The sequence below is a fragment of the Scyliorhinus torazame genome, chromosome 2, assembly GCF_047496885.1.
Source record: "Scyliorhinus torazame isolate Kashiwa2021f chromosome 2, sScyTor2.1, whole genome shotgun sequence".
Lineage (NCBI taxonomy): Eukaryota > Metazoa > Chordata > Chondrichthyes > Carcharhiniformes > Scyliorhinidae > Scyliorhinus > Scyliorhinus torazame.
Window position 1 is genome coordinate 51,601,644 of NC_092708.1, and position 72,089 is coordinate 51,673,732.

Here is a 72,089-nt window from a genome sequence, read left to right on the forward strand (position 1 = left end):
GCTCTCAGAATTTCACCAGCACTGGTTGGGAGGCAGCTGCAAGGAAATTTCCTGCCGTGAATTACTTAAATTAAATCTGGAGTCTTCTTTCAGCAACCAAGATGGCGTGGCGGAATTGGTAATATTTGGTCTGTGGGTTTTTTGAGAGGAATGTGAAGCAATGCAGCTATAAATATGAAGTTACAAGAGAATCCAGCTATAAATACAGGGTTATAAGATTTAAAATAATGATTCTCCTACGAAGTAGGGATCAAAAATTAAAAGCAGAATTGATCTGCTGGACAAAGGCTCAAAAGTTTATAAAGTGTATTCACACACCTATGTATAATTGTGTGTTTTCAAGGATACCATATGGTATAGCCTCAAACTCATAGCAGTTCCTAAAATAAAACAGGAATTAGCCTCTCTCACCTAGAAAGGTAATCAAATAAATTGTAAGATACCACAATCTAACAATGGATAACCTTCAGGATGCCCCTAAATCTCTTGTCAACTGAATCTTCGAAACTTAATACAGTCACCACCATTTGCATCTTTCAGCATCCTGTTTGTTTGAAGGATGTTGACTAAAACAAAGGATATTGTCCAGCATGTGTGCTCAATATGCTTCTTGCTGGTTCAGCTTTTTTATGCTATAAATATTGGAATCACACCGTAAGATTTTTAGACTTGTTGGTTTCACTCCAGTGTCTCGCAAGATAAAAGTACTGCTGTTTTGTGCAGTGATGATAGTTCCATAATTGGAATAGAGGCATCTTGCTAGACTGTAGTATTTTGCTCATTGTTTTAAGGTAATGCTACTTTAAATACTGATGGATATCTTAAATGTTCACACTTGTACAGGGCTCCCCCACGCCTGATCACTGTCACGAAAAACATGCCAGCTTTGCACCTTGGAATTGCCAACCTGACACCCTGGAAATGTCCCGGCCAGCTGGCAGTGCCACCTGGGCACATTGGTAGTACTAGACTGGCACCCAGTGGCATGGCCAGTGTGCCAGGCTAGCAGTGCCAGGGTGCCCGGATGGTCCAGCAGTGTGAGGGTGCCACCCTGCCCAGAGGGCAAGTACCTGGGGCCCCTGATCCCCTGGGAGACCCACATGAGTGCCGCTTCATCTGATCCCCCTTTGTGGAGACCAGCACTGAATGGTACTCGCTCGTTGTCTCCAAAGCGAGGAGGTTAAATCCCATGCCTTGGTTAGATCTCGGGAATGCATATTAGAGTGAGACTAGCTGTCTCAGTCTAATATGCCGACTTGTCAGAAGGTGATCACACCCACAATGGGCGGGATTCACATCGCGACATCTCGTGAGATTGCATTAGATTTCGCGAGGCGTGACGAGCCAGGTAGATCGCGGATGAGCGATCTGCTGTCATCTACCTGCAGCGCTGTCCTGTTTTTCAGGAGCAACGCAGCTGGTAGATATTGCCCAGTGTCCTTTACAGTGGATACAATTTTTCTGGAGCGGGACAATTTATCCCTGAGTGCCATGCACCAATTACCCAAGGTTTGGTTAAAAGCATTCGCAGAAAAGTTTGTGTGGGAGTTAAAAGATGGGGCTAAGAAGGGAGATCTAATTGAGGGAATAGTGCAGCTTCTGAGATTCGCAGAAGAAAAGGCTGACCCAGGTAGAATACAACTTGAGTTGGCTGGGATTCAATTGCAGCTGAAATAGCTTGAAACAGAAAAGGAAAAAGAGATCAAGCATTTTGAGATGGAAAGATATAGAGACAGCAAAAGCTTGAAAAAGAAAAAAAGAACGAGCAACAGAACCAGTTTGCTTTCCTTGCTGCAAAATAGGACATGAGAAAGCAATCTGTTGGAAGCTGAATGTTAAATCAATGGCAGCAATAGGGACCTCTAAGGGTTATTCAGAAAAGACCGAATCAAAAAAGGAGGCAGGTGCTAAAACAATTGCAATGGTACAATTGCAAAGTGTTCCCTCAGAACCTACTACAATGGGGAATATGGTTCAGGAAAGTCAAAGGGATTCAACGCTGAATACTGATAAAGTGAATAAAAACAAGATAAAGTGAGTCAAGTTATTGGAAGTTATAAAGATTGTGTCTCTAAGGGAGAAATGTTCCCTTACGCCCCCACCAAAACAAGCGAACAAATGAATATTTGGAGAGAAGCAATTGAGTCATTGGTGGCGGATGATGGTACAAATTGTCTTCCAGTCTGATGGAAGAAAAAGTATCAATAGGAGGTATTCATTGAATCTATTAACCTGTTCCCTTGTATATAGTTAATTTACAAAGTGAGTTGGTAAACAAACTTGCTGCAGTGGGAATTGTTCCTAATTTACCTAAGGAAGGCCTAGATTTTACACCACATTTGAAATTATTAGTATCTCCGAGAGTTTCAAATAAGGTGTGACAAACACATATTTTGCAAGAGGAACATCCTCGACTGCCCCAAATGGGAAGGGAACTGGAGCCCAAGTTCGTACGGCTAGACAGGATAAAGTGAAAAAATTGCCAGACCAGGGCCAAGAAAAGTTAGACTCAGAGATACAAGGATGTGAAAGACTTGGTGAAGAACTAGGATCATGAAGAATAACTGACCGGTGTAGAGAACTGACTTTAAATCACGAAAGATGAGTTAGATGAGTTAGAAGAATGAAAACAGGAACTGGTGAAATCAGTGGGAGTAAAACATTTTGAATGAGAATTTGTAACATCTAAATGATAAACTTGAAGAAGAAAATTCAACCAGTTCGACCTTCAGTTAAAACTTGTTGAACTTCAAGTGTCAGAAGTCTCGATTAAGTATCATCATTGGCAGGCTGTGATTAGTGGGGTACTGCTGGGATCTGTGCTCGAACCCCAACTGTTCACATTATATATTAATGATTTGGATGAGGGAACTAAATGTATGGGGTGGGATTCTCCGTTCCTGAAACTAAACGTTGACGCCGGGGAAGGAATTGTGGACTTCCAGGACGGCAAAACTGGCGCCGCACCTGGACTGACCCAACGACTGTTGAGGGACTAACACCAGCGCCATGTGGAACATAATCAATTTCAATGAAAAAAGGCATTGGATTCGCCGGTTTAGTGATTGTCACGCAGGAGGCTGACAAGCTGCAGCCGCATATAAACACTTCACTCCCCACACACGGCATCCCAGCCAACAAGATGGCAGCGAGGAGAGCGGCACCCCGTTTCATGGCCAGCAAGCTGGAGACCTTCCTGGATACATTGGAGGAGAGGCGGACCCAGGCTGTACCCCGGCCCAGGAAGGAGGCTGCAGCCGCCGCCATTCGCCGTGCCTGGCGGTGGCAGTGGCCGTCAGCGCCATGAGGAGTACTATCCAGACCAACCTGCAGTGCCGTAAAAAATGGCACGATCTGCTCAGGGCGGCCAGGGTGAGGTGGCAAAACTGTGCCCCCTAGCACTAACATCCACCCCACACACCCGTAACCCGACCACCCTCTTCCCCCCTACCTGGAGGACGGCCGAACTCCCACCCTGCACCACGTATTGGCACTCATACTGGCCGTCATGGCTGGGTGCCCTGGCCACTGAGGCCACCAGCTACCCACCCCCTGGGCTGCGTGCGTCGGACTGTCTAACACTGTCATTTTCTGTTTCGCCCAATCCCCCAAGTAGAAGGCCGCCCATAACTGCCGGGAACGGGAAAAGAGGAGAGGGGGACTGCTGGACCCGTGGCCCCTCACCATGGCTGAGCAGAGGGCCCTGGATGTGATGGCAGCCCAGAGGAAAGGGAGGCCACCAGGCTGGAAATCGGCCGCGGGTGAGGAAGTCAGACCCTGCTGAGTTGGGGTTCCCCATGCCACTTGTGTCAACCCCCCCCGCAACACCATCCCCACAACACCCTCACCCTCATCCCCACCATCACCTTCACCCCCATCCTCATCCCAACTCCCCCGGCCTACGGTCTAATCGTGCGTTTTGTCTTGTGCCTTTCAGGACCTGCTGGTAATGGGGTGGGTCCATCTCGTGTCTCCCACCCCCAGCCAATGCCACAGCTGGAGCCCTCCCACCCTCCACCGTGTGCCGACCAGCGATGAGGAGAGCAGCAGGGACGGCAGTCCTCGAAGGAGATCCAAGACACCGTGGAGCTCGGGTCCAGGGAGGACACTGGCTTCCCGTCACAGCTGTCTCCAACACCCTCCACCATCCCAGAGACACTCACCTTGGTTGGGCACTTTAGTGAGGAGGATCCTGGGGTACTATCTGATGCACACCACACAGCTGATCCGGTACAGCAGGTGGAGGGAGGAGCACCCGAGGGGGCGGACAGTTGGGCGGGCGGGCCGGCCCCGGGGACTTGCTGCCGTCCAGATGCGTTTCAGGCTTCTGGAACGGACGGTCCCATCAATCGTGGAGATGCAGTCACAGAATCAGAGACTACATGAGGAGTTGTCGGCGAGCATGCAGTACCTGCAGTTGCAGGTGGAGGAGTCCAACTGCATGCAGTAGCAGGAGGTGGTGCCGACAATACGTGCCTCCCAGGCCAACACCGTGCTGGTGGCGTCCGCGGTGGAGGCATTGAGGGTGAGGGTTTTGGCTATGGGTCAGGATGTCCAAGGCCTGGGGCAATCTGTGCAGGCGGTGACCGAGGTCCAGGACAGGGTTGTCACCTCACAGGCAGCTATGTGCGAGAACCACCTGGAAATTGCAGCAGCACTCCTAAGTGTGGCGTGGACACAGAGGGAGGCGGCCCAATCCCACAGGGTGATAGCGCAGTTATTAGCTGATGTGACAGAGGCCCAGAAGGAGGAGGCACAATCTATAGGTGATGTGTCGCAGTCCCAGACGGCGATGACCCACTCCCTGTGCTCCAGAGCCGTGAGCATGCAGACCCTGTCGCTGGTGCATCTGGTGGGCAGCAAGCGGAACAGGGCGGCACCACACCACCTGGGACACCAGAGCAGCAGTCGGGCCCATCCAGACCCAACCGCCCAAAAGCCGGCCGCCAACGGGGACCCAGGTCGCAGGGCGGGAATCACAGTAGGCCACCTCCACTCCCGATGTACCATCTGGGGGTCCACCTAGACATTGCGTTAGGACCCATACGGCCAGAAAGTTCGACACCAGTTAAGTTGGCATGGGTACAGAGTACAGTTTAGTGATAGGGACTAGGACATATATATGTAAATATTTGTGCACATTAAACACCTGTTAACACTGTTATAATCTGCCTCAGTGCTCTGTCAGATGGACGTGAGGGGTGGGCTAGTCTGGGTTGGCCAGCGACGGGGTGCGGTGGGGGTGGGGAAATAGGCGGATTTTGTGGGTGGCCTGGGCTCTCCACCCTCCCCCCCACCCAGACCGTCCCCACCACCGTAATCCCAGGGATCTGTTGGGAATGTGTGATGAAATGGCCAGCTCACATGCAGGAAACACCCAGGTAGATGGTGGAAAGTGCTACCGTGGGCAGGAGTCAGACATTACAGTTGTTGAGGAGCACCAGAGCTCATCCTCCAACCCATAGACCAGACCCGCTGTTCCTGACAACGTAGGGCCTGCACACTGTAGTGCGGCAGGAATGTATCACGAAGGGGGTTGCAGACGGTAGGGGGGTGGCCGGCGGGTGGGGTGGGTGTGGGGGTGGGATGTGGTGCCCGTACCCCTGGCCAGTTTTTCCCACACCCCAGTTGGTGAACCTGGAGGTGATCAGGGCGTCCCGTGCGCATTGTCCCTAGCGCACACGGCATGCGGCCTCAAGTGCCTGCCCTGGCCCCAAGGCCTGCCCATCCTCACCCTCACATGCATCCTGGCACAATAGCACAGTGTCTAGCACTTTCTTCACAGCGCCAGGGAGCCGGGTTTGATTCCCGGCTTGGGGCACTGTCTGTGCAGAGCCTGCACATTCTACCTGTGTCTGTGTGGGTTTCCGCCGGATGCTTCGGTTTCCTCCCACAGTCCCGAAAGAATGCTGTTAGGTGAATTGGACATTCTGAATTCTCCCTCTGTGTACCCGAACAGGCGCCCGAATGTGGCAACTAGGGGATTTTCACAGTAACTTCATTGCAGTGTTAATGTAAGCCTACTTGTGACAATAAAGATTATTATTATTAATATTATTGGAGGACCCCTCCAGAGACGACGAGGCACCTGAACCGGATCTTCAGGAGGCCGAAGCACTGCTCGATCACACCCCTGGTCGCTGTATGGATGTCGTTCTAGTGGGTCTCGGCGTCGGTCTGTGGCCTCCGGATAGGCATCATCAGCCACGATTGCAATGGACCACCCCTGTCACCCAGGAGCCAACCCCCCAGCTGGGGACACGTATCGAACATGTCAGGAATTGTTGCGTGTGCTAGGATGAAGGCATCGTGCACACTGCCCGGGTAACGGGCACAGACATGTATGATGCACATCTGAAGGTCACATATCAACTGCATGTTCTTCGTGTGGAGCCCCTTTCGATTTGTGTAGAGCAGCCTTTTATTTGCAGGTGCTCGTAGGGGGACATGCATCCCGTCAATCACCCCCTGGACCCGGCCATCCCGTCGATGGTGGCGAATCCTGGTGCCCGGGCGTCCTGATGGACTCGGTCCACATTGGAGTGGATGTATTGTGCCGATTGGGCGTATAGGGCCTCTGTGATGGTACGGATGCTCCTCTACACCGAGGCTGCGAGATCCCAGACAGGATCTCACTCGGCGTCTGGAAGGACCCTGCGGCATCGAAGTTCAGGGTGACCGTCATCTTGACGGCCACCGGGAATGGAGCTTGGAAAAGATTTGGGAAATAAGAGAGTAAACAAGTATTTGGATGAAATTGCGAAAGAAGTGGAGATGAAGGTTCCACTTTTGAAGCTTCATCAGGAAGAATATGAATGTGTGCAGAAATTTATGGCACATTTCGCGACTAGAAAATGGCTAGAGTAAATGGAGCAGGTTTATTCATCTGATGTTGATCAAAACAATCACTTCTGAAGGAAATGATTGAGCAAGTCATTCTGAAACTGGTTTTCAATTAGAAGCACGTGCTATCTTTAACAAACTTAAGGCATAATTCCATCAAGAGAGAGGAGTAAAAAAAACCCTCATGTTCTCCTTCGTTAAAGTTGGGAAATCTGTGCAAAAGTAATTGTATCATACAGTGTGGCGTCTGCGAATCCAGATGTGAAGAGGGCGAGACCACCAGAACTGGTTTTCAGTTCCATCAGAAAGGTCAGAAAACCATTGGACAAAATGGAAATAAAAGTTGGTCAAGGTGTTTGGCGGAAAATTTCAATGTATCTTCACGATACTTGTTTGACCATGAAAAGATTATGGCAAAAATAATGTAGCAGCTGATATTCTGCCCAGAGTTGAAAGAAAGGGGGCTGGATCCTCTGTCCAGCCACGCCACATTTCTGTTTCACCCCGCCGGCGGGATGCTCCGTGAGGCTGACTGGTCAATAGGGTTTCCCATTGTGGGGCAGCCCCACGCCGTTGGCAAATCCCTGGGCTGCCAGCAAAACGGAGCATCCTGCCGGTGGAGAATTCAGCCCAGGGTGTCGGATGAAAAGGCCGGCTATGAGTTGTGCTAACTCTATGGTTTTAAAATGCTGCGAATCCGACATGGTGATGTGCTTGCTTTTGCTTTGGTTAAGCCTTTATTACTCTGTAAATAAGATCTGTGAAATATGACAGGGTTACCTGTACAGTATGTTATAAGGTATTTGTTGAAAGGTTTATGATGATAAGAATCTGTTGTGTATTCAAAGCTATTGTAAAGAAACTTAATTACGGTGAAGTTTACTTTCTTCCAAGGGGTGAATGTGAGGGAATTGGTAATGTTGGGTTTGCGGGTTTTCAAACGGGGGCCAAGGACTACAACTCTTGTCATGCCCAGAGCTCCGACACAATCTCAGAGAACATAGTGGGGGCTGACAGCAAGAACGTATTCTGCTGTAGGTGCTTCTGTGGCATGTTGCCAAGCAAATGAGGATCAATATGAAATGAAATAAATGAATGAAAATCGCTTGTCACAAATAGGCTTCAAATGAAGTTATTGTGAAAAGCTCCTAGTCATCATATTCCGGCGCCTGTTCAGGGAGGCTGGTATGGGAATTGAACCAGCGCTGCTGGCCTTGGTCTGCTTTACAAGCCAGCTATCTAGCCCACTGTGCTAAACCAGCCCCAATATTGAAGCGCAGAGAGAGGCAGGGAGACCATAAGACCATAAGACATAGGGAAGGTAAGCTCCATGCAGCTGACATGCTTAAAGGCAACTGGGCACAGAGAAGCCCCAGGGGCCATAGGTAGCTCTGTGCTGCCCAGAGCTGGGGCTCAGGGAAGCTCTGGAACGATTGACAGTTCTGTGCTGCTAACATTTGGGGCCGAGGGAGGCCCAAAACCAGAGTAGTTAGATATCTGGGATCATGCCAGTGATTAGGTGCATTGGCCCATCTTCATGAATCTAATGGACACACTCTTGACTGAAGAAATTGAGGAGCTGGGAGGTGAGCAGTCGGTGTTGAGGTCCGAGTTGGAGTGGCTGTTGAGAGAAGTCGGAAGTTATCTTTAAAAGAGAGGATCTGAAATCCCTTCTGAGGACGTCTAAAGGGTTCCTGTAACTCACAAGTGATCGCTGATGCCTGGGTGGGTTGGTGAGGATTTGTGGGGCCTGTATTGGGTGTATCTGCCATTTAATGGGTAATTTGTGTTGTGGTTGACTACAGTTTGCCTGCTCATTCACGTTTACCTCAGGTTAGTTTTAGAGGTTAGAGTATGAAATAGATAGGCCGGAATTTTTTGTCCGGGTGGGTTTGAAGTGGGGAGAATATAAAATAGCACAAATGGGATTCCATCCAGAATTCCATCCACCTCGACCTGGATATGATCTTATGATGAAGCAGGCAGGGCCTCATACTGAAAGCCTGAGCTAGCCCCGCTTCGGGGCCTTGTCTCAACCAGCCTCAACTTTTAGACTGGGTGGGAAAAAGAAGAGGGGCGTCATTCTCCGACCCCCGCCGGGTCGGAGAATCGCCGGGGGCTGCCGTGAATCCCGCCCCCGCCGGTTGCCGAAGTCTCCGGCACCGGATATTCGGCGGGGGCGGGAATCGGGCCGCGCCGGTTGGCGGGCCCCCCCCCCGCTGGATTCTCTGGCCCGAATGGGCCGAAGGCCCGCCGATAAATTGCCTGTCCCACCGGCGTGGATTAAACCACCTTTTGAACGGCGGGACAAGGCGGCGTGGGCGGGCTCCGGGGTCCTGGGGGGGGGCGCGGGGCCATCTGGCCCCGGGGGGTGCCCCCATGGTGGCCTGGCCCGCGATTGGGGCCCACCGATCCGTGGGCGGGCCTGTGCCGTGGGGGCACTCTTTCCCTTCCGCCTCCGCTACGGTCTCCACCATGGCGGAGGCGGAAGAGACTCCCTCCACTGCGCATGCGTGGGAAACTGTCAGCGGCCGCTGACGCTCCCGCGCATGCGCCGCCTGGGGATGTAATTTCCGCGCCAGCTGGCGGGGCAACAAAGGCCGTTTCCGCCAGCTGGCGGGGCGGAAATTCCTCCGCCATTGGTCTAGCCCCTCAATGTTGGGGCTCGGCCCCCAAAGATGCGGAGCATTCCGCACCTTTGTGGCGGCGCGATGCCCGTCTGATCGGTGCCGATTTGGGCGCCAGTCGGCGGACATCGCGCCGTTTCGGGAGAATTTCGCCCAAGGTTCTCATCCACGATCTCAGGCAGGAAGCGAAGGCAAGCGGCTAAATTGGAAGGAACCTTCAGACTGGGACTACTTTCCCCTCAGGTACAGCAGAGCTCCAGCCCTCCCTCCTTCCCCACCAGCCTACCCCACCTCTCAAAGATCAATCCCCCCCCCCCCTCAAACCTCCCAGGGCTGTCAACGGCCCCCGACCAGCGTGGCGATGATCCCGCAGGCGCCCGAAAATCGGTACCGGAGAATGGGGAAGCCTGCGTCGGGCGGCGGGGCGCGAGAAGACGCTGGTTCGGAGAATCCCGGCCTTAGTACTTAGTCTCAGACATGGTCAATAGGGGTTCTCATTGTAGGGCAGCCCCATGCTGCAGTACCTCTTCTGGCCACTGCAGTACTGTGCTTGGATCGACTGCAGAGTCCGAGTACAAGCTGAATTCCCTCCTGCTGCCAGTCAATGGTCAGTTGAACATAAAATGTCAGGGGGCCTGACGGATTTGGCGGGACATCCAAACTCTCCAGTTGACAGGCACCGAGCATTCGTCATCTGGTAAATTCATGCCAAGGTGCTGATTGTTGGCTTTGTTAACTTGTGTATGGTAAGATTTCTTCTGTTTGTCTAAAAATCTAGAGGCTTTATTCCATCCGTTGGTCACTGGTATTTTTAATTACATCTTCTTGGCAACAAAATTTACCGATACTTCACCGGATGGTAACAAAATTGGGGGGGGGCCGGTCTGGGGTCATAACAATATTTAAAAATAAACTCAAAAATGCTTCTCCAGTGCCTCCTCTTTTAAACTCACATCAGTCAACGTCAGCGTCTCGATAGTTGATTGCAGCCGTTAACAATCGCTGACGCCAACGTACAATGAGAAAAGCAAAGAAGCTTAACAGAAGAAATAGGTGGAAAATTACAATATTGATTCATTATCAGTAACTGCAGACTTAGTGCAGCAGATGCTTCAATTACTGCACCCCGCTATTTATATGCAGTCAGGCATCAAAATGTAACGTGTAAGACATTCGTACTTTTGTACTAGAGTACAATTTATTCCGTGCTTATCAGAAGCACTGGGCAGAGAAGCAGCAATTGCATTCAATATAACAACATTAAAAATGGCCCATGAATTATTAACTTTGGTTAACATTGCATTTGAATTTTAAAATGCATGAAGAATGGGTAGCCAAAATGAAAAGCATTAATCTCAGGTTTTCACAAATGTGCCACTAATCAATGCAGTACAGTACAAATCTTTTATATTTTTTTTACTTATTCACTACAGGATATTTACTGGCAGTGTGATTAAAAATCTCATTATTAACACATGTCAGGCTAGTGATTTATCATTTAAACAGAGCATTGCAGCAACTTACAGCAACAGGGACTGCAGACAGGAGTGCTATGATTACATTTCTATTCAATATTTCGCCCATAGATGATTTCTCTTCCAAAAACAAGTCCCAATTAATCTTAATTGTGGTAAGACAGGTAGTAATAACTACATTAGCTTTTATCAGTTTCACACTCATTTGTTCTGTGCTCAGGGCCATTGACATAATTTGATCCATCATGCGAGGCTAAGTGAAATATAAAACATAATAATGTAAAAACACCTGGTGAACAACAAACAGTAAGTTAATTATCTTATATTTACATATTCTTAAGTCAAAACAGTATCTTATGGTACAAATGAGAGAGTTAAATTGAATTAAATCCGAGGTGCCATTTTGTTGACCTTGCAGTTAACCACTCTGTTCAAAGCTATTCACCAATGCACAGTACCTCTCAGCTGACTCGAAGTCTGCCCAACTGAAATGAAATGAAATTAAAATTGTTTATTGTCACAAGTAGGCTTCAAATGAAGTTACTGTGAAAAGCCACTAGTCGCCACATTCCGGCACCTGTTCAGGGAGGCTGGTACGGGAATTGAACCGTGCTGCTGGCCTGCCTTGGTCTGCTTTAAAAGCCAGCAATTTAGCCCTGTGCTATACCAGCCCCTCAACACCTAACTCAAACAAACTTCTTTTAATTTCGAACACAACAGCCTAACAAATAGGAGCAATGCCTCCTGAGCCTGCTCTGTCATTCAATAAGATCATTACTGCGTTTCCACCTCAACATTAATAATAATAATAATAATAATAATAATAATAATAATAATCTTTATTAGTTTCCCAAGTAGGCTTACATTAACACGGCAATGAAGTTACTGTGAAAATCCCCGAGTCGCCACATTCCGGCGCCTGTTCGGATACTCTGAGGGAGAATTCAGAATGTCCAATTCACCTAACAGCACTGTGGTGAATGTATTGCTACTGCAATTCACCGCTGTATTGTACTGTATTATGTTAATGCCCCTGTTGGCTCCGCTTGTGGCTCCGCCCCCTCAGGGGTGGTATATAAACCTGTAGCCTGTAGGCGGCACTCAGTACAGAGCAGTCACAGGCAGGCACAGATCTAGCTTATTGAAACCATTGTTCACTTCTGCTAATCGTCTCAAGTGAATTGATGGCCGCATCAATTTAATAAGCTAAGATATCACAATGGAAGCCGCCCTCAAACCTGATCGACTGGAACTTGACCCACAGGCAGCTGAAGCCAAAGGCATCTTCTCACATTGGCTCCGCTGCTTTGAGGCCTACCTCGCCTCCTCCTCCTCGCCCGCCGTCACCGAGGCACTCAAGCTGAGTCTCCTCAACGCCCGGGTGAGCCACAGAATCTTTTTACTAATCGAGGACGCGACCACGTACACAGACGCGGTTGCGATCCTGAAAAGACATTACGAGAGGCCGGTGAACGAAGTGTTCGCGCGGCACCCCCTCACCATGTCGTCAACGCCCCAGGGAATCACTGGAGGAATATCTACGCAACCTGAGGGTACACGCTCAGAACTGTAACTACAAGGATGTCATGGCCTCGCAGCACATGGAACTCGCCATCCGGGACACCTATGTGGCTGGAGTCCGGTCCAGCTATGTCAGACAGCGCCTGCTCGAAAAGGGCGCCCTCGACCTAGAAGAGACGGTAAATCTATCCACCTCGTTAGAGGTAGCCTTCCAGAGCCTAAATGCTTTCCCCTCCGACCACGCGTTTTCCTCGTGGGCGCCGGAGGTGCGGCCATCACCCAACCCGAGGGTGTCCCAGGCCTGTGCCGCGCAGCTTCCCGCCCAACCCGGGGGGGCCGTCTTTCTATTCCTGTGGGCAGAACCAGCACCCCAGGCAGCGTTGCCCAGCTCGGAATGCAACCTGCAGCGACTGCGGCAAGAAAGAGCATTTTGCCAAAGTCTGCTTGGCCGGACCCAAAGTTCCAAAATCGCAGGCCCGACTCACAGACTCACAGGCCCGCAGACCCCGCAGCGTGGCTGCGTGCCTGCAGGACCGCCCCCTTCTGACGCGTCATCCGCCTCGTGCTATCCGTGGGGGCTGCCATCTTTAACTCAGCCCGACACATGCGACTCATGGGAGCCGCCATCTTCAACCCGGCCCGACACGTGCGACCGACGGGGGCTGCCATCTTGGCCGCTATCTTGGGACCACCTCGCTACCACCGACCACGCCAGCTACCCGCAGCTCGGCGCGGTCACTCTCGACCACTCACGGCTCAATCACCTCAAGAACTCCATGATGACCGTCCGGGTCAATGGGCACGTAACGCCCTGTCTGTTTGACTCTGGGAGCACGGAGAGTTTCATCCATCCGGACACGGTAAGGCGTTGCTCCCTCCAGATTTCCCCCGCGTTCCAAATAATTTCCCTTGCCTCCGGATCACGTTCAGTGCAGATCCGGGGGTACTGTGTCGCGAACCTCGCGATACAAGGTGCCGAGTACGCCAATTTTAAACTATATGTCCTCCCCGATCTCTGCGCTCCTCTCCTGTTGGGACTGGATTTCTAGTGCAACCTCAGAAGCCTGACCCTGAAGTTCGGCAGATCCCTACCCTCTCTCACCGTATGTAGCCTCGCTACCCTTAAGGTCGCCCCTCCCTCGCTCTTCGCGAACCTCACCTCCGACTGTAAACCCGTCGCCACCAGGAGCAGGCGGTACAGTGCCCAGGACAGGACTTTTAGCAAGTTGGAGGTCCAGCGGCTCTTGAGGGAGGGGATCATCAAGGCCAGTAATAGCCCCGGAGAGCCCAAGTGGTGGTCGTCAGGACCGGGGAAAAGAACCAAATGGTCGTAGACTACAGCCAGACCATAAATCGGTACACTCAACTCAATGCGTACCCCCTTCCCCGCATAGCGGATATGGTTAATCAGATTGCACTAGACCAGATTTTCTCCACTGTGGTAGTATGCATTAGGGGTCATGTGGGACTGTGAAGCCGTGATGTCATTGGCTGACAGATCCCGGGTCCTGGTTGGCTGTTGACCTCTAGCTCCGCCCTGAAGGCGGAGTATAAGAACCAGGAGTTCTCCCCCGCAGGCCAGTCTGCTACTGAACTGCGGGGAACAAGTCACGCTTAATAAAGCCTCATCGACTTCATCTCTATTCGTCTCTCGTGAGTCTTTGTGCGCTACATCCACGGTAGATCTGAAGTCCGCATACCACCAGCTACCGATCCACCCGGAAGACCGCCACTACACTGCCTTCGAGGCAGATGGCCACCTCTTCCACTTCCTCAGGGTCCCCTTCGGTGTCACCAATGGGGTCTCGGTCTTCCAAAGAACGATGAACCGAATGGTTGACCAGCATGGGCTGCGGGCCACGTTCCCGTACTTGGATATTGTCACCATCTGCGGCCTTGATCGGCAGGACCACGACGCTAACCTTTAGAAGTTCCTTCAAACCGCCCAATCCCTTAATCTCACCTACGACAAGGAGAAATGCGTTTTCCGCACAGCCCGACTAGCCATCCTCGGCTATGTCGTGGAAAACGGAATCCTAGGGCCCGACCCTGACCGCATGCGCCCTCTCCTGCAACTCCCCCTTCCCTACTGCCCCAAGGCCCTGAAAAGATGCCTGGGGTTCTTCTCATATTATGCCCAGTGTGTCCCCAACTATGCGGACAAAGCCAGCCCACTTATCAAAGCCACCATCTTTCCCCTGGCCTTCAGCCGCACCAAGGCAGACATTACCAAGGCCGCGATGCACGCGGTGGATGAGTCCATCCCCTTCCAGCTGGATGCGTCAGACGTCGCCCTGGCCGCTACCCTTAACCAGGTAGGCAGGCCCGTGGCCTACTTTTCCCATACCCTCAACACCTCCGAGATTCGACACTCCTCTGTCGAGAAGGAAGCTCAAGCCATTGTGGAAGCTGTGCGACATTGTAGGCACTACCTGGCCGGTAGGAGGTTCACCCTCGTACCCGACAAATGGTCGGTAGCCTTTATGTTCAACAACACACAGCTGGGCAAGATCAAGAATGATAAGATCTTGAGGTGGAGAATCGAACTCTCCACCGATAATTACAATATCGTGTATCGTCCTGGGAAGCTAAATGAGCCCCCAGATGCCCTGTACCGGCACATGCACCAGCGCGCAAGATGACCGACTTCGGGCCATCCACAATGACCTCTGTCACCCGGGGGTCACCCAGCTTCTCCACTTCATCAAGGCCCGCAACCTGCCCGACTCCACCGAGGAGGTCAGCGCCATGACCAGGGACTGCCAAGTGTGCGTGGAGTGCAAGCCGCACTTCTATCAGCCAGACAAGGCCCACCTGGTGAAGGCCTCCTGCCCCTTTGAACGCCTCAGCATCGATTTGAAAGGGCCCCTCCCCTCCACTGACCGCAACGTGTACTTTCTCAACGTCGTTGACAAGTACTCCCGTTTTCCCTTTGCTATCCCATGCCCCGACATGACCGCGGCCACTGCCATTAAGGCCCTGCACAGTATCTTCACCCTGTTCGGTTTCCCCACTTACGTCCACAGTGACCAGGGCTCCTCTTTTATGAGCAATGAGCTGCGTCAGTACCTGCTCGGTAAGGGCACTCCCTCGAGCAGCTACAACCCCCGGGGAAACAGACAGGTGGAGAGGGAGAAAGCGACGGAATGGAAGGCCGTCCTTCTGGCCCTACAGTCTAGAAGTCTCCCAGTTTCCTGCTAGCAGGAGGTCCTCCCCGACGCGCTCCACTCCATTCGGTCGCTCCTCTGCACAGCCATGAACGAGACCCCTCACGACCGTCTATTTGTCTTACCCAGGAAGTCCATCTCCAGGGTCTCGCTTCCGTCCTGGCTGACAACACCGGGGCCTGTCCTCCTCCGGAAGCATGTGAAGAGCCATAAGTCCGACCCCCTGGTCGAGAGGGTCCAGCTCCTACACGCCAACCCTCAGTATGCCTACGTGGCGCACCATGACAGACGACAGGATGCAGTCTCGCTCCTGGATCTGTCACCCGCCGGTTCCCCAGCGACCATCACCCCCCTACACCGCCTATCACCACCAACCGAATCCCTCATGGTGGGCTATCAGCTGCCCCCCTGGGGATCCTGAACACTGCTCCCACCCCTACATGGCCTACACCCCCCTGAAGCTCCAGACGACACACTCCCAGAGTCAACGAGTCCAACACCCGTGCCCGCAGCAAAGCCAGAGATGAGGCGATCACAGAGAACGATTAAGGCTCTGGACAGACTCAACATGTGAGCCCACTTCACCCCCGCTGGACTTCAATTTTTAACATGGGGTGAATGTGGTGAACGTATTGCTACTGCAATTCACCACTGTATTGTACTGTATTATGTTGGTACCCCTGTGTGCTCCGCCTCTGGGTCCGCCCCCTCAGGGCTGGTATATAAACCTGCAGCTTGTAGGCGGCACTCAGTACGGTGCAGTCGCAGGCAGGCACAGATCTAGCTTATTAAAACCACTGTTCACTTCTGCTAATCATCTCATGTGAATTGATGGTCGCATCAAGTACGTCTTTCGGGACTTGGTTTAGCACAGGGCTAAATCGCTGGCTTTGAAAGCAGACCAAGGCAGGCCAGCAGCACGGTTCAATTCCCGTACCAGCCTCCCTAAACAGGTGCTGGAATGTGGCAACTAGGGGCTTTTCACAGTAACTTCATTTGAAGCCTACTTGTGACAATAAGCGATTTGCATTTTCATTTTTTATTTCACTTGTTGGAGGAAACCGGGGCATCCGGAGGAAACCCACGCTGACATGAGGAGAACGTGCAGACAGTGACCCAAGCCGGGAATCGAATTTGAAGCAACAGTGCTAACCACTGTGCGACTGTGCCGCCCTTAAAATCATACTAAAGGGGGCATCTGGACTTGAACCAGAGACCTCTTAATCTGCAGTCAAATGCTCTACCCTCAGAGCTATTTAATCCCTGATACACTCAGGGTGGAATTTTACGGCCCTTCCCGCCAGCGGGACCTTCCGGTACTGCCGATGGCAATCCTCTATCGCGGGTTCCCAAAGCCACGCAAAATCCCATAGACATCAATGGGGCTGAAAGATCGCGCCGCGGGCCAATGGTGGGCTGCTGGAAGATACGCAGTGGGGTGGGGAGGATGGATAAACCGGCCCTATGTGTCCAAAAGAATTGGAAAGTAAAATATTTAGGGATAAGATCACCACACAGTAACTCTCGGCCTCATAACATTTTCCTCAATAAGTCAGCAATGTTAACTTTCTGAAATGTGATGAAGTTGTTCTCCTATCAGGAGTAATACATAATTAGGCCATGCTTTTAAGAAAATTGTTCAATTTGTTTTTCCTTGTAACTCAAAAAATTAAAACGTTTCACTTACTATCTCCTGAGGGAGCTTTCTCATGTTACACAGCCTGCGACCTCAACGTAGGAACGGTCTTCATGTGTAAACCTACACATTTTGTGGGCCAAAGGAAGGATAGCAAAACCTGATTCCTACTCACATAAATTCCATACATGAACGTACCACTGGACTGTAATCAGAAATCTTATTTGATCGTAACGCTCACTGCGCAGGGACGCAATTCAGTGGCGCACCCACATGAGAATGGCTAACTCCGAACATACCAGACATCTGGAACAGAATTATTTTGCACTCCGAAAATTATGGGTCATTAAATGGACATCATCATAACTTGATTGGGTTCTTTGATGAAATAAGGGAGAGGTGGGGTGGAGTGGGGTGAGATGAGATGAGGACACTGTGATTGATGAAATGCTGAGGTTTTCAAAATGCGTTTGACAAAGGTCCACATAATAGATTAATTAGCAAGGTTAAAGCCCAGGTGATTAAAGAGACAGTGCAAGCATGGATACAAAATCGGTGGATGAGGGACTGAGTAGAGCTATTTTTCAGGCCATAGAAAGTAAACTGGTCTTGGACCATAGCTCTTTTTGACATATATGAATGAGGTAGATTAGCTTATTCAGGGCATAATTTTGAGGTTTGCAGGTGACACAAAACCCAGAAATGTAGTAAACAATGAGAATACTAACAGACCTCAGGGGACCATAAAAAGCTGGCAATACTCAGCCGGCCACACAGCAACCACAGAGAGAGAGAGAGAAACAGAGCTAAAGGCCTAGTATTTCCTGTTTTTGTATAGAATTCCAGCACCTGTACTATTTTCCTTTTGTTTAGGAATGAAACAGGCAGACACATGGCAGCTAAAATGTAATGCAGAGATGTATGAAGTGATACATTTTGCTCGGAGTGGCAATATCAACTAACTTTACATTTTAAAGGGTTGCAGGAACAGGGGGGGCTGCGGAAGTCTGGAGATGGCTTTATTAACGAAGGTGTAAAGTACAAAAGCGAGAATCGCTTAAAACTTAACAGGGGCGGCACGGTAACACAGTGGTTAGCACTGCTACCTCACAGCGCTGAGGAATAGGGTACGATATCGGCCCCGGATCACTGTCCGTGTGGAGTTTGCACATTCTCCCCGTGTCTGCATGTGTCTCAATGCTAAAGCCCAAAGATGTGCAGCGAAGGTGGATTAACCACACTCAATTGCCCCTTCATTGGAAAAAAAAAGAATTGGGTACTCTAAATTTTTTTTTTTATGTAACAGTACAATGGTTATATCTCAGTACAAGTATTGTTTTTGGTCTGGACACCACACTTCAGGAAGGACATTAAAGCCTTAGAAAGGATGGAAGAGGATGTTTACTAGACTTGGTCCCGGGATGAGGGATTTCTTTTTTTATTCAATTTTGTATTCTAAAAGGACTAAGTGTTGGAATGGTAAAGAAGGCTAATGGTATGTTGGCCTTCATTGCGAGAGGTTTTGAGTACAGAAGCAGGGATGTGTTGCTGCAATTATACAGGGCCTTGGTGAGGCCACACCTAGAATATTGTGTGCAGTTTGGTCTCCTTTTCCGAGGAAGGATGTTCTTGCTCCTATCTTCCATGTATCTATGTATGTAACCCAGTTTAGTAGTATAAATAAGATGATAGCTTTGTTTAAGTAAAAGCTACACTGTGGTCTTGATGAAACACTGTGCCAACCATCCTAAATAAGCAACACAAAGAACACCACATGGTACCAGGACTCCATTCCTTGAAAGAAACGGTAATTAGATTAGTTTAGAACAGCATTGAAGATTGAAGAAAGCAATCCAGAGGCTACAACTCAGATAAAATCTAAAACAAAGAACAAAGAGCAAAGAAAAGTACAGCACAGGAACAGGCCCTTCGGCCCTCCAAGCCTGCGTCGACCATGCTGCCCGTCTAAACTAAAATCTTCTACACTTCCGGGGTCTGTATCCCTCTATTCCCATCCTATTCATGTATTTGTCAAGATGCCCCTTAATGTCACTATCGTCCCTGCTTCCACCACCTCCTCCGGTAGCGAGTTCCAGGCACCCACTACCCTCTGTGTAAAAAAACTTGCCTCGTACATCTCCTCTAAACCTTGCCCCTCGCACCTTAAACCTATGCCCCCTAGTAATTGACCCCTCTACCCTGGGAAAAAGTCTCTGACCATCCACTCTGTCTGTGCCCCTCATAATTTTGTAGACCTGTAAGACCTTGTGGACTGATCAGAAGATGGAAGGTCACAAGAAGCCTGACGACTTCAAGACACACGGTAAACAAAGCCAGAACTGGGCTTTCTTGAAGCAACAGTTTGAAGTCTTTATTTCAGACTCCGCCCTAGAAATGGCCAACATAAGATAGCACTACGACTAAATTTGGCTGGACCGCAAGCATTGGAGTTATTCAATTCGTTTGAATTCAGTGCAGATGGGGACAAAAGTAAATACTGCATGGTGCTACAGAAATGTTCGATTGTGAGAAAATTCTGTGAGCGCTACATGTTAAATAAATGGCTGCAGTTCAGAGGAGAGTCTGTAGATTCAGACATCACAGATATTCAGCTCCGAGCGCAGTCCAGTAATTTTGCCTCCGGCTCTGAGTCTCTGCTGCGTTGTGTTCGGAATAAATGGAGAACGGGTGCGTGAGAAAAAATTCCGGTGTTGATGATTGAAAATGTTACAAATATGTGTAAGGCCAACGAGCAGGCATCAAGTGAAATTGCCGAATTTGTGGCTAAGGAAAAGATTGCAAAATCGATAAACATGGCTGACACAATTAATGCCGTGTCACAGCAATGAAAACTATTTACAACGGCCGGTGGACGTTTTTATTGCGAGGTCACGAGCGTGATAATGTGCACATGCTACGGACACAGTAAACAAAATTGTCTGGCAAGTGGGAAACATTATTCCGATTGTGGTGGACTGAACCACTTTGAAGCACAGTGTCGTTTAGCACCAACTGTTCCAATAACCACATTTAAATAGCATTATAGTGATGACAGACAGATCCAATGTGTGCAAAGTGCTGAGAAAAAATCCCAAATCATCGAAGATAGAGAGGATTGCTCGCCATATTCATTTTCAGATACCTTCATGATAGAAGCCATTACTAAGATTGATTCATTGGATCAAGAAGAAAAACCAGTAAAAGCACTCTAAAGGATAATATAGGACTGGACTGTCTCACTTGAAATAAATGGTGAATTGATACCATTCAAGATTGGCACGGGAGCGCACGCAAATATTACCTCATACCGATCTTTAAAGCAAGTACTCAGAAAGCCTCTGGTAAAGCAGTCCGCTGGTAAGCTCACAGATTACAGTGGTAACATGATAGCTACAAAGGCGTCATACTGTCTCATCGTGAAGAATGGGAACATAGAGATACCCATTGGCTTTGAGGTGGTAGAGGGTCAGATGCCGTCATTGGTTGGTGTTGATGCTTGTTGCGGTGATGTGCATCAATGTAAATGCATGTAGGCAAGCTAGACACTAGAGGGAGCACCAGAAACATCACACACACACACTCAACCAATAGATCAAGTAGATAGGACACGACCAATAGACATTCACAATACACAAGGAGGTGACACGACCACAGGGGGGCATTACACCAACCCATATATAAAGGACACCACACACATGATCTGCCTCTTTTCAGTGGAGACAGTCAGTGAGTACAGACACAGGGTTGATTCAATATTACACCCACCACGTGGATTGCAGCAACTGGTTAGTCAGTCTGGGGAGCTATAGTAGGATTAGCAGTAGTGTCGAACCTGAGTAATAGAAGTGTAATTAGTTTAATAAACGTGTTGAAGTTATCTCCTCGTCTGAACCTTCCTTTGTCAAGTGCACCACAAGGAAGCCGCTTATGTTACACCTACAACATAACAAATCATGGTACCAGGACTGAACTGTTTCAATTCATCTCGCCATAACTCAGTGTACAGTGACAACCAGCAACGATACTCAGGCAAGATGTTCGAGATCCGGGTTCCGCAGCAGCTCCAGTGCCACAGCGATCTCCGCAAAAACAGGCGGGCATTCCGGCAAAGGTTTGAAATCTTCTTGGTAGCAGCCGAACTAGAAGACCTGGCCGATGCTGAAAAAACAAAGCTTCTCCTCACCATCGCCGGTGCCAGGGCAGAAGAAATCTTTTAAAAATTCAAGTTCTCCAAGGGGCAAAACAGGAGCGACTTCCAGGCAGTCCTGGACAAATTCGGCAAATCCTGTGAGGAAAGCACACTCCAACCAGCAAGAAAATGTAAGAGAAGCGCCAGTACTCACCACGATGCCGAGATCCCGGAGCAGAGAACAGTTTTGATCGGCGGTCATCTTTCTAAAGGGTCTGCACTTGCACAGTTGCGCGAGAAGCGCGCAGAACGGGAAGGTCCGTTTGCGCATGCGCGAGACACCGCGCATGCGCAATCACGAAAACGGCCATCAGTAAAGGAACAGCGATCTGCGCAATCGCTTCCTACGCGCTACGTCACATGTGTCATGATGTCAGGGGCCCTGGACCACGCCCATTTAAAGGGGAAACATCCCAAATCAAAGAAAAAATCTTTTAAAGCCGTAAAAAAACGTTCCTTCACCTGGAATGACAGCACAATGCCTCAAATTGAACCAGGAAATGAAATTAACCTCCGAAGAACCCTGCAACAAGCAGTTACCTACGCCCAAACCGATGATTCCGACCTTCAATACTGACCTTTACATTTTCTCTGGACCTCGCGAGCCCAATGCCAGCTCCGACATTAATGATATGGTCCGGGAAAACTACGACCAAGATGAACCTTTCACCTTGGGAGGCTACCCCAGTACCAAATCCGAACCGCAACTAGACGTGTTGCACATATTGACCCCGACGCAGACGCGGATTAGTTCTTCGGATTTGAGGATCTTCAGCCCAGCATATACGACATCCCGACTCGTGAGTGCAGGATTATGCTGCGGCCTGAAACCGAGAGACAGAGAGCGGTACAAGCCCACAGAAAGCGGCCTGTTGCCACACAGAGCGTGGTCCATGCACCACTCAGGGTTCCCGACTCTACAAAAGAAGACATGCAAGACTCCACACCGCAGTCCTTGCATGAACAAGAAGTGACTCCAGTGTCACAAGCCTCCACAGCGAGCTCATGGACAGACTCCACAATTGCAGAAACGCAAGAGTCCAGAGCGCAGTCCTTGCATGAACAAGAAGTAACTCCAGTGTCACAAGTCTCCACAGCGAGCTCGTGGACAGACTCCATGATAGAAGAAACGCAAGACTCCAGAGCGCAGTCCTTGCACACACAAGACATGACTCCAGTGCCACAAGCCTCCGCAGCGAGCTCGTGGACAGCCTCCACAATAGAAGCAACGCAAGACTCCAACGCGCAGTCCTTGCAGGAACAAGACCATGAGGGTCGAGCAACCTCCTCTGACCAACTAGCGGCAGACGATGCAAGTCTGCCATGCTCAAGTAAACAGCAAGAAGACTATGACAGTCTACCACGCTCCAGTGCACAGCAGGACGACCCTGACGGTCTATTATTCTACAGTGAAGAACAAAGCGACAATGACAGTCCAAGCCCAAATGAAGGACAACAGCAAGACAATGACAGTCCACCCACATTGCTTGTGCCACCAGGTGAAGACTCTGACAATTTACCCAACCTAAGTGAACAACAAGCAGCTACTGAGGATCTACCCACGGTATGTGAGACGAGTGACGACAGCATCCCACTTCCCATGTAAGATGTGCAAAGTGACAGACCTCAGCTAGTGTGTACAGAGACACTCGACGATCACTGTGAGACCACTGGTGACTCCGGTGACACCACGATACTTCCACCCTCATTCGCTCGAACCTCTCCACAAGTCAATGCATTCCTGCATGTTCCGACTCCAGACGTGCAGCTTCAAGAAATCTCAGCTGAGTCCAGTGAACCTGCTAAGACTCCGGACGGGGAGCATCAACAAACCAACACCGACTCAGTTAAAACAGACCAGACTCCAGATGGGGAGCAACCAAATGCCGACTCTGATTCACGTAAGCCGGACCTTACTCCAGACAGGGAGTGCCGCAGCCTCAGTGATGGCATGCTCAGGGTGACAGCAGCTGCCACAACGACAGGAGATGGATCACTTAACGATTACACTGGGTCAGTAATAACAAGCAGCGGCTACAGTCCAAGAGGAATACACCAATATTCACCACAGCTATATCCACATATTTTTTCCACACCAACAGTGCAGCCAATAACAGCTCATGCTGGACAAACCCAGTATTCAGGCATGCAGTGTTAAACGTTTTAGTTACCGTTGTATGAAAAATCAGAAGTCCTGTTCCTTCTCAGCAAACACCATTTCTTTCACTTCCACAGCCTCTGCACAAAACTCCAACAACACACCACCTGACACAAGGGCCACCTGAAGCCCCTTTACATATCAGTGTCAATCATTGGATACTTAACATAAATGAGACAACTAATTGCAATCTCTCTTAATGCATTACTTAACTCTTAACCCATTACTTAACAGTCTCCCTTTCCTTGGAGAAAAAAATAATTAGGTGAAAACAAAATTTAAAGAAACTCAAAAACACACACACGCAATTTCCCCCCTTTTTTTGAGGAGGGGGAAACAATCACAGAAACAGGCGCCCTTCATTAACAATATCCAAAAGTAAAATTTCTTGTCAAATATCTGAGATATATAAAAGGGCATATCCACCGCCTCTACAAAGCTTAACGTCTCAGCAGCCAAAGTGCTTTCGACCACTTTCCTTATTTTCTTTGTTTCCCACACAAGAGGACAACATTTACCATTGTTCCCCAAAGGAAAATTATAAAACCTCCTGTGCTTGATTTGTATAGGACGCATCACTATAAACTATGAATTTCAAGTGCCTACGGTCACCTAAAACCTGGAACCTCAAAACACACTCCTGCATTTTCTTTTTTTAGTTTGGCCAAACGCTTTATTTGCTCTTATTATGTCTTCCACTTTGGGATCATTCATTTTTATACTCAACTCTAAGATGCCAAAACTCACGTCTGGTCTAGTCTGTCTACCTAACCAATTCAGTTGCCCAATTAAACTTTGCAGTTGCTCTTTTTCCATCTTTGAAACCTTGCATCTTTTTGTGAAAACCCGGCCACGACTAATTGCTATTGGGCTGATGCTTTCCAAATAAGATTGCTGACGTAAAGTTGCCCCTAACTTAGTCTGTCCGATTTCCAGTCCAATATATTTAAATGCACCGGATGCCTGACTTCCGACCCTGAATTCTTTCCTCAAACCAGAGATTACAAAAGCTTCAAAATCACTAGTCCCACCCCACAGAAATTATTTGACATCCATCATAAAGATGCCAGAAAGGTTCCCTTTATAGTGCCAGCAAAACATTACCGGATCTACTTTCAACTGGTAACAGCCTAACTTTAACAAAACTGACTTTACCGAAAAATACCAGATGCAACATTTAAACCACATACACATTTGTTCAACTTCCAGAATACCCCTTCTGTGTTAGCTGCTTCTTTAGGAGGATGGAGAAAAATGCCTCTCTGGAGCTGATGCCCCTGCAAGAAGGCAGCTTTCATATCTATAGATTTGCATTCCCATGCCTTTGTGGCTAAAAGAAGATCTTTAAAATTAACCTTTCCTGCTGTAGATGAATCTATCCTTAAATCCTGATCTTCTGAGCTTTCTTCAAATCCCCTTGCCACAAGCCTGCCTTTGCCTTGTACGTTCCATCCGGAAGAACCTTTTCCGTGGAAATCCATCTGTGAGATAGAGTTTTCCGGTACTTCCGTGTATACCCCAAATTCACTCCAACTCTACAGTTCTTGCTGTTTAGCATTTTTGATAACTTTTCATATAATTTATTGGAAGCATCAAAATCTCACGTGCATGTGGGCTTCTACTCCTATTAGTATTCATAGTTTTACTCATGTTCCGAGACCGTGATGAACTACGTCCCCTCTCCCGCCTGGTAACTTGTTCTATCTGCTACTGCTTGATCTTTCCTATCTGCTGTGGGATGTCCTTTCAAAATTCTCGACCTTTTCACTAACTGAACTGGCACTGTGTTTCTGTGACCTCCATTTTTGAACTTTGTGTTCCCAATCCATTGTCTTAACTCTCTCCCCTGAATGCTGTACATTCAACCAATGTTTATTCTTTCCAGTGGCCTTCCCTGCTCTAATAACAATTGCATCCTTCCATTGACTAGACCCTTCAGGCAAGTATGTCACCTTTGTACCAACTTTTGGTAGTTGTCCTTTCGGAAAAATGGCCTTATCCCAGATCTTAAGGTCCATGGCCACAATGTCGTTAAAATCCCTGGCCAAAGGTAGGGTTACAATCGGTCGTGCCAGTGTCCTTCTGTACTTCCTACAAACTTCACAGCAATCACTAACCTGTTCTATCAGTTTAGTATAGTCTTCATCCCTTACCCCTGCATCCTTTAATACATTTTTCAGCCTCCAGGGAGACGGATGTGCAAACTGCCTATGCAGTTTTAATACAACAAGCTTTTTAATCAGCAAAAGTCCCATTTTCAACAGCCATTAACACATCCTTAACCACTCTACTTGAAATATTATTTGTCAGTAATGGAATACAATAGTGTCCCGACTGTGTAAATTGTAAGTCCACCATGTTTCCAAAAACTGTTGCCTTATCCTGTTCCATATCCAGTTTCATGTGTGCTTTCTTCATCGATGGTCTGCTCAGAAGCAAAGGTATCTCACTTGATACAACATCCATGCTAATGAAATGATTCACTCCGGCAATATTGCAAGGGATCACCACTCTCTTCAGCAATTTCAGAGTAGTATCATCCCCAAACCTGAAACTTGTGGAACTTTCAAATTCCTTAACCTTGTTACGACTTTCAGCATTCAAGGAATCCAGGTAACATTTTAACCAGTCAATTCCACACACAGTAGATGTGCAGCCACTGTCCAATACAGCACAATTGAAGGATTCTGCAACCAACACCCTCATTACCGGCGCAAAACTGCTTGTTAATAGGCCAATGTCTTCTCTCTGAACACTATCTTTTTCCTCTTCTGACTCTTCCGTGCCATGTGTCGCTTCAAACACTCTATCATAACGTTTTGGACAGTTGAAGACATAATGGTATTGAGAGTCACATCGAAAACATCGATTTATCATGCCCCGTGCATTTCTGGGGTTCATCTTCCTATTGTAAGTTCTAACTGGGTTTCTGTCTTCATAATTTCCTTGTCTCGATCTCCTTCTATAGTCTTGGGCCCTGATCGTAGCCGTACAATTTTGCCATCCTGTTAGTAGTGTATCTTCCATATTCTGCTTTATAGCAGGCTGACCTATTTGAGTCATCAGAGCCATCGGAATCGAATGTTTCCCCAGAAACTGCTTTAAAGCTTTTGTCATCTGATCGAATAAGGTATCCTCATCCGTAAACTGAAATCCTGGCAAAACCAGGAGCCTGTCCATGTTGCTCACTCTCGCACAGTCAAGCAATTTAAAGGCCAACACATACTGTGGAAATTCCAAGTTGTGTTTCTGCAGCCTTTTATATAGTCTGTCAAATTCCATTATATAGTCTTCCATGGAGAATTCCTCTATTTTCCGGAACTTATCAAATTCCAACCATGCTTCATACACACTTAACAAGTCATCTTTCTTGTAAATCTTGTCCATATATTGTAATAGAGTCCCCAGACCTTCTTCTGAGTCTAACTCTTCCAATTCCAGCTCAGAAAGCACTTTGTTTCGGATTTTACTGCCATATGGTAGAGAAAGAGCCAATGCCATATCTTGTTTTCTCTTTCCCAAGGCAGTTACCTTAGTCCCCATAACTACTGCACTTCTCCATTGGTCGTATGATTCCCTTTCAGAGAATAAGGGGGGATAGTCATATCCAGCCATCTTTATCCTGGGTTCAGCCATGTATCTTTTTTTTTTCCTTCTCACTCACTCCTTGGTTTGATCAGGAAAAGTTGTATCTTTCAAACCTTCACATTTGCACAGCAACCATTCTCTGCTACCATTTTTAAACGTTTTGGTTACCATTGTATGAAAAATCAGAAGTCCTGTTCCTTCTCAGCAAACACCATTTCTTTCACTTCCACAGCCTCTGCACAAAACTCCAACAACACACCACCTGACACAAGGGCCACCTGAAGCCCCTTTACATATCAGTGTCAATCATTGGATACTTAACATAAATGAGACAACTAATTGCAATGTCTCTTCATGCATTACCTAACTCTTAACCCATTATGTAACATGCAGCAGCCAGCAGTCTATGCAGCATATTCTCAAACAGGCCAGCACTACGGATTGCCCACTAATGGAATCAAGACCGAAGGAGGACTACCGCAAGCGCAAGCTGCACTACAGACTGAATGCCTCAGTTACAGCCGAGGATTTGCTGCAACCCAGCCTGGTCAGACGGCATATTCCTATCAGATGCAAGGTTCTAGTTTCACACCATCACCAGCTATTTATGCGAGCAGCAATTCTCTTTCCAATTCGACAAGCTTCAACGGTTCTCAGCAGGATCACCCTTCCAGCACAGCACGTGGCCAGAACCAGTATGTACACTCTTATCCAACTTCAACATATGGCACATCCATGACCTTGAATGATACTGTTAATGGTACCTCTTCAACGTCTACACCTTATCAGCTACAAGATGCCATCCGACAGCATCATCACAGACATCGAAAAAGAAAGGGACTCCAAATCAGACAGCAAAGTGATTTGACCACTTCTTGGTTCCTGTGGCACAGGGACGTTGATGGCGTTCATAACCAAGAGACACATTTGACCATGATGATTGATGGTTTATGGACTCACACAAATGATTTGGACTTATTGTTTAATCACTGTTCCCATGACTTGTATATTTCTTACCTTATCAACCTGTTCTTTGTTCAATTTTCTTAAAGTGTACAGAAAATATGAACATATAAAATAAGGGGGATGTGGTGATGTGCATCAATGTAAATGCATGTAGGCTAGCTAGAAACTAGAGGGAGCACCAGAAACCATCACACACACACACTCAACCAATAGATCAAGTAGATAGGACACGACCAATCGACATTTACGATACGGAAGGAGGTGACACGACCACAGGGGGGCATTACACCAACCCATATATAAATAACACCACACACATGATCTGCCTCTTTCCAGTGTAGACAGTCAGTGAGTACAGACACAGGGTTGATTCAATATTACACCCACCACGTGGATTGCAGCACCTGGTTAGTCAGTCTGGGTAGCTATAGTAGGATTAGCAGTAGTGTCGAACCCGAGTAATAGAAGAGTAAATAGTTTAATAAACGTGTTGAAGTTATCTCCAAGTCTGAACCTTCCTTTGTCAAGTGCACCACAAGGAAGCCGCTTATGTTACACCTACAACATAACAAATTACTTGTGAAAGATTTCAGCTAGTTGAAAGGATTCACTCAACCGGTACTTCAGATGACACAGATGAAGAGTCTAGGGAAGACCTAGGTGATGTGAACGACCTCTCCAAAGCTAATAATGATGATTGCACATCAGGGAACAAAGCTTCGACTGACGCTGAAACATCAGAAAATATAGCTCATACTGATGATGAACCATCAAACAATAAAGCTTTGACTGATGCTGAAAGATCAGAAAACATAGCTGCTACTGATGCTGAAACATCAGAAAACAGGACAACTACTGATGCTGAAACATCAAAACCTCAGTTAGTCCGAATTTTGGAATCGCAAGCTCATTTAATTTCTGAGATACTACCAGTATCTGATCACAAACGACAGGCCATAAAAGCCGAAACTGAAAAGGACTTGACACACAAGAAGGTAAAACAATACCTCAGAGAAGGATGGCCTGCTGGATGGAAAGCACCTTTTTAAGACATAAGAGATGACCTGATTACAATTGATGATGTCCTGCTAAAGGGAGACAGGATAGTGATACCTGCCAGTTTACATTTAGGGATTCTGTAGTAGATTAACGAGGGTCATCAAGGCATTGAGAAGTGTCGTGGGCGAGCCAGACAATCAGTGTATTGGCTGAGAATAAACTGAGAGATCGGTCAGTATGTTCAAGCATGTCCAATTTGTCAGATGCATCAGCCTGCACAGAGCAAAGAAACCATGCAACAGATGGAGATTGTGACCAGTTCATGGAACAAAGTGGGCATAGATCTATTTCATTTCCAGGGTCATGACTGCTTGATAATCATAGACTATTACTCCAACTTTCCAGAGGTGATGTTGTTGAATGATTCAACTACCAGATCAGTGATAAAGGCAACAAAATCGATTTTTGCACGCCATGGTGTTCTACTAAACGTTGTCTCTGAAGCGAGTGAAGATGGTCAAGGCGTGTCAATGGCATTGTTGGCATGCCGAGCAACACAGTCATCGACGGGTCTCTCACCTGCACAAATGTTGATGGGGAGAAGACTATGAGCCACTTTACCACAAATCATCAGTCCAGAAACTGATAACAAGAAGATACGTGAAAGAATCACAAACACAAAAAAGAAGCAGCAAGAGGTCTACAATAGACATACCAAGCCTTTAGTTGAGCTCCATGATTGGGACTTTGTGAGGATTCAGAATCCAGAAGGTGGATGGCCAAATCTTGTGAATGTTCTAAAATAGGTTGCACCTAGGTCCTACCTAGTACAAACAGAACAGGGATCGCTGTTCAGGAGAAACATACTAGCATTACTATGTGTCAAGCACAAGGTTCAATCTCAACATGAAAAAGTTGTTTCACGTGACGACATATTCGAGGGCATTGCCTACCAGATCCATGTTTAGCACTGACACAGCTAGCAGATGGGACAGAGAAATCCAACGTCTTGAACATTCCACTGAGACGTTCTACCAGAATGGAACGATCTTCAGAGAGACTGAACTTGTGATTGTAATTTAACCTATACTCATCTAAGTGATGTAACTGTCATTACAAACAACAAAAATACTGTCTTGTATGATAACAAGATAGTGATAGTTACTAGTGGCTACAAGGTCAGGGCTAAAGAAACTATCATAACCATTGTAATAACTGTAATAATATTTTCTTTTACAAAGAAGGGGGATGTGGTATTATCATAACTATCAGCATTGCAAGGGTTACTGTAGTGTCATTAATAACCACTAGAAGGAGCTGCAGATATACTACATAAAGCAGTGATGCTGGACCTTAGTGGAGGAGTGTATGGAGGAGACAGCTAGTGAAGATCATAAGAGCAGTGAGTATGAGAAGGTTAGATTATAGTTTATACCAGTAGTGAGATTAGCAGTAAATGAGTGCAGTTACATGTTATTGATCAATTCTCTATTCTAAAAGGACTAAGTGTTGAAACCCAGTTTTGTAGTGTAAATAAAATCCAAAGTTTGTTTAAGTAAAAGCTATACTGTGGTCTTTGTAGAACACTGCACCAGCCATCTTAAATAAGCAACACAAAGGACAACACACCTGCTGCCCTTGTCCTTCTAGATGGTAGTGGTCGTGGGTTTGTCCAAGGAGCCTTGGTGAGTTCCTGCAATGCAGCTTGTAGGTGGTACACACTGCTGCTACTGTGCGTCGGTGGTGGAGGAAGTGACTGTTTGTGGAACGGGTGCCAATCAAGCGCACTGCTTTGTTCCGGATGGTGTCGGGATTCTTGAATGTTGTTGGAGCTTCATCCAGGAAGCGGAGAATATTCCATCGCACTCCTGAATTGTGTCTTGTAGATGGTGGACAGGCTTTGGAGAGTCAGGAGGTGAGTTACAGGCTGCAGGATTACTAGCCGCTGACCTTCTATGGCAGCTAGTCCAGTTAAGTTTCAGGTCAATGGTCACCACAGAATATTGACAGTGAAAGATTCAGTGTTGGTAATGCCATTGAATGTCAAGGAGAGATGGTTAGATTCTCTCTTGTTGGAGATGGTCATTGTCTGGTTCTTGCATGGCATGAATGTTACTTCCCACTTGTCAGCCCAAGCCTGGACATTGCCCAGGTCTTACTGCATTTGGATGTGGACTGCTTCAGTATCTGAGGAGTCACGAATGGTATTGAACATTGTGCTGTCATCCACAAACATCCCCACTTCTATGATGGAAGAAAGGTTATTGATGAATAGCAGAGGATGGTTGGCCTAGGACTCTACCCTGAGGAACTTTTACAGTAATGTCATGGAGCTGCAATGACTGACCTCCAACAACCACAAGCAACCTTCCTTTGCGTTAGGTATGGCACCAACCAAAGGACAGCTTTCTCCTTGATTCCCATTGACTCCAGTGTTGCTAGGGCTCCTTGATGTCACATGCAGTCAAATGTGGCCTTGATGTCAACTCCCCTCTTGAGTTCCGCTCTTTTGGTCATGTTTGAACCAATGCTTTAATGAGGTCAAGTGCAATTGGCCCTGGTGGAATCTAAACTGAGCGACAGTGAGTATGTTTTTGCTGCTTGAAAGTGCTGTTGATGACTCCTTCCATCAATTTACTGATGATTGAGAGTATACAAATGGGGCGGTAATTGGCTGGGTTGCATTTGTCTTGTGTACAGGACATACCTGGGCAATTTTCCACCTTTCCAGGTAGATGCCAGTGTTACAACTGAACTGGAACAGCTTGGCTGGGGATGCAGCAAGTGCTGGAGCACAAGTCTTCAGGGCTATTGCTGTAATAGAGTCACAGCCCATAGCCTTTGCAGTATCCACATAATACAGTTGTGTGGAGAGGGCAGAAGCTGGCTGGTTTGTCTTGCAGCAAACCATCAAAAGAGATGTGCTAGAGGTTTAAAAAGAGGTTGAATGGTTTTCTACATGAGGAAAAACTGTTTACAGTGGCGGCAGACTCAGATTTAAGGTGATTAGCAAAGGAACCAGAGGCGGCATGCGGAAAATAGTTGTACTGAGTGAGTTGTTTGGATGTAGAACGTACTGTCCAAAAAGGTGGTGGAACCAGATTCAATACAGAGTTTTTAAAAGGGAAGGGAATAAATAGTTGATGGAAAAATAATGGCAGGAGTATGAGGAAAGAACAGGGAAGTATGAATGATTTTCTAGCTCCACTGAAGAGCTGGAAGGGGTTTGATGAGCTGAGTGACCTCCCTCTGTGTTCTGTTATTCTATATGATTCCATGTCAAACTTAGACCTCCTGAGTGTGCATGGTTCAATACGAATCCACAACTTTTACTTTAAATAGGGTAACAGAAATGACAATCACCATTGTCCCCTTGGGCTGCTTTCCCCTGAGAGGGGGAGAGCTGACTGGTGGTGGTTTAACCTGAGGATCACCACACCTCAGGTAAGGGGCAAGGTTGAGAAGGCGGGGCCTTCATAGTAACCTCAGCCGTTACGGGAATTGAACCCGTGCTGTTGAATTGCTCGAGCATCACTAACCAGCTGTCTAGCCAGCTGAGGTAATTGACCTCCCTGGGCAACAGAGTGAGCCTGATAATTACAGATGAGTTAATTCTAACTTCTATGATAGAGCGGATTTTGGAGATTTAATTGAAGTTGAAAGTACCCCTTTCTCCTTGTTAATGGATCCTGATACGTTTCACGGTATTTTTGCTCCAGTTTCCAGGTTTCAGTTGAACAACTAAAGAAGTAAATGATCAATTAGAAAGAAGAAAGAAATGATACACAGACTGAATGTTGGTAATAGAGTCAGATATTTAATATAAGGCTTAAATCTTCTTTAACATGAGAGAAGATTGGGACAATAATCTTCAAAAAGTATATGCTCAGTTACTTGTAATTTCTGAATATAATGGCATGTCTCGGAGGTAGTGGCAGCTATGGATGCGGAGAAGGCCTTTGATCGGCTGGAGTGGGAGTATCTTTAGGAAGTGTTGCGGAGGTTTGGGTTCGGGGAGGCGTTCATCAGTTGGGTCAGACTGCTATATAGAGCCCCAGTGGCGAGTGTGGCTACGAACCGGCGGAGGTCGGAGTACTTTCGGCTGTACCGGGGGACGAGACAGGGGTGCCCCTTATCCCCCTTGTTGTTTGCACTGGCAATTGAGCCGCTGGCCATGGCACTGAGGGAGTCCAGGAAATGGAGGGGACTGGTTTGGGGGGGTGAGGAACACCAGGTGTCGTTGTATGCCGATGACCTGTTGTTGTATGTTGCGGATCCAGTGGAGGGGATGGCGGAGGTCATGCGGATCCTTAGGGAGTTTGGGGACTTTTCGGGGTATAAACTCAACCTAGGGAAGAGTGAGCTCTTTGTGGTGCACTCAGGGGATCAGGGAAGGGGGATAGACGAGTTACCGCTGAAGAGGGCGGAAAGGAGCTTTCGGTACCCGGGGATCCAAGTAGCTAGGAGTTGGGGTGCCCTGCACAAGCTCAATTTGACGCGGTTGGTGGAGCAGATGGAGGAGGATTTTACAAGATGGGATATGCTGCCACTCTCACTGGCGGGTAGGGTGCAGTCGGTCAAAATGACGGTCCTTCCGAGGTTTCTCTTTGTGTTCCAGTGCCTTCCCATTATGATCCCCAAGGCTTTTTTCAAACGGTAAGCAGAAGCATCATGGGATTCGTGTGGGCGAATAAGACCCCGAGGGTGAAGAGGGTGTTTCTGGAGTGTAGCAGGGATAGGGGGGGGGGCTGGCGCTGCCGAATCTGTGTGGCTATTATTGGGCAGCCAATGTGGCGATGATCCATAAGTGGGTAATGGAGGGAGAGGGGGCGGCGTGGAAGAGGTTAGAGATGGCGTCCTGTGTGGACACAAGCCTGAGGGCACTGGTGACGGCACCGCTGCCGCTCTCGCCGACAAGGTACACCACGAGTCCGGTGGTGGCGGCGACGCTGAAGATCTGGGGGCAGTGGAGGCGACACAGGGGCGAGGTGGGGGCCTCCGTTTGGTCCCCGATTCGGGAGAACCATCGGTTCGTCCCGGGAAGGATTGATGGGGGGTTTCGGAGCTGGCATCGGGCAGGGATGAGAGGAATGGGGGACCTGTTCATCAATGGGACATTTGCTAGCCTAGGGGTGTTGGAGGAGAAGTTTGGGCTACCCCCGAGAAACGCTTTTAGGTACATGCAAGTGAGGGCGTTTGTGAGGCGGCAGGTGAGAGAATTCCCGTTGCTTCCGGCACGTGGGATTCAGGACAGGGTGACTTCGGGTGTATGGGTTGGAGAAGGTAAGGTTTCGGCGATTTACCAGGAGCTGAAGGAAGAGGAGGAGGCCTCGGTGGAGGAGTTAAAGGGCAAGTGGGAGGAGGAGCTTGTGGAGGAGATAGATGAAGGTCTGTGGGCTGATGCCCTGAGTAGGGTTAATTCTTCCTCCTCTTGCGCCAGGCTCAGCCTAATACAGTTCAAGGTTACTCACAGAGCGCATATGACAGGGGCGAGGTTTTTAAAATATATATATATTTTTATTCTCCTTTTTCACATTTTCTCCTGCATTTACACCCATCAACAATAAACAATAATCAGCAAGATATGTCAATCCCCATAATGACAACGATCCATTCCGCCCACCAACCCCCAAACATCAGCCCGCATGCTTACATAAACAAATAACAAAAAGGAATCAGGGATTACCCAGAGTCACCCTTAATCTTCACAGCCCCAGCCCCCCCACCCCCCCCCCCCCCCCCCCCCCCGCAAAACTAATGTTCGATGTTATCCAGCTCATGAAAGTGCATAATAAATAGTGCCCATGACTTGGAGAATCCCTCCGAGCTTCCCCTCAGTTCGAACTTAACCTTCTCAAGGGTCAAGTATTCCAACAGGTCCCCCCGCCATGCCAGGGCACTGGGTGGAGAAGCTGCTCTCCATCCCAGCAGGATCCGCCTTCGGGCGATCAACGCGGCGAAGGCTATGGTATCTGCCTCCGCTCCCGTTTCCAACCCTGGCTGATCCGACACCCCGAATATGGCCTCCTGGGGGCCCGGGTCCAGTTTCACACGCACCATCTTCGAAATTACCTGAAACACCTCCTTCCAGTACTCCCCTAGCTTTGGACAGGACCAAAACATATGAACGTGATTAGCGGGCCCCTCCCCCCGCAACGCTTGCACACATCCTCTACTCCTTCAAAAAATCAGCTCATCCTCGTCCTCGTGAGGTGCGCACTATATACCACCTTCAGCTGTACCAGTCCCAACCTCACACATGAGGTGGAGGCATTCATCTCCGGAGCACCTCACACCAGACCCCCTCCTCTATAACCTCTCCCAGCTCTTCCTCCCACTTTGCTTTGATCCCTTCCAGTGTGTAGCACCGTCAATATGACGCGAGGCAGGTTGAGGTAATGTCAATTGAAGGCTTTATTAAGCAGAACTTTATCCCCAGCAGCGTGGTTACAGAATACAACTGCTGAGAGAAATGGAGGGAAAAACTGGGTTCTTATACCGGCATTTCTGGGTGGAGTCCAGTAGGTGGCAGGTCCTATCATGACCTGGCATCCCTCCACCAATAGCCTGTCGACACGTGGTGTACCGTATTACCCCTAATACATACCACCACACAGTGGTAGCTCCATACACCGCTGACACTGCCCCCTTCTCCCGTCCCCTTGTCGTCAACACCTCCTCCAGCAATGTGGAGGCCGGTTCCTCTGGGAAGCTCTGTATCTCCTTTCTGGCAAAATCCCGAACCTGCATGTACCTAAACACTTCTCCCTGCTCTAGCCCACACTTCGCTTCCAGCTCCCTCAATCCTGCAAACCGACCCCGAAGAAACAAATCTTTTAGTGTCTTAATCCCCCTCTCTTCCCATTTCCGAAAACTTCCATCTCACCTCCCTGGCTCAAATCTGTGGTTCCCCCGAATCGGCATTTCCCTTGACCCTAAACCCAACCCGAAGTGTTGGCGAAACTGCCACCAGGTTTTCAATGAAGCTATTATTACCGGACTCCCTGAGTATTTCCCCGGAGCTAACGGGAGCGACGCTGTTGCTAGTGCCTTCAGCCCCGACCCCCTGCACAAACTCTCCTCCATTCTGACCCACTGAGAATCAACCCCTCTGACCCAGCTCCGCACTTTCTCCACATTCGCCGCCCAGTAGTAGTACAACAGGTTCGGGAGACCCAAACCCCCTGCCTGCCTTCCCCTCTGCAGCAGCACCTTTCTCACTCTGGCCACCTTCACTCCCCACATGAATGAGGTAATCCTTCCCTCAATCTCCCTGAAAAAAGACTTTGGTGGAAAATCGGTAGGCATTGAAAAATAAACAGAAATCGCGGCATAACATTCATTTTAACCGCCTGTACCCGACCCGCCAGTGACAGAGGAAGACCGTCCCACCTTGCCAGATCGGCTTTCACTCTCCCCACCAAACTAGTGATGTTGTACCTGCGATGCCTCCCCCACTCCCGGGCAACCTGCACCCCCAGATACCTAAAATGAGTCCCTGCCCTATGGAATGGCAGCCCCCCCCTCCCCTGCCCCCACCCCCGGCAGAGACACCACAAAATACTCACTCTTGTCCAGGTTCAGCTTGTACCCGAGAAAGACCCAAATACCCGCAGTAGCTCCAATATTCCTCCTATTGACGCACTCGGTTCCGACACATACAGCAGCAAGTCGTCGGCATATAAGAACACCCTATGATCTATCCCCCCCCCTCGCACTATTCCTTTCCATGCTTCCGAACTTCTCAATGCGATGGCCAATGGCTCAATCGCAAGTGCAAACAGCGGTGGGGACATAGGACATCCCTGTCTCGTCCCACGGTGGAGAGAAAAGTATCTCGAACTGATATTGTTGGTGCGGACACTTGCCTTCGGCTCCTTATATAATAGCTTTACCCAGTTCACAAATCTTGGTCCAATCCCAAACCGCTCCAGCGCTGCCATCAGGGCAGCACGGTAGCATTGTGGATAGCACAATTGCTTCACAGCTCCAGGGTCCCAGGTTCGATTCCGGCTTGGATCACTGTCTGTGCGGAGTCTGCACATCCTCCCCGTGTGTGCGTGGGTTTCCTCCGGGTGCTCCGGTTTCCTCCCACAGTCCAAAGGTGTGCAGGTTAGGTGGATTGGCCATGATAGAAATTGCCCTTAGTGTCCAAAATTGCCCTTAGTGTTGGGTGGGGTTACTGGGTTATGGAAATAGAGTGGCGGTGTGGACCTTGGGTAGGGTGCTCTTTCCAAGAGCCGGTGCAGACCCGATGGGCCGAATGGCCTCCTTCTGCACTGTAAATTCTATGATAAATTTTATGAGGTACCCCCATTCTACCCGATCAAACGCCTTCTCGGCGTCCAATGCCACAACTACCTCTGTTTCCTTCCCTTCCGCCGGCGCCATAACAATGTTCAAAAGCCTCCTAATGTTCGAAAACAGCTGCCTCCCTTTCACGAACCCCGTCTGATCCTCCCCTATCACCTTCGGGAGGCACTCCTCCAGCCTACCCGCCAGTACCTTCGCCAACACTTTTGTGTCCACATTCAGAAGTGATATGGGCCGATACGAGCCACACTCAGTCGGATCCTAATCTTTTTTTAGCAACAGTGAAATCGATGCCTGCTCCAAGGTTTGTGGCAACACCCCCTTCCCTAACGCCTCCTCAAACATCCCCACCATCAGGGGTGCCAACCTATCCTTGAATTTTTTATAATATTCCAACGGAAACCCATCCGGCCCTGCCACCTTCCCCGACTGCATCCTCCCAATCGCATCTTTTATCTCCTGCTCCACTATTGCTCCTTCTAATGTAGCCCTGTCCCCCTCCCCTAGCCTCGGGTACTCCAACCCATCTAGAAATTCCTGCATCTCACGATCTCCCCCGGGTGGCTCTGACTTGTACAACCTCTCATAAAACTCCTCAAAAACCTTGTTAATCAGCACTGGAGCCATCACCAACTTCCCTGCCCTATCCCTCACCTGAAGAATTTCCCTTGCCGCTGCCTCCCTCTGGAGCTGACCTGCTCCGTGTTCATAAACTGCACCCGTTGTTCGTCTCAGTTGGCGCACCGCCTTCCTGGTGGACAGTCGGTCGAAGCTCGCCTGTAGTTCCTTCCTCTTTTCTAGCTTCACCGGGTCCCCATCCTTTGCACACCTCCTATCTACCTCCAACATCTCATCTATTACCCTCTGCCGGTCCAACCTCTCCCCTTTGTCCAGCCTGGCCTTAAACAAAATTACCTCACCCCTCACCACCGCCTTTAGAGCCTCCCAGACGACTGCCTTCGACACCTCACCCGTACAATTGAAACCTACATATTCCTTAATTACCTTTTCAATTTTCTCACAGAACACTTGGTTCCCCAAAAGCCCCACGTCCAGTTTCCACCCCGGTCTCTGCGCTGCCCCCTTCTCCGGCACCATATCCACCCAATGTGGAGCGTGATCTGACACTGCAATTGCAGAGTATTCCGACCCCTTGACTCCAGCCAGCAAAGCCTTTGATACACAATCAATACGCTTGAGTCCACGTGAAGTCATATCGATTCAGCTTTAATCAGATAGAACTGTACCCAGCAGCGAAGTTACAGAAGTGAAGGCTGCTGGGACGGCATTGGTTCTTATACCCCGCCTCTCAGGGCGGGGCTATGTACATTGCCCAATGGTAGACCCCGCGGTCTAGCCAATGGTTCTTCCTCTCTCTGGTACCGCAATATCTGGTATTACCACATTCACCCCCTGTTAAAAAAAGAGCCAGCAGGGTGATGGCCAGTATTACTGTCGCCTTTTCATGGTAGGAGCAGGTATTGCAGGTACCATGCTGTCGAGGGTTGCGGAGAAAGTTCTTGTGTTGTTTATTTCTTCATGGTGCTGCAATCAGACGATTGGGCGGCCTGGTCGTCCTACTGGAGCGTCTAAGTTTCGGCGGCGATCCTGGTGAGGGCCCCCGCGGTAGTGACTCCGGGAACGTGGTGTCTTCCTCCCAGGCAGTTTCGTCACCCCTAGGCGCCGCTGTAGGGTCGAAAAATGGGTAGGAGGGAGGGGTGCCTGTAGGGGGCGTCGATGCCTGCTCGGCTCTGGGTCAGGGTTCTGGCGGCAGTACTGACCCTCCGGTCAGGTGCGGTGGGGGGGGGGGGAACAGTGGCTCGGGCACGCGTGGGGCTCCGGCGGGCGCCAGGTCCCGAAGGGAGACCGTATCTTGGCATCTGTCGGGGAACGCTACGTAGGCGGTAGGTGTATTGGGGGTTGGCATGCAGCAGGTGGACCCTCTCGACCAACGGGTCCAACATGCGCGCCCTCGCATGTTTCCGCAGCAGGACGGGTCCAGGTGTCGCTAGCCAGGTGGGGAGCGAGGTCCCAGAGGAGGACTTCCTGGGGAAAACCAGGAGACGTTTGTGAGGAGTCTGGTTTGTGGTAGTACAGAGCAGCGACCGAATGGAGTGAAGGGCCACTGGGAGGACTTCTTGCCAGCGGGAGACTGGGAGATTCCTGGACCGAAGGACCAGCAGGACGGTCTTCCAGACCGTTCCATTCTCCCTTTCTACCTGCCCGTTACCCCGGGGGTTGTAGCTGGCCGTCCTGCTCGAGGCGATGCCTTTGCTAAGCAGGAACTGGCGCAGCTCGTCGCTCATAAAGGAGGACCCCCTATCACTGTGGATGTATGCGGGGAAACCGAACAGCGTAAAAATACTTTGGATGGCCTTGATGACGGTGGTTGTGGTCATGTCTGGGCAGGGGATGGCGAATGGGAACCGGGAGTACTCGTCAATCACGTTAAGGAAGTACGTGTTGCGGTCGGTGGAGGGGAGGGGGCCTTTGAAGTCCATGCTGAGGTGTTCAAAGGGACGGGAAGCCTTTATCAGATGCGCCCTCTCTGGTCGGTAGAAGTGCGGTTTGCACTCCGCGCAGATTTGGCAGTCCCTGGTGACTGTCCTGACCTCCTCGATGGAGTAAGGCAGGTTTCGGGACTTAACGAAATGGAAGAACCGGGTGACTCCCGGGTGGCAGAGGTCCTCGTGGAGGGCTCGGAGGCGGTCTACTTGTGCGGTGGCACAAGTGCTGCGGGACAGGACATCAGGAGGCTCGTTCAGCTTCCCGGGACGGTACAAGATCTCGTAATTGTAGGTGGAGAGTTCGATCCTCCACCGCAAGATCTTGTCGTTTTTTATCTTGCCCCGCTGCGCATTATCGAACATGAAGGCCACCGACCGTTGGTCCGTGAGGAGAGTGAATCTCCTGCCGGCCAGGTAATGCCTCCAATGCCGCACAGCTTCCGCTATGGACTGGGCCTCCTTTTCGACCGAGGAGTGGCGAATTTCAGAGGCATGGAGAGTGCGGGAGAAGAAAGCCATGGGCCTACCCGCTTGGTTGAGGGTGGCGGCCAGAGCTACGTCGGACGCGTCGCTCTTGACCTGGAAGGGGAGGGACTCGTCGATGGCGTGCATCGTGGCTTTTGCGATGTCCGCTTTGATGCGGCAGAAGGCCTGGTGGGCATCCGTCGACAGGGGGAAGGTTGTGGATTGGATCAAGGGTCGAGCCTTGTCGGCGTAATTAGGGACCCATTGTGCATAGTAGCTAAAGAAGCCGAGGCAGCGCTTTAGGGCCTTGGGGCAGTGAGGGAGGGGGAACGCCATGAGGGGCCGCATGCGTTCAGGGTCGGGGCCTATGACTCCATTTCGCACTACGTAGCCTAAAATGGCTAGACGGTCGGTGCTAAACACGCACTTCTCCTTATTGTAGGTCAGATTAAGGAGGTGCGCGGTCTGGAGAAATTTACGGAGGTTGGTGTCGTGGTCCTGCTGGTCATGGCCGCAGATGGCGACGTTGTCAAGATACGGGAACGTTGCGTGTAAGCCGTACCGGTCAACCATTCGGTCCATCTCACGCTGGAAGACCGAGACCCCGTTTGTGACACCGAAGGGAACCCTTAAAAAGTGGTAGAGCCGCCCATCTGCTTCGAAGGCAGTGTACTGGCGGTCACTATTACGGAGGGGTAGCTGGTGGTAGGCGGACTTGAGATCCACTGTGGAGAAGACCTTGTATTGCGCAATCCTGTTTACCAGGTCGGCAATACGGGGGAGAGGGTACGCATCCAGTTGCGTAAACCGGTTGATGGTCTGGCTATAGTCGATGACCATCCTATGTTTCTCCCCGGTCTTTACCACCACGACTTGAGCCCTCCAGGGGATGTTGCTTGCTTCGATGACCCCTTCCTTCAGCAGCCTTTGGACCTCGGACTTGATGAAGGTCCGGTCCTGGGCGCTGTACCGTCTGCTCCTGGTGGCGACGGGTTTGCAATCCGGGGTGAGGTTTGCAAACAGGGAAGGCGGGTCGACCTTAAGGGTCACGAGGCCGCAAACAGTAAGGGGGGGTATAGGGCCGCCAAATTTAAAGGTCAGGCTTTGTAGGTGGCACTGGAAATCCAGTTCCAGAAGGGTGGCTGCGCAGAGATGCGGCAGCACGTATAGGCGCAAAATGCGGAATTCCCTGCCTTGGACGGTGAGGTTCGCGAGGCAGAACCCCTTTATCTCCACTGCGTGTGACCCGGAGGCCAGGGAGATCCTTTGTTTGGTGGGATAGGTGACCAGGGAACAGCGCCTTACCGTGTCGGGGTGGACGAAGCTCTCCATGCTCCCAGAGTAGATGAGGCACGACGTCACGTGGCCGTTGACGGCGATCGTTTTGGTGGCCTTCGCTAGCGTCTGGGGCCGACTCTGATCCAGATTAATGGAGGCCAGCTGCAGCAAGGAGTTCTGGTCGGGCAGCGCGTAGTCAACCGTGCTGGGGGCTTGAGGCCCCATCCAAGATGGCGTCGGCGAGGGACAAAATGGCGGCGCACACCCATCCAGCGTGGTTGCCGGGGGGCAAAATGGCCGCGGCCGCGGGTCGCATGCTGCCTGGGGAGAGAAGGGCGACGGTGGGCCTTGGACGGCCGGGATAGGATAGAAAGACTGCGGCCGTGGGTCGCACGTGGCCCGAGGATAGGGGGGTGGAGGTGAGCGCTGGAGCGGGGCGTGCTGCGGCGTTCCGGGGGCGTGGGAGACGGCGGCCACTGCGCGGGGAGGTGAGAGCTGGGCGGTCGGGGCGTGCTGCGGCGTTCCGGAGGCGCGGGAGACCGCGGCCACTGCGCGGGGAGGTGAGGGCTGGGCGGTCGGGGCCTGGGGCGGGGCGTGCTGCGGCGTTCCGGGGGCGCAGAAGAACGGTGGGCCTTGAACAGCAGGGACCTGGAAAAACGGCTGTGGGTACTTGTTGGATACCACGGCCACCGCGCGGGCTAGGCAGACCGCGGCATAGTGGCCTTTCTTGCCGCACCCTTTGCAGGTGACGATGCGGGCCGGGCAGCATGCGCGCGGGTGATTCGCCTGGCCGCAGAAGAAGCAGCGTTGGCCAGCGGTGGTAGTGGGTCGCCTTGCCGCACAGGCCTGTGTACTTAGCGGGTAAGTCTGCGGGTTAAACGGGTAAGTCTGGGGGGCTGCCGCGGTGGGGTGCCACACAGCCCAGGGGGGCCCGGTGCGCGCGGGGGCACATGCAAGGGCGTTCTTGTACGCCACGTCCATGGACCCTGCCAGGGCCCAGGCCTCGGTGAGGCCCAGTGTATCCATTTCGAGGAGCCTTCGGCGGATGTCAGGGAAACCATACCTGCCACGAAAGCGTCTCGAATTAAAAGTTCAGCGTGCTCGTTCCCTGTCACCGCTGGGCAGGCGCAGTTTTGGCCCAGCACTATCAGTGCCCGGTAGAAATCTTCGAGCATCTCATCTGGGCTCTGCCGTCTCGTTGCCAGCAGGTGACGGGCGTAGACCTGGTTCAGTGGACGAATGTAATGTCCTTCCAGAAGTTCCACGGCTTTATCATAGTTCGCCGCCCCTTCGATCAGGGGGTAGATCGCCGGGCAGACCCGCGAGCGTAGGAGGTGTATCTTCTGCCTTTCCGTGGGGGTGTCGGCAGCCGTATCGAGGTAGCTCTGGAAGCGTGCCAGCCAATGCTTAAAAATCGCGGCAGAGTTTTCTGCGTGAGGGCTGAGCTGAAGGCACGCCGGCTTGATGCGGAGGGCTATGTACATTGCCCAATGGTAGACCCCGCGGTCTAGCCAATGGTTATTCCTCTCTCTGGTACCGCAATACCTGGTATTACCACAGCCTTCCCCACCACAAAACTGTCGATCCGCGAGTATACCTTCTGGACCGCTGAGAAAAACGAGTACTCCTGTTCCCTTGGGTGCAGGAACCTCCAAGGGTCCACCCCTCCCATTTCCACCATTAGCCAAGCCAGCACCTTCGCCCCCCTGATGGGACCAGCGAGCGTGGCCGTGATCTGTCAAATCTTGGCTCCTGCACCAAGTTCCAGTCCCCCCCACAATCAGCTCATGCGTGTCCAAGTCGGGAATAGCCCCAAACACCTTCCTCGCGAATACCACATCGTCCCAATAGGGACCGTATACACTTAACAGCGCCACTACTCTCCCCTCCAGCGCCCCTGCCACAATCACATATCTACCCCCCTGATCTGCCACCACCTTCTGCATCTGGAAGCGTACCCTTTTGCTGACCAACACCGCTACCCCTCGAGCCCTTCCACCAAATCCGGAGTGAAACACTTGGCTAACCCAGCCCTTTTTAAGTCTCACATGGTCCTTCACCCTCAAGTGAGTCTCCTGCAGCATTGCTACATCGGCTTTGAAACTTTTAAGATGTGCAAGCACCCTTGACCTCTTGACCGGACCTCCTAACCCTCTCACGTTCCACGTGACAATCCTTACATAAGAACTAGGAACAGGAGTGGGCCATCTGGCCCCTCGAGCCTGCTCCGCCCTTCAATGAGATCATGGCTGATCTTTGTAGACTCAGCTCCACTCTCCGGCCCGTACACCATATCCCCGAATCCCTTTATTCTTTAGAAAGGTATCTATCTTTTTCTTAAAAACGTTTAAAGAAGAAGCCTCAACTGCTTCACTGGGCAAGGAATTCCAGAGATTCACAACCCTTTGGGTGAAGAAGTTCCTCCTAAACTCGGTCCTAAATCTACTTCCCCTTATTTTGAGGCTATGCCCCCTAGTTCTGCTTTCCCCGACCAGTGGAAACAACCTGCCCGCATCTATCCTATCAATTCCCTTCATAATTTTATATGTTTCAATAAGATCCCCCCGCATCCTTCTGAACTCCAATGAGTACAGTCCCAGTCTACTCAACCTCTCATCATAATCTAATCCCCTCAACTCTGGGATCAACCTAGTGAATCTCCTCTGCACTCCCTCCAGTGCCAATATGTCCTTTCTCAGGTAAGGAGACCAAAACTGAACACAATACTCCAGATGTGGCCTCACCAACACCTTATACAATTGCAGCATAACCTCCCTTGTCTTGAACTCCATCCCTCTAGCAATGAAAGACAAAACTCGATTAGCCTTCTTAATCACCTGTTGCACCTGCACACCAACTTTTTGTGACTCGTGCACCAGCACACCCAGGTCCCTCTGCACAGCAGCATGTTTTAACATCTTATTGTTTAAATAATAATCCATTCTGCTGTTATTCCTCCCAAAATGGATAGCCTCACACTTGGCAACATTGAATTCCATCTGCCAGACCCTAGCCCATTCACCTAACCTATCCAAATCCTTCTGCAGACTTCCGGTATCCTCTGCACTTTTTGCTTTACCACTCATCTTAGTGTCGTCTGCAAACTTTGCCACCTTGCACTTGGTCCCCAACTCCAAATCATCTATGTAGATTGTGAACAACTGCGGGCCCAACACTGATCCTTGAGGGACCCCACTAGTTACAGGTTGCCAACCAGAGAAACACCCATTTATCCCCACTCTCTGCTTTCTGTTAGTTAACCAATCCTCGACCCATGCTACCACTTTACCCTCAATGCCATGCATCTTTAGTTTATGCAGCAACCTTTTGTGTGGCACCTTTTCAAAAGCTTTCTGGAAATCCAGATAGACCACATCCATTGGCTCCCCGTTATCTACTGCACTGGTAACGTCCTCAAAAATTTCTACCAAATTAATCAGACACGACCTACCCTTTATGAACCCATGCTGCGTCTGCCCAATGGGACAATTTCCCTCCAGGTGCCCCGCTATTTCCTCCTTAATGATAGATTCCAGCATTTTCCCTACAACCGAAGTTAAGCTTACCGGCCTATAATTACCCGCTTTCTGCTGACCTCCTTTTTTAAACAGTGGTGTCACGTTTGCTACTTTCCAATCCTCTGGGACCACCCCAGAGTCTAGTGACTTTTGATAAATTATCACTGGTGCGTTTACAATTTCCCTAGCCATCTCTTTTAACACTCTGGGATGCATCCCATCAGGGCCAGGAGACTTGTCTACCTTTAGCCCCATTAGCTTGTCCAATACTGCCTCCTTAGTGATTACAATCATCTCAAGGTCCTCACCTATCATATCTTTATTTCCATCAGTCACTGGCATGTTATTTGTGTCTTCCACTGTGAAGACTGACCCAAAAAACCTGTTCAGCTCCTCAGCCATTTCCCCGTCTCCTATTATTAAATCTCCCTTCTCATCTTCCAAAGGACCAATATTTACCTTAGCCACTCTTTTTTTTCTTACATATTTGTAGAAGCTTTTACTATCTGCTTTTATGTTCTGAGCAAGTTTACTTTCATAGTCTACCTTACTCTTCTTTATAGCTTTTTTAGTAGCTTTCTGTTGTCCCCAAAAGACTTCCCAGTCCTCTAGTCTCCCACAAATTTTTGCCACTTTGTATGTTTTTTGTATGTTTACTGGGGGTCTCTCACCCCCCTCCCCCACCTTTCTTATCCACCATCACCATACCACCGGGCCCTGCCCCACAAGCCTGACACGCCCCTGTCCATTGTTAACATCGAACCCCTTCCCCCCCCTCCCAAAAACCCCCCCTACAAAAACAACCCCCAACATCCATCCCTCCACCCCCTCTTGCTCGCCTCGTAGGCCCATTGAAGCCTGCTATCCAGGCTCCAACATCCGCAGCCCTCCTCTCACCTCACCCCCGTTCACTAACTGACTTTAGTTCGCTAGCGCGGGTGGCTCCCCCGCCAAGACCTCTTGCCCCCTTCCACCCAGTCCCAGAGAAAGAAACTCCAAAACAAGCCCAACAATCCAACCCCTACAATTCACTAGCATAACATTTAACCGTCGCAACACAGAACGCCATTAACTTGAACTCTGTAACAATGCAAAGAGAAGTAAATTTCAATACAAATCAGTAAAAAGAAAGTTGTAACATTTGTACATTTTCCAGCCGCTCAAACACAGTCCACAGTCTCTCTTCCAGTTCCGCTCTTCACGTCTGTCCCAAGCCTTCTGCCCTCACCAACGCCTCAGCTGCCTCCGCTGTCTCAAAATAAAAGTCTTTGGCGTTATATGTTACTCTCAACTTCGCCGGGTACACCACACCAAATCAAAGAACAAACAAAGAACAAAGAAATGTACAGCACAGGAACAGGCCCTTCGGCCCTCCAAGCCCGTGCCGACCATACTGCCCGACTAAACTACAATCTTCTACACTTCCTGGGTCCGTATCCTTCTATTCCCATCCTATTCATATATTTGTCAAGATGCCCCTTAAATGTCCCTATCGTCCCTGCTTCCACTACCTCCTCCGGTAGTGAGTTCCAGGCACCCACTACCCTCTACGTAAAAAACTTGCCTCGTACATCTACTCTAAACTTTGCCCCTCTCACCTTAAACCTATGCCCCCTAGTAATTGACCCCTCTACCCTGGGGAAAAGCCTCTGACTATCCACTCTGTCTATGCCCCTCATAATTTTGTATACCTCTATCAGGTCGCCCCTCAACCTCCTTCGTTCCAGTGAGAACAAACCGAGTTTATTCAATCGCTCCTCATAGCTTATGCCCTCCATACCAGGCAACATTCTGGTAAATCTCTTCTGCACCCTCTCTAAAGCCTCCACATCCTTCTGGTAGTGTGGCGACCAGAATTGAACACTATACTCCAAGTGTGGCCTAACTAAGGTTCTATACAGCTGCAACATGACTTGCCAATTCTTATACTCAATGCCCCGGCCAATGAAGGCAAGCATGCCGTATGCCTTCTTGACTACCTTCTCCACCTGTGTTGCCCCTTTCAATGACCTGTGGACCTGTACTCCTAGATCTCTTTGACTTTCAATACTCTTGAGGGTTCTACCATTCACTGTATATTCCCTACCTGCATTAGCCCTTCCAAAATGCATTACCTCACATTTGTCCGGATTAAACTCCATCTGCCATCTCTCCGCCCAAGTCTCCAGACAATCTAACTCCTGCTGTATCCTCAGACAGTCCTCATCGCTATCCGCAATTCCACCAACCTTTGTGTCGTCTGCAAACTTACTAATCAGACCAGTTACATTTTCCTCCAAATCATTTATATATACTACAAAGAGCAAAGGTCCCAGCACTGATCCCTGTGGAACACCACTGGTCACAGCCCTCCAATTAGAAAAGCATCCCTCCATTGCTACACTCTGCCTTCTATGGCCTAGCCAGTTCTGTATCCACCTTGCCAGTTCACCCCTGATCCCGTGTGACTTCACCTTTTGTACTAGTCTACCATGAGGGACCTTGTCAAAGGCCTTACTGAAGTCCATATAGACAACATCTACTGCCCTACCTGCATCAATCATCTTAGTGACCTCCTCGAAAAACTCTATCAAGTTAGTGAGACACGACCTTCCCTTCACAAAACCGTGCTGCCTCTCACTAATACGTCCATTTGCTTCCAAATGGGAGTAGATCCTGTCTCGAAGAATTCTCTCCAGTAATTTCCCTACCACTGAAGTAAGGCTCACCGGCCTGTAGTTCCCGGGATTATCCTTGCTACCCTTCTTAAACAGAGGAACAACATTGGCTATTCTCCAGTCCTCCGGGACATCCCCTGAAGACAGCGAGGATCCAAAGATCTCTGTCAAGGCCTCAGCAATTTCCTCTCCAGCCTCCTTCAGTATTCTGGGGTAGATCCCATCCGGCCCTGGGGACTTATCTACCTTAATATTTTTTAAGACACCCAACACCTCGTCTTTTTGGATCACAATGTGACCCAGGCTATCTACACCCCCTTCTCCAGACTCAACATCTACCAATTCCTTCTCTTTGGTGAATACTGATGCAAAGTATTCATTTAGTACCTCGCCCATTTCCTCTGGCTCCACACATAGATTCCCTTGCCTATCCTTCAGTGGGCCAACCCTTTCCCTGGCTACCCTCTTGCTTTTTATGTACGTGTAAAAAGCCTTGGGATTTTCCTTAACCCTATTTGCCAATGACTTTTCATGACCCCTCCTAGCCCTCCTGACTCCTTGCTTAAGTTCCTTCCTACTTTCCTTATATGCCACACAGGCTTTGTCTGTTCCCAGCCTTTTAGCCCTGACAAATGCCTCCTTTTTCTTTTTGACGAGGCCTACAATATCACTCGTCATCCAAGGTTCCCGAAAATTGCCGTATTTATCTTTCTTCCTCACAGGAACATGCCTGTCCTGTATTCCTTTCAACTGACACTTGAAAGCCTCCCACATGTCAGATGTTGATTTGCCCTCAAACATCCGCCCCCAATCTATGTTCTTCAGTTCCCGCCTAATATTGTTATAATTAGCCTTCCCCCAATTTAGCACATTCATCCTCGGACCACTCTTATCCTTGTCCACCAGTACTTTAAAACTTACTGAATTGTGGTCACTGTTACCGAAATGCTCCCCTACTGAAACATCTACCACCTGGCCGGGCTCATTCCCCAATACCAGGTTCAGTACCAGGACTTGACGGTGGAGTTGGCAAAAAGATGAGCGGCGTTTGGGCGAGTGAAGGCGGCTTTGTACAAGAAGGGGGTGCCTGGAGAGGAAATCGCACCCCCTTCTTGTACAAAGCCGCCTTCACTCGCCCAAACGCCGCTCATCTTTTTGCCAACTCCACCGTCAAGTCCTGGTAGATCCGAACCGCAGTACCATCCCACAGCACCTCACGCTCCTGCTTCGCCCAGCTTAATACCTTCTCCTTTATGCAAAACTTATGGAAGCAGATAATTACTGCCCTTGGCGGCTCGTTCACTTTGGGCTTCGGCCTTAATGACTGATGAGCTCGGTCTAGCTCGTACAGGGTGGGGCTCTCACCCTCCCCCACCAGCTCTGCCAACTTCTTAGCGAAGTATTGTGTTGGCCTTGGGCCCTCTGTCCCTTCGGGCAAGCCCACAATTCTCAAATTGTGCCGCCTTGAGCGGTTTTCCAAGTCTTCCAGCTTTGCTCGGAGTCCTCTGTTAACCTCCACCACCCTCCGCAGCTCGTCCCCCATCGAGGTGACCCGGTCGCTGTGTCGTGTCACGGCCTCCTCCACCTCCTTCATCTTCTCGCCCTGCTCTCACCTCGGCCGATGCCTTTGCCACCTCCACCCTCACCGAGCTGATTGCCTCCTCCACCAATGACGTCAACATGACCGCCGTCTCTTTCCTCAAGGCCTCCATGTGCCTCACAAACTGTTTTTCCAGCTCCACCGCCATCACCTCGGTCATCTTCTCCACCGTAAGTAGTGCGACCCCGCCTTGCAGTTCGGCTACCGCCATCCTGTCAACACTTTTGCTCGTCTTCTCCTTCGGCGGCGAACCCGCGTTTCCTCCTTTCTTCGACGCTGATCGTCGCATCCTTTAGCGGCTTATTGTTTTTTATCTTCTTTCTTTTCTCCTCTCTCCCCCTTCACCCTCCTGTCCTTCATCAATCTGACATTCTTTTTTTTGAAAAAAAAAGGGGGAGAGAAAAAAAACTTTCACCAAACTTCCTTAAACCTTCTTTCTGTCTCTTCTACTTTCACCCAGAGCTCCCCTGGGACCAGGCTTCAACCTTCTTTCTTCTTCCTAGGTGGGAGCCATCTGACGTGGAGCACCCTCCCTACATAGTGCCCTGGCCTCGGGCCTGCCGCCTCAGCTTCCTCGGAGCTCCGCCCCCGCTGCTCTGACCTGCCGCGCCGGGCCCAGCGCCTCAGCCCCCACCGCCCGACACCCACGCGGGGTTCTTCGCCGGTTTTTAAACCGGCCCCGCTGGCTGCTCGCGACAGCCCCAAAGGCCGACGATAGTCGGGGGGGCGCGTGAAGACTCGGGGATTTCCCCGAAATCGCCGTGAATCGCGACCACCGGCAGGAGCTCTTGTTGTTGCGGCCGCCCTGCTCGCCCACGCCACCGGACGTCGACAGGGGCGAGGTTGAGTAGGTTCTTTGGAGTGGAGGACAGATGTGGGAGGTGCTCGGGGAGCCGGGCAAATCACGTCCATATGTTCTGGTCGTGCCCGGCGCTGGATGGGTTTTGGAGAGGTTTTGCGAGGACTATGTCCAAGGTGGTGAACGCCCGGGTCAAGCCGAGCTGGGGATTAGCATTATTTGAGGTATCGGACGAGCCGGGAGTGCAGGAGGCGAAAGATGCCGGTATTCTGGCCTTTGCGTCCTTGGTAGCCCGGCAGAGGATTTTGCTACTATGGAAGGATGCAAAGCCCCCTAGTGTGGCAGCTTGGATCAATGACATGGCAGGGTTCATCAAGCTGGAGAGGATAAAGTTTGCCTTGCGAGGGTCTGTGCAAGGGTTTCTCAGGTGGTGGCAACTGTTCCTAGACTATCTCACGGAGCGTTAGGAGGAGGTCAGCAGCAGCAGCCCACGTGCGGGGGGGGGGGTTTCTCTTGGGGTGGTGTTTGGGTTAAGGTGGGGGTTTTTCCTATTTGTGCTTTTTACTGTTATATGGGGGGTTACTGTATATGGGGGAAATCCAATGTATAATTTCTACTTGTGTCCTTGTTGCTTTCTTTTTGTTGGGGGGGGGGGGTTTGCTGAAAATTTGTTGAAAAACTTGAATAAATATATATTTTTAAAAAAAATAATGGCATGTCTCTGGTATCCTGAATTATATATAGCACCAGAATAGCTTGAGGATTTCAGATCCTTAAAATACTGGTGTCAACACATCAAAGACATTTGCAAAGACCATCCAGAATGATGGTGGGCTTTGGCCTCGTGAAGCATAAAATGTTAATGGAATTGCTGTAATAAAATGAAGGCATCAAATCTTCAATTCTGTTCCTCACAGATCAATTGTCCACCTTTAGGACAACATATTGTTCCTTCAATGGAGAAAATTTGATGGAGTAGCAGTGGTGTCTCCAGTATTGTCAATACGCTGTGCAAACATGCTCCTCGACTACAAGCGAGATCTCACTGTAACCCAGTGCTCTCGTAAAAATTCATTCCCTCAAGAACCAGTGTATAGGGAGTAAACTTTTAAATTGTGGGAATCTTTAATGGGCCAGTGGAGAATTACACTTTCCTTTCGCAATTAAGGATCTCTGAAAGCTCTTTAATCTTGATTTTAGCCCACCGTGAAAATGGAAGATAATTAGAGAAAACCAAAAAAATGTTCTGATTCAGCTAAAAGATCTGTGAGCCTTCACGTAATTGGGTTAACTAAAAGAGAGCAACAGCATATGGACCATTTCACTAAAATCTAAAGGACTGAGGAACTTATCTATGATTAAAAAGTCCTTCAAGGATAACATGGCCTAATTTATCAAACATATCATTGGGAAACATGTGCAACTATTTTGTCCGCAAAGAAAAATCAGATACTTATGGACAAACTGGATGGAGCATTGAAATAACAGATTAGCATGTTACATTAATTCCTTCAGCAAAAACTCTTTAATTGGAACCCTTTTAAAATGCCAGATTGTTTTGTTTATCATCATATTTTAAAAGGAGGAAGTGAAAGGAATGTCTGCCAGGTGCTACCTCTCAGGGCCAGGGTTCTTACGATGGCACAATTCCCCTTCCTGCTCTCCGAAGATTCGGCAGCAGGCACATCCTCACTGTTACTGGCTGTCACACAGACATCTGACGCTCCAATGAGCATTAATTGACAGAATGGGATTTCTGTTCCCGAATGGGTGAAAGTCCCACCTCAGACAGCTGCTGGACAATCTGGTTGGCCGGCAGCTGTCTGGCTCTAGCAGCGCCAGAAGCTGCAGTAGTCAGGACTGAAATCAATCCTCAGAGCCAAAGTCCTGGGAGATCAGGACCATGGAAGTGTGGTGTTCTCCGACAGGAGAGGCAAGGCCCAGGAGGATGGACAGAAGGAATGTTAGTGGAGAGGTCACTGAGGGTGCATGGTGTGATGACATGCATAAGCAATCATGTATATAATGATGTACATGACCTCCGACCAGCAGGTGGCAGTGTAAATCTACCATGTGACTCTGTACCTTGAGGAGTTAGGTGTTAGTTGTGTTGGTGGATAGCTCTAGGATAATTTATTATTATTAGTAGTTTGTAATATATTTCAGCTATCTATCTTTACCACACATTTGTCTTATAATAAATTACTTTAACTTGTCAAGAACTAGATGTTCTATTGTGCATCATTCCTACCGGTCATAGCACAAGAAACCTGGGGAGTCCCCACAAGGCCAGATCCTTTGCCGGCGGCGGGGGGGATGTTGAAAGGAGCCGTTGATGAGGCGTGTTCCCCACCTTCAGCCCAAAACCTGAGCAGGGTTACTCTGCAGCCTTCTCCCCTGCATCTTCCAGCCAGAAAATTTAGGCTGAGCAGGAAACAATCCTTAAGTGTTTCTTAATTGACAACATAAGAGCCTCATTTGGGAGGGCAAGGGCTGTACCCGCCCAGGCCTTGCCTGTCCCACTGTAAAACTTTGGAGATGACAGGACAGACAGAAGCCTCGTGAGAAGGTCATCCAAGAAATTTATGACCCCCCCCACTCCATCCCCCCACCAGCAAGCCCACCAGTGGGGGAACAGACAGTTCTGAACCAGCTCATTTTTTGCTATTAGGAATTGAATAGGCAATTCTACTGACTTGATCACAGAATGATACAACATTGAACCATCTGTCAGTCTTCGAAAGACTCTGCAGTTTGTCCTGCTCTCTTGCTCTTTCTCCATAGCTTTGAAAATTTTCCTCCTTCAACAATTCCCCTGTAAAAGCTCCGGTTAAATCTGCTTTAACCCCTGCGCAGGAAGTGAGATTTCAGATAGTCACAGCTCACTGCACAAAAGAAGTTCTCCTCATCTCACCTGTGGTTCTTTTACTAAATTCCCTCCACGTTCATATCCAAATCATTAATAAATCATAACACAAAAAGCAGGGGGCCTACTACTGAGCCCTTTGGAACCCCACTGGAAACAGCCAGACACAAAAGCATCCATCAAAAATTCCCTTTTATTTCCTGCTACTGAGCCAATTTTGGATTTGATTTGATTTGATTTATTATTGTCACATGTATTAGTATACAGTGAAAAGTATTGTTTCTTGCATGCTGTACAAACAATGCAAACCGTACATAGGGAAGGAAGGAGAGGCTGCAGAATATAATGTTACAGTTATAGCAAGGTGTAGAGAAAAGATCAACTTAATACCAGGTAAGTCCATTCAAAAGTCTGATGGCAGTAGGGAAGAAGCTGTTCTTGAGTCGGTTGGTACGTGACCTCAAACTTTGGTATCTTTTTCCTGACGGAAGAAGGTGGAAGAGAGTATGTCCGGGGTGCGTGGGGTCCTTAATTATGCTGGCTGCCTTTATGAGGCAGCGGGAATTATAGATGGAGTCAATGGATGGGAGGCTGGTTTGCGTGATGGACTGGGCTACATTCACAACCTTTTGTAGTTTCCTGCGGTCTTGGGCAGAGCAGGCTCCATACCAAGCTGTGATACAACCAGAAAGAATGCTTTCTATGGTGCATCTGTCGAAGTTGGTGAGGGTCGTAGCTGACATGCCAAATTTCCTGAGTCTCCTGAGAAAGTAGAGTCGTTGGGCTTCCTTAACTATAGTGTTGGCATGGGGGGACCAGGACAGGCTGCTGGTGATCTGTACACCTAAAAACTTGAAGCTCTCGACCCTTTCTACTTCGTTCCCATTGATTTAGACAGGGGCATGTTCTCCACTACGCTTCCTGAAGTCGATTACAATCTCCTTCGTTTTGTTGACGTTGAGGGAGAGATTATTGTCGTCACACCAGTTCACCAGATTCTCTATCTCATTCCTGTACTCTGTCTCGTCATTGTTTGAAATCCGACCCACTACTGTGGTATCATCAGCAAATTTGAAAATCGAGTTGGAGGGGAATTGGAGTTGGAGGGGAATTTGGCCACACAGTCACAGTGTATAAGGAGTATAGTAGGGGGCTGACGACACAGACTTGTGGGGGACCAGTGTTGAGGATGATCGTGGAGGGGGTGTTGTTGCCTATCTTTACTGATTGTGGCCTGTGGGTTAGAAAGTTCAGGATCCAGTCACAGAGGGAGGAGCCGAGGTCAAGGCCATGGAGTTTGGAGATGAGTTTCGTAGGGATGATGGTGTTGAAGGCTGAGCTGTAGTCGATAAATAGGAGTCTGACATAGGTGTCTTTGTTATCTAGGTGTTCCCGTGTAGAGTGCGGGGCCATGGAGATGGCGTCTGCTGTGGACCTGTTGCAGTGGTAGGCAAACTGTAGTGGATCAAGGCAGTCCAGGAGGCTGGAGTTGATTTGTGCCATGACTAACCTTTCGAAGCACTTCATGATGATGGATGTCACTGGACGATAGTCATTAAGGGACGCTGCTTGACTTTTTTTTGGTACAGGGTTGGATCCCATGGGCTTTTAATTTCTTAACAGTCTGCCTTGTTTGACCTTGTCAAGAGGCTTGCTAAAACCCACGTCAACCACATAGAACTGCACTACCCTCATCAATCCTCTTTGATATTCCTCAAAAAATTCAATCAATTTGGTCAGACAAAACCTTTCCTTAACAGGTCTATGCCGACTGTCCTTGATTATTACATACCTTTCTGAGTAAAAGTTTATCCTGTCCTTTAGAATTGCTTGCAATAAGTTGCTCAGTATTGAAGTCAGACTGGCTGGCCTGTAACTATTTGGTGTATCCCTTGCTCTCTTTTTAAACTAAGGAACAATGTTAGCAGAACACCAATCCTCTGGCACCTTGCCTGTATCCAGTGAGGACTGGAACGTGATGGACAGTGCTCAAGGGCACATCCTTCAGTGTCATCGTGGTTACAGAAGCAATTACAGCTTTTGTTTCCTTTGTCTTCAAGACTCACTCATTGATTTTCTGCTTTCCACCATAGTTCCTGATTTTGCCCCATGTGAGTTTGCCCTCAGGTTCCCATTCCCGTGCCAGAATATTTATCTCTGGTTGAAACACTTTGATGGTCACCCATTCCCGCTGTTGCCTTTTTTACCTGCTATAAATATGGCAGTCAATAAGGTTGCCCTTCTTTCTTTCGATATCGATATTACATTGCTCAGAGTCGCCAGGTATCAAATGATACCACCACAAGGCTCAACCGGATATCGATCAAAGAGCCAAACACCAGTTAGATCAAGAGTATTTTATTTACACACAAGATTAATCATGCAACATAAACACTACTAGTTAAACTATACCATTCAACTATGACAACCTGTACTTAACTTCAGGCACCCGGCTTAGGTCAGAGGAACAGTGGCCTTTGTTCGATTCTGGATCTACTGGGTCTGGAGAAGTAACTGCTGCTCAGCTGGGTTCATCCGTCTGGTAGGGGGCGATGAACTTGAACTTGCTTCTGGTGGTGCTGCACTTGAAGGTGGACATTGCCGGAGCGCCAGGTCCAAGAGAGGTCGAACACATGGCGGTCTCCCTCTTCATCCTTGGGGAGTTCCGTTTTGATACTCAAATGGCACATTCACGACATTAAGGACTATATGATTAAGATGGTTACAAAGAACAAAGAACAAAGAAAAGTACAGCACAGGAACAGGCTGGGCTGGCAGGAAAAGATTGGGCGGTCCTTCGGTTTGGACCCCATTAATTGGGTAGTCCTCGATCACTGTATTCGATTTGAGCCAATAATGGGGCGGGTGCCTTGATGGCTGGGCATGTCCTAAGCGGTCAGTGACCCTGTTGTTTACGCTTCCTGAGTACAGGGAGTGGCACCAAAATGTCTGGGATTATATTGGTTACTCAAGTATCAGTCCTTTGTCTTACGGAAATGGGCCATCAAAATGCTAATCCGTTGGGGATTTCGATGCTGTCTGGATTCTTTACTCACAAATATACATTCAGGCTCTGAGCCTGCCTGAATCTTACATTGTCCACATTTCCCTTTATGCTTTGCGACCGTCCATGTTTCTTATTGTAAGTGGCCATCCCAGATGGCGACACCGCTCCATCTGCATGCATCTAGTGATGGTGTGACCACCTCCTTTAGTATTGACAGTCAGAGAGATCTTGGTGTACAGGTCCACAGGTCACTGAAAGGGGCAACACAGGTGGAGAAGGTTGTCAAGAAGGAATACGGCATGCTTGCCTTCATTGGCCGGGGCATTGAGTTTAAAAATTGGCAAGTCTTGTTGCAGCTGTATAGAACCTTAGTTAGTTGGAGTATAGTGTTCAATTTTGGTCGCCACACTACCATAAATATGTGGAGGCTTCAGAGAGAGTGCAGAAGAGATTTACCAGGATGTTGCCTGATATGGAGGGCATTAGCTATGAGGAGAGGTTGAATAAACTTGTTTTTTTCTTACTGGAACGGCGGGGTTGAGGGGCAACCTGATAGAGGTCTACAAAATTATGAGGGGCGTAGACAGAGTGGATAGTCAGAGACCTTTTCCCCAGGTAGAGTGGTCAATTATTACAGGGCATAGGTTTAAGGTGCGAGGGGCAAGGTTTAGAGGAGATGTGCGAGGCAAGTTTTTTACACAGAGGGTAGTGGGTGCCTGGAACTCGCTGCCGGAGGAGGTGGTGGAAGCGGGGACGATAGTGACATTTAAGGGGCATCTTGACAAATACATGAATAGGATGGGGATAGAGGGATACGGACCCCGGAAGTGTAGAAGATTTTAGTTTAGACGGGCAGCATGGTCGGCGCTGGCTTGGAGGGCCGAAGGGCCTGTTCCTGTGCTGTACTTTTCTTTGTTCTTTGTTCTTTGTAACCATCTTAATCATATAGTCCTTAATGTCGTGAATGTGCCATTTGAGTATCAAAACCCTAGGCTCAATTTCTGCAGTGGATGGACCTCCTGCACATGTGTTCGTTTGGGCCACGTGAAACAAGGTATGTTAAACATTTCAGCTTTTGGAGTACACGCTTCAATAACTGAGCTTACAACTGATCTGTAAGATCGTGCATTGAAGCATTTTATGTGTCTCGATACTTCTGCCTGCACTGCAAAAAAAACAGTCACACAATGCAAAAAAAAATGAGCATCACGATATCAGAATCATTTTGAGATTTGGCTGCTGATAATGATTCCGTTTCTGTCATTTTCAGACGCTATTCCCATTAAGCTCAAATCGAACAACTTTCTTTTCAGTAATTTCCAACTTTCCAGACTCAACACTGAGTTCCACAATTTCAGGACAGAACCACTGCCCCCATGCTGTCAGGCAACATTTGTTTATGATGGAAAAACAGAAAATGCCGGAAGAGCTCAGCGGGTCTGGAAGCATCTGTGGAGAGAGAAACAGGCCGTGATTCTACGGCTCCATCAGCCGTGGCTGCAATGGCTGCAAAATATCACAAGAGGTTAAAAACGGGATTTGCGCCGGAGAGATTTTGGAAGGCGATGTCCCCAGGCAGCGCCCCCCCTCCCCCCGCCCCCGACGACGTGATCAGGCTCACGTCCAGGAAGGGCGAAAACCTGATTTGAATGAATTTTAAGCCATTTTAATATCGTGAGCGAGTTCATAGTCGAATCTTCAGATCCCATTGAATCTTACCACACACCAGCGTGATGTCACGGAGGCGAAAATTACGACTGGTTTTTAAAAATGGAAACCAGGCACCTTGACCTCTGTGTGGGAGGAAGGAGGTGTGACCCATCTCCATCTTGTACCAGGGTGTACAAGGGAACAGTTACCGCTTGGCCTGGGGAGGCCTTGTGCCTACTTAGCCTGTCAAAGCAGGAGGGTGATGATGACTCACGTTGAGGAAAGCTCTGATGCTCCTCAGCTTTGCTTATGTCTGATTCCTGTCTATCTGTTGTTAGCATGTTGAATCTTGGCTCATGGGTGAGTGAGGTTTGGGCCTACATCCCTTTGTCCCATAACTGTAGAGGGGTATTAGGGGCGAGGGTCTAGGGTTCACTGATTGATGGCAGAGTCCTTCCAGGGTGAATTGTACTCTCGGTTTGAGTGGGCCTAACTATTTTCTTTACATTGAGGGCCTGTGAGTATAGCTGTGTCCAGTTGGGGTAAAGACCAATCCCAGTAGGAGGAGAGTCAAAGAGAATATGACCATAAGGTTGTGAACAAGAAGTGTAAGGGTCCTTCCTGTTTGTTCCCTGTTATTCCCTTATTTCCAATTTATTTTATTTCTGCCATTACATTTTTGATCTATGGATGATTCTTGGACAAGAAGCCTGTATCTTTAACACGAACAGAAGAATCCGGAAGGCTGACCTGGTTTGAACTAGTGATTGTGGACTGGCTGGCATCAGTGAGGATTCGGTTTTATCGATTGGCTGGTGGCCAATGAATGGGCCCAGGGGGCTGTGCTCTGCCCGGTAACACGTAGTGATTTGATATTATTCCACTGGAAGGCCTTTCAGAGCCCCAAGGTTTCAATTCGGTTTCAGTTTTGATTCTGGCACCCTGCTAAGAGATCCAGCTAACTCTCTCTCAAAGACCCAACTAATTCTCTCGAGAAGGCCACCGTGAGGGTGGACCTGCTCTCCAGCAAGTCTGGTCACTGTATTCTTGAGACTGCAGAGGCCTGAAGTCAAACCATGAGCTGAAAGCAAGGTTTGATGTGAACTAAAGGTCTCTCCAAAAGGATTGAGGCCTGAATGCGAACCTTGAGCCAAAGATCTAATTTGATGGGAAATAAAGGGCGGGATAATCCGACCCCCCGCCGGGTCGGTTTCAGTTTTCCCTGGGGGGGGGAGGCGTGAATCCCTGGGGGGGGGAGGCGTGAATCCCGCCTCGATGCTGGCTGCTGTACACTCCAGCGCCGTTTTTCGGGCGGCGGCGGGATTCCCGCCACGCTGGTCAGGGGCCATTGACAGCGGCCACCCCCTCCCGGCGATCCTCCGGGTCCCGATGGGCCGAGCGGCCATCCATTTTTGGCCAGTCCCGCCGGCGTGAATCACTCACCTCACGCACGGCAGAACCTGGCAGGTGAGTATGTGGGGGTGGTCCTTGGAGGGGGCGCGGGGGGATCCGACCCCGGGGGGGCCCCCACGGTGGCCTGGCCCACAGGCGGGCTTGTTCCGTGGGGGCACTTCTTTCTTCCTCACCTTGGGGGGCCATTGACATCGGAGTCGTTGGTGCCGGTTTTCCCGCCGCCGTGGGGACTTAGTCCCCAGAAGTGAGAATTTTCTAAATTACCGTGACCCTGAATGAATGGCTGCAGAAAGAAGACCATTACCGGCTGTAAACCAGAGACTTTAAACAGAAAGCTTGCTGTGAAGAAAGTGTGCTAAAACAACCATCATCTGAAGCAAATACGATTATCTTTTGAACTTCATCCTTATTATTTTTACCCCTTTCCACCCCTCTGCCTTGTCTGTGTGGGTAGAGGGAGGGACAGTTCAAGTGGTTAGTAGGTATTAACCTGTTGTTAACCAATTGTTTTTGCTGCATACTTCATGATAGTCCTTGTTATAAATAAACAATAATCGCGTTTATATTTACAAACCTTGGGCAGCCAAGGGCTAACGACTTCTGGTATTTTTATAAGAATTATTGGTTAATTAATTTGTGTTGTGACTCTGGGGCATCTGAGGCTGAAATTGACTGCGCACTAGTCCAGGGCGTCATAACACAAGAATATTTTAATTAGGTGACAAGTGCAATTCTGACATTTAATTATGTCCCTCAACTATCTGTCCTGAACCTCACATGTGCTCACTCTGTGCCCCTCCAATTCCTTAGCCTTGCAAACCCTCCCACTATGTCTCACTGTACTCTCAGGATGTACATCAGAAGTGGAGGCAGCCTGCTGCCTTCTACACACTTTTGCATCAGATGCCCTTACCAGGTGTCCTCTGGCGGGCTTCAGAAAAGGGAGATTCAGAAGGGCTGGTCACTCACAGGCTCTCCTGGGTGGCAGGACCCAGGATTTGCTCCGACGGTTCCATCTCTCACTGAGTGCTCATGGGCCCCTGGGTTACTCCATGGGATGGCGAGGCAGCTGGGGTGAGGTCCAGAAGCCTCAATGCCATCTGGTGCTGCCAGTCCCGGAGGCCAGCCAATATCTGCTCCATGTGTCTGCGCGAGTTTCCTCCAGGTGCTCCGGTTTCCTCCCACAAGTCCCAAAAGACGTGCTTGTTAGGTGATTTGGAAATTCTGAATTCTCCCTCTGTGTACCCGAACAGGAGCTGGAGTGTGGAGCCTCGGTTCTTTTCACAGTAACTTCATTGCAGTGTTAATGTAAGTCTACTTGTGACAATAATAAAGATTATTATATCACATCTCATCCAAAAGACAGGGCACCTAACAGTGCAGCACACCCTCAGTACTGTACTCCAGTGAGTTACAGCCTTGACTTTACATTTGGAACGTGAACCCACAGCCTTTTGGCTCATAAGCAAGAGTGCTACTAACTGAGTCATGACTGGCACCTATTGCGAAATGCAATGAATCTCAAACTCATTGAGGTTAACCGTATGTTGAGGAGCTTCCACAATTGGAGGCTTTTGTAGGGACGACAAAGAGTCTACACTGAGTAGTTCGGAACAAACAAACTTACTTTATTTTACACTGACTATTATAGACAGCTCCAGTAGTTCCCGACTGGGTCTTCTCTCGAGCTAGTGTCTAAATTGGCCTGCTTTATATATAGTACAATTTAGATGTCACCTGTCCCCTTAACAGAGGAGCTTGTATTCGGCAAGGGCCACAGGTAAGTAAATTGTTCCCACCCCGTAGGCCACTTGCGAGTTATAGTAGAGGCCCTTCCCATTCTGCAACTGAAGTAACTCAGCAACACACTAGTTGCTGAGTGCCTGTTCCTAAAGAAAGCTAAAGGGAGGCACAGTGTAAACGAAGCTTTTTGCTTGCATGGTCCTTGCCCTTTGGCAGGATCATCCAGTTTGCTTTCTGCTTTGCTTCGCAACCTCAAAGAGCCAATGTGCGTGCATCGATACTGATGTCACCTTCTTCATGTCCTCTGGGGATTAAAAAATGGAAGTGTTCCCTGAACTGCCAACAGCCTTTCAATAGTGGCTGGTGCCTAAAGATTCAGTCCCCCATGTCGTCCCCTTAGTGCTCCCAGAGTATCATGTGCTAAAGTACTCGGAGCAGAAATGGCTGACCTTAGAATGCCGTGCAGAGTCAGCTCATTTGTGCAGAGGTGGAACCCGCACATAGAAAACAATGATTCCAGCAAAGCAGTTCTGAGATTGTGATTTCAGTCCTGTAATCACAGGATTTGTAAAAATTACAAGAAAAACTGTGGCAATCCTGTTGATTACCACTCGAGTTCCTTATTGAGCAGGTTACAGCAAGTTTTGTTAGCGACAAGGGCACACAATGCTTAAAGGTCCACAAGATAATTGTGCAAAATTAAAATCTGATTTTTACAGCACGGTATTACAACACCAAAGTGTCAAGTCAAAGTGCTTCCAAATGATGTTCTTGTGCGATAAAACACTAATTTAAGTCAATTTGTGTTCAAGCTAAAAATCTGGTACTGTTACAAGTAAAATATGTCAAAGTTAATCACAATGCGCCGTAAGCAGATTCAGTCATGACCCAGTAGTGACTTATTTGTCACTCATGAAATATCCAATTAGCATTGCTCATGGAGATGTCTAGCTTGTCATTCCTGACAAAGACATATTCTGTCTTTATCTTTCATGTTTTCCATTCCAACGCACCCATGGAGTTAGAATTAAAAAAATATCAGCCTGACCATCAATCCTCATCCTAAAAAATTCAGACAGATTTATTAAGTGTTTGAGCATTCCTTGAGGAATGTTACGAGAGACTGCTTCAATGTGCATTGATAAATCCAAGTTTTATGTGAACGATTAATTTTGGGCCAATTTTTTCTTGATTTTCTTCACAAATAGATCATTGGACAGTGAGAAATATTAACATGATTTTTTAAAGTAAATATTCGATTTATGGAGAAATGTTTAGTGAGGAATAAATGTTGTTTTAAATTTGATGCTGGCAGACACTTAATGGTGCTACATTTTTGACCTACAAAGGCCCTGGGGCTAAACAGTGCACACACACACACACACACACTGTCAACTGTGATCCAGGGTTTTATTGCAGCAAGTGAACCTGACCAAACCATCCATAAGCCTGGAAATCTTTGCTTAGTTATGCCAATCGGGTTAATCAGTTGTACAAAAATCTTATGCCACAGTGGACAGCTGTGTGTTCCATTTACCATTGAGGTTTCCTGTGGGTCAAACGTGCACAACCACATCGGAAGTATTTATGAAGCAGCATGAAAAATGCCTTGAACAAGAAAAGGAGGTTCTGGTAAATTAGAATAATTGGTTGAATGCAGAATTAAAAACCAAAGCTAACAAACTCTTCGAACTTCGTAGTGAGAAGAACAATGAGATTTTTGAACTTGGAAGTAAAATTGAAGAAGGTGGATGGTATGGAGTGTCAAATTTGAAAAAGTGTTCCTGTGGATAAAAACTCATTGTTGAATACTGATCTTGTTGAACAACAAACTGATCCAAGTAATATTACTGATGTATATGTGGCCATTTAAAATGGCCTCCCACAAAGAGTGATGGGAAATTTGGCCAAGCCTGAGCACAGACAGGCTGCAGCTTGCAAATATATAAAAGCTACAGCTCAGACATATGCAGAAACTAACACAGCAGAAAGGCCATTAAAAGGCATCCCAGGAACAATAGAACTATCCTGTCAATCACACTGTTTACCAGACACAGCGGCACCCAAGCCCCTGCTCCCAACACTTCCAGGCATAGCCACTGAGTGCTCACCCCAAAATCGATGTGGCAGCCCCTGATTCGACTTGATCGATCAGGGTGATGGAGTCCTGATCAATTGATTGACAACGACCCAGAGACTGCCCACAAAAGGGACATGGAAATCCAAGCGGGTTAAAAGGCGCTGCACAACCTTAGAAGCTTTCTCTCGACTACAGCTCTCGACCACAGCATCGACAGCCAATAACATCGGTGAATCCACCACCAACCAAGAAGAGCACCATCTGCTCCATCCACAGAGGGACCAGAACTGAGGACACAGACAAGTACCTACAAGAACTCCAGCACTGCCAGACTACCAGATATACAATAAGGTCTTATCTGCCCTGTATTTGCTGGTCACTTGGATGTTCCGTTAAAGTCATTTAAGTTTATTAGTTTATAGTCCAATGTGCATGAACGTGTGATTGATTAAGTAAATAACTGTGTATGTTAATAAACTATTATTGTACTAAACAACTTGTGTGATCATTTGTCCATCGTATACAGGTTAAACACACACTGTGGTTCAGATAAAGAAAAGAGCAACATATCAAAGTCAGTAATGGACAATAAGAAAACAACTGAAGTACTTGCCAAATTGGACGGACGAATTATCAATTGTGCTAACATTGCAAAGAAATTTATTTTGAGTTAATGACCAAAACTCATGTAAAAATGTTTGTTGGTGAAGCTACACAGGATGTAGCACTTGAAGGAAATGAAAGTGAACAGTCTGCCCAAAGACCATTCAAACTTTACTCAGAACTGGACTGAGATAGTTCAGAACTTGTGCAAAGGGTTAGAATTAACTATGAAACTTCAGAGAGAGGAATTGATGCACTTGGCTGAAACAAAATTGAAAATATCTTGTTTGAAATGGAACTGGGAGAACCAACAAGATCACAAAAACTTTAAAGAACCAAGTAAGAGTACGATAATATTTGAGTGAACATGGCATTGTAACATTCTTGATACAACTAAAAGAGATTTTGACAAAAGAAAAGAGACATTAACGCACACGTTACAATTTGACTGTTAAATGAAAATGTAAATTTACCACATATGAATTTGGAAAGTGGGCTTGGAAGTGGAATATGCCTACAAGTGACTAAAAGAACAATTGCACTGTAGACTTAAATGAAACATTAGTTTCTGAGTTTAAAATTGGCAAACAGATGAAAAAGAATCATGATGCTACCATGTATAGATTCTGATGCTGTGAAGTTATTGACCGGGATTCTGCGATATCGCGGCCAAGTGTTGCCGCCGGCGTCAAAACCGGCACGAGCGACGCCGGCGTCAATGGGCCTCCAGGCCCAGTAATACTCCTCTTCTTTGGGGGCTAGAACGGCGGCGGAGGGCTGTGCTCTGCTCCGCCGCCGAAAGCCGGACTGGCACGAGTCCATGCATGCGCGCGACGGCCATCTCCGCGCCACCGCATGCGTGTGGTTGCCGCCTCCACGCCGGCCCTCGCACAACATGGCGGAGCCCTACAGGGGCTCGGCACGGAGGAACATACGCCCCCCCCCCCCCCGGAATGAGCACGCCCGCCAATCGGTAGCCCCCGATCGTGGGCCTGGCCACCGTGGAGGCCCCCCCCAGAGTCGGATCCCCCCCACCAGGACGGCCCCTGCAGCCAGAACGCCGAGGTCCCGCCGGGCGCGGAGAACCACTATTTGTATTGGTAAACCTGATCAGAAATAAAGTATAGTTTTAAGTGTTTGATTTATGTTCGAGAGAATTCTTTGACCAACGAGATAAATAGGAATGGAACAAGTTGATACAGTCCCACCCAGCTGAGTGACTGAAAATAATGGTATGGTCAAGTGTCAACGGCTGCAGAGATAGTTACTGTAGTCAAATAGGATGGTGCTGTGAAACCATGGGGTAAATTGAAAAATGATTTTTTAATTTACTGCCTGAGACCCCTAATTTGTATTTGTTGAAACAAGGACCAAAGCCACATTCCAGTGACTTGGGCTCACAGTCAAAAATGGCGAAAATTTGCATCACTGTACCTTTATATTCCAAAAGTAGTGAAATGGAGACAATCTATCTACAAAACCATACCAAGAACAATAGCAATGGTGGATTATGAATGGGGGTTGTCATCTATGAGTTAGCAAAGCGTCCAGGCAATTACCTGAGTACTCAACTGGGTGGAGACAAGCCACGGCACACATTCATTTAGACATTGGAACTCTATTCCCAACCATTATCTAGTTAAAGGAACGTGGCATGGTGACACAGTGGTAAGCACTGCTGCCTCACAGCTCCAGGGACCCGGGTTCAATTCCGGCCTTGGGTCACTGACTATGTGGAGTTTGCACGTTCTCCCCCTGTGTGCGTGGGTTTCCTCCGGGTGCTCTGGTTTCCTCCCACCATCCAAAGATATGCAGGTTAGGTGGATTAGCCATGCTAAATTGCCCCTTAGTATCCAAAAAGATGTGCTGGTTATATTAAAGGGTCAATGTGATCGGCAGGGGAATGAGCTTGATTGAAATACTCTTTCAGAGGGTCAGTGCAGACTCAATGGGCCAAATGGCCTCCTTCAATTGGGATTTTATGATTTATCATTCTATGATTTCCCTAGCATCAAAATGTATCACAATACTTATTCATCTCCAAACATATCTCGATTAATAGATTGCTTTAAACCAAAGTATGGCTTATTCACATTATAATGTTCCACCAGACCTTGGGAAAATGCAATACATCGCAAATAGAAGCAGGAGGAGGCCATTTGGCCCTTCGAGCCTGCTGCGCCGTTCATCACGATCATGGCTGATCATCAAGTTCAATACCCTGATCCGCCTTCCCCCCATATCCCTGATCCCTTTAGCCCGAAGAGCTATATCTATTTTCTTCTTGAAATTACACAATGTTTTGCCTCGACTACTTTCTGTGGTGGTGAATTCGACAGATTCACCACTCTCTGGGTGAAGACATTTCTCCTCACGCCAGTCCTAAAGGTTTACCCCACATCCTCAAACTATGAGCCCTAGTTCTGGATTCCCCTACCATTGGGAACGTTCTTTCTGACTCTACACTGTCTCATCCTGTTAGAATTTAAGGTACTATGAGATCTCCTCTCACTCTTCTAAATGCCAATGAATATAATCTTAACTGATTTAGTCTCTCATCATATGACAGTTCCACCATCCCAGGATAAGCCTGGCAAACCTTCACTGCACTCCCTCCATAGCAAGAACATCCTTCCTCAGATAAGGATTTGTCTTCCTCAGGTTAGTGACCTGGGCCCAAGCATTTCCAATAACCAAAACTGCGCACCATACTGCAGGTGTGGCCTCACCAATGCCCTATACAATTGCAGTAAAACATCCCTCTTCCTATACTCAAATCCTCTCGCTATGAAGGCCAACATATCATTTGCCTTTGCTGCCTGCTGTGCCTGTGCGCTTACTTTGAGTGACTGTCGCATGGGAACACCAAGGTCTCGCTGAATATCCACCTCTCTCAATTTACACCCATTCAAATAATAATTTGCCATCCTATTTTTGCTACCAAAGTGGATAACCTCACATTTATCCATGTTATACAGCATCTGCCATACCCACTCACTCAGCCTGTCCAAATCCTGCTGCAAAATCTCTGCATTCTCCTCGCAGCTCACTCTCCCACCCAACTTTGTATCATCTGCAAATTTGGAGATAATACATTTACTTCCGTCGTTCAGATCATTAATATATAATGTGAACAGTTGGGATCCTAGCACAGATCCCTGCTGTACCCCACTAGAAACTGCCTGCCAATCAGAAAATGATCTATTTATTCTTAGAATCATCGAATCATAGAATTTTCAGTGCCGAAGGAGGACATTCGGCCCATCGAGTTTGCACCAGCCCTTGGAAACAGCACCCTACTTAAGCCCACACCTCCACCCTACTCCCGGAACCCAGCAACCCCACCTAATCTTTTTGGACACCAAGGGAAATTTAGCATGGCCAACCCACCCAACCTGCACAGTCTGCTAACCAGCTTTCTATCCATTTAGCAATTTAGCAAGACACAATCCACAATCCCATGCACTTTAACTTTACATATTAACTGTTATGTGAGACCTTGTTGAAAGCCTTCTGAAAAGCTAAATGAACCACATCCACTGGCTCTCCATGGTCAACTCTACTAGTTACATCTTCAAAGAATTCCAGTAGATTTGTCAAGCATGATTTCCCTTTTGTAAATTTGTGCTGACTTTGTCTAATTATACAACTACTTTCCAAATGCTGTGCTATGAAATTTTTGATAATGGACTCCAGCAACTTCCCGACAATAAAACAATCAATACAAAGGTCTTATGCCAAGAAAAGGTTATCATTTGGCAATAGAATTACCAAACCGGTTAAATTTCAGAAATTAAACATTATATAAACACTGTGTTAAATGCCAGGAAAATAAAATTTCATCGCAGGTTTCTGACTCGGACATGATGTGTTCCCACATAAATGTTGGTCTTGGTCTTCTCCATGGTGATGGCTAAGGGTTTTCGAGGTGCTGTAAGAACACTTAGGGAGTTGCTGCAGTGGTATTTCAAAATGGCACACACTGTAGTCAATATGGAACATTGCCCAGGTATGGTCTCTCCACAAAAAGCAAGACAAGCCCCTGGCCAGTTAGTGCCCCTGCCTCCTCTCAATAGCACATAAAACATTACAGCGCAGTACAGGCCATTCGGCCCTCGATGTTGCACCGACCTGTGAAATCACTCTAAAGCCCATCTACACTATTCCCTTATCGTCCATAGGTCTATCCAATGACCATTTGAATTCCCTTAGTGTTGGCGAGTCCACTACTGTTGCAGGCAGGGCATTCCACGCCCTTACTACTCTCTGAGTAAAGAACCTACCTCTGACATCTGTCCTATATCTATCTCCCCTCAATTTAAAGCTATGTCCCCTCGTGCTAGACATCACCATCCGAGGAAAAAGGCTCTCACTGTCCACCCTATCCAATCCTCTGATCATCTTGTATGCCTCAATTAAGTCACCTCTTAACCTTCTTCTCTCAAAACAGCCTCAAGTCCCTCAGCCTTTCCTCATAAGATCTTCCCTCCATACCAGGCAACATTCTGGTAAATCTCCTCTGCACCCTTTCCAATGCTTCCACATCCTTCCGATAATGCGGCAACCAGAATTGCATGCAATACTCCAAATGCGGCCGCACCAGAGTTTTGTACAACTGCAACATGACCTCATGGCTCCAAAACTCAATCCCTCTGCCAATAAAAGCTAACACAACATACGCCTTCTTAACAACCCTCTCAAAACTTTCAGGAATCTATGTACATGGACACAAAGATCTCTCTGCTCATCCACACTGCCAAGCATCTTACCATTAGCCCAGTACTCTGTCTTCCTGTTATTCCTTCCAAACTGAATCACCTCACACTTTTCTGCATTAAACTCCATTTGCCACGTCTCAGCCCAGTGCTGCAGCTTATCTATGTCCCTCTGTAACTTGTAACATCCTTCTGCACTGTCCACAACTCCACCGACTTTAGTGTCATCTGCAAATGTACTCACCCATCCTTCTACGCCCTCCTCCAGGTCATTTATAAAAATGACAAACAGCGGTGGCCCCAAAACAGATCCTTGTGGTACACCACTAGTAACTGGACTCCAGTCTGAACATTTCCCATCAACCACCACCCTTTGTCATCCAGCGAGCCAATTTCTGATCCAAACTGCTAAATCACCCTGAATCCCATGCCTCCGTATTTTCTGCAGTAGCCTACCCTGGGGAACCTTATCAAACGCTTTACTGAAATCCATATACACCACATCAACTGCTTTCCCCTCATCCACCTGTTTGGTCACCTTCTCAAAGAACTCAATAAGGTTTGTGAGGCACGACCTACCCTTCACAAAACCGTGTTGACTATCTCTAATCAAATTATTCCTTTCCAGATGATTATACATCCTATTTCTTACGAACCTTTCCAAGATTTTGCCCACAACAGAAGTAAGGCTCACTGGTCTATAGTTACCGGGGTTGTCTCTACTTCCCTTCTTGAACAAGGGGACAACATTTGCTATCCTCCAGTCTTCTGGCACTATTGCTGTAGACAAAGATGACTTAAAGATCAAAGCCAAAGGTTCAGCAATCTCCTCCCTAGCTTCCCAGAGAATCCTCCTAGGATAAATCCCATCCGGCCCAGGGGACTGATCTATTTTCACACTTTCCAGAATTGCTAACACCTCCTCCTTATCAACCTCAAGCCCTTCTAGTCTAGTAGCCTGAATCTCCGTATTCTCCTCAACAACATTATCTTTTTCCTGTGTGAATACTGACGAAAAATATTCATTTAGCACTTTGGCTATCTCCTCGGACTCCACGCACAACTTCCCGCTACTCTCCTTGACTGGCCCTACTCTTACCCTAGTCATTCTATTATTCATGACATATCTGTAGAAAGCTTTAGGGTTATCCTTGATCCTACCTGCCAAAGACTTCTCCTGTGCCCTCCTGGCTCTTCTTAGCTCTCTCTTTAGGTCCTTCCTAGCTAACTTGTAACTCTCGAGTGCCCTAACTGAACCTTCATGTCTCATCTTTACATAAGCCTCCTTCTTCCTCTTGACAAGTGTTTCGACTGCTTTAGTAAACCACGGTTCCCTTGCTCGACCACTTCCTCCCTGCCTGACAGGTACATACTTATCAAGGACGCGCAGTAGCTGTTCCTTGAACAAGCTTCACATTTCCATTGTGCCCATCCCCTGCAGTCTTCCTCTCCATCCGATGCATCCTAAGTCTTGCCTCATCGCATCATAATTGCCTTTCCCCCAGATATAACTCTTGCCCTGCGGTATATACCGATCCCTTTCCATCACTAAATTAAACGTAATCAAATTGTGGTCACTATCACCAAAGTGCTCACCTACCTCCAAATCTAACACCTGTCCTGGTTCATTACCCAGTACCAAATCCAAATTGGCCTCGCCTCGCGTTGGCCTATCTACATACTGTGTCAGGAAACCCTCCTGCACACATTGGACAAAAACGGACCCATCTAAAGTACTCGAACTATAGCGTTTCCAGTCAATATTTGGAAAGTTAAAGTCCCCCATAACAACTACCCTGTTGCTTTCGCTCCTATCCAGAAGCATCTTTGCAATCCTTTCCTCTACATCTCTGGAATTTTTCGGAGGCCTATAGAAAACCCCTAACAGGGTGACCTCTCCTTTCCTGTTTCTAACCTCAGCCCATACTACCTCAGTAGATGAGTCCTCATCAAACGTCCTTTCTGCCACCGTAATACTGTCCCTGACTAACAATGCCACCCCTCCCCCTCTTTTACCACCTTCCCTGAGCTTACTGAAATATCTAAACCCCGGCACCTGCAACAACCATTCCTGTCCCTCCTCTATCCATGTCTCCGAAATGGCCACAACATCGAAGTCCCATGTACCAACCCACCTTATTCCCGATGCTCCTGGCATTGAAGAAGACACACTTTAAACCACCCTCCTGCCTGCCAGTACACTCCTGCAACTTTGAAACCTTACTCATGACCTCACTACACTCAACCTCCTGTATACTGGAGCTACAATTCAGGTTCCCAAGCCCCTGCTGAACTAGTTTAAACCCTCCCGAAGAGCATTAGCAAATTTCACCCCCAGGATATTGGTACCCCTCTGGTCCAGGTGTAGACCATCCCGTTTCTAGAGGGCCCACCGACCCCAGAATGAGCCCCAATTATCCAGAAATATGAACCCTCCCTCCTGCACCATCCCTGTAGCCACGTGTTCAACTCCTCTCTCTCCCTATTCCTCGTCTCGCTATCACGTGGCACGGGTAACAACCCAGACTAATAACTCTCTTTGTCCTAGATCTAAGTTTCCACCCTAGCTCCCTGAATTCCTGCCTTACATCCCTATCCCTTCAGCAAATCTTCAGCAAAATGAAGGAAGCACAAAGAAAGATAATAGTACTTGGTGGAGGCGATTCATCTCAGCCCCAGTACATCCGTGCAGGAGTTCCTCAGGTTAGTGACCTGGGCCCAAGCATTTCAACTGCTTAATCAATGAATTCCCCTCTATCATAAGATGTTCACTGATAATTGCACATGCTCAGGACCATACACAACTCATCAGATACTGAAGCAGTCCTTGTTCAACTAGAGCTGAGATGTGAAGATGCCGGTGTTGGACTGGGGTGAGCACAGTAAGAAGTCTTACAACACCAGGTTAAAGTCCAACTAGAGCTGGACAACGTTCAGGCTTGTGCTGAAAAGTGGCAAGTGACATTCAATACAAGTATCGGACTGTTGTGCCTAAACTCCAGTGTGTCTTTAACCTGTATACAATGGACAAATGACCACAAGTTTGTTTGGTACAATAAAAACACTTCATTTCATACACACGATTGTTAGTTAATCACACACACAAGCAAGTTGAACTCTAAGCTAATACACACAAGAAAGATCTTAACTTAACTTCCAGGTGACTGTCAAGTACAGAGCAGATATGGCCTTATCTGAGATCCATCGACTGGCAGTGCTGAAAGTATATTGTTGGTCGTCAGTGTCCTCGGCTCTGATCCCTCTGACGATGGCGTGGATGGGGTCTTCCTCTTGGCTGGTGAAGGGGGTCATCGTTGTTGTTGGCTAACGGGCAGCATGGTAGCACAAGTGGATAGCACTGTGGCTTCACAGCGCCAGGGTCCCAGGTTCGATTCCCCGCTGGGTCACTGTCTGTGTGGAATCTGCACGTTCTCCCCGTGTCTGCGTGGGTTTCCTCCGGGTGCTCCGGTTTCCTCCCACAGTCCAAAGACGTGCAGGTTAGGTGGATTGGCCATGATAAATTGTCCTTAATGACCAAAAAGGTTAGGAGGAGTTATTGGGTTATGGGGATAGGTTGGAAGTGAGGGCTTAAGTGGGTCGGTGCAGACTCGATGGGCCGAATGGCTTCCTCCTGCACTGTATGTTCTATGTTCTATGAAAGCTGCAGTCGAGAGAGCGAGTGGTGGGCAGCGCAACATCTTTTATC